Here is a 70,431-nt window from a genome sequence, read left to right on the forward strand (position 1 = left end):
TGAGTCACACATAACTCTGAGACTATGTGATTAAATAAACTATGAAAAAAAAAGGATTTAGTTAACGTTGTCAGCTCTGCTGGATGCCCATGGAGGTTGTTCTCAGGTGTCACAGGGAAGGCTGATTTGAAGTCAGTCCTGGACATCCTGGCTGTACTTGTCTGGCCTGGGGTGGTGGCTGAGTTTGCAGTGTTTTGGTAAAAGAGACTCTCTGGAAAAAATATTGATGTTTCATGCCAGCTGCATTGCAGAAAGCTGGTTTTGGGAAGACTTGCTGCTTCACCACAGGGTGCTGTATTTCTTCACTTACAAAACCCAGTGTATGTTTTACCCATGTGAGACAGCCAGCCAGGTGTGCTGCTGTCCACGGCACTGTAACACACCCTTGGCCTTCACTTTCCAGTCCGAAAGTCTCTTCAGACAAGGCACTTCCCTGTCTGAAGGAGAAGTTTGAGCTTCCTTTCCCTGTGATGCAGAGTAGCTGCTGAGGGGGCCCAGCAGAGAGCAGAGCCATTGCCAGCCCTGCTCTGCCCTTGGCATGCCCAAAAGCCTGGGGAAGGACAAACCCACGCTTGCTCCCACATCTGCCTGTGCCTGCCTCAGCGGGTTTCTCCTCCATCATGCTCCCACCATGTGGCCACTGAGGCCACAGCTGTGACTCTGGCTGTGGTGTCCCAGCAGGCACTGAATCCTGACTGCCCAGCTCAGCCTCACTGCAGAGAAGCAGCCTCAGACAAAGCCAGGCTCTCCTCAAACACTGTTTGCCACGTCATGAGACTGCTGGGGCTCAGCCTTCCTGGAAAAGGGCGCAGTCTTGGCATTGGCTGGCATGGTGTGTGCCCGTGTGTGTGTGTTAGCAGGTGCTGAGCCTGCAGGTGTCCCCCACGCTGCAGGCAGGTGGGTTTTGCTGGCTGCAGTCTCACCAGAAACAACACTAGGAGGATTTGACACTTGGAGCTGTCTGTGGTTGTTTCCCCAGGCATCTCCTGTGGAGTACTCAGTGCGACCTTCAGTGCAGAGCAAGTGCTTGGGCACCAAGGGGTTGGGAACAGCTCAGGGACACCTCCATGCCCCTCTGTTCTGTGCCAGCTCCCACAGAAACTTCTGAAACATCCTGCAGCACCTGTGATGAGCTTGGTACTATTTAGAGCTGTGTAAAGTACGGCCACCATGGTTGAGCTTGAAAAGATAATGAAAGAGAAGGACCAGCTGCAAGTGCCCCTGTCCCCATGGTGCTGGGGCTTTGCACGTGCAGGGCAGCCCAGCCAGCTGAGGGGCTGTGTCTGCACTCGGGCAAGGGGTGAAGGCTGGCCCAGCACAGAAGCATTCTGGTGCTTCTAAACATTTTATTGCAAGCTGCAAGAGCCTGAGGTGCATTTATATTTGATTTATATTCTTTACTTCTGTAAACAGGGGTACCTGATGCTTTATAACTTAAAGGAAAGGACCATCACTGCTTGGATCCAAAAGGCTTAACAGTTTCCTTAAGAACAAACAGGAGATAATGTCACATCCTCCTCTACACCTCTACTTGCTTTTAGACCTGTGTAAAAGGACCTTTCATTTTTGCAGTCCTGTGCTTCTTGCAGAAAATACCCCAGCTGAGAAACCAGATGTAAGCCTGTGTAAGGGAAGCCCCAGCTGCCCAAACTGCTGGAGAGGCACACAGCTATGGGTGCCTAGAAGCAAACTTGGCCCTGCCTGGGAGTGAAGCAGGGATGCCTGAGTATGTTGAGCTGTGGGAGTGAAAAGTGCTTTGGCTTTTAAGAGCAGAAAATAGCTTGTTGACACCAAGCCCAAATGGCAAGTAAAGGAGCTCTGGGGCTCTGAGTCCCTGCAGGACTCTTGTAATCAAATTTCAAATTGTGATGATGGCAAACCTAGCATGCAAATACAGAATAATTTTATTACTTTGTGCTGAGAAGGCCATCAACTCATGCCTATAAATCCTGAGTATTTGCTTACGTAATTTATTTTTGTTTTCCTTTGGGATTCTTTAGCCCTGTCCTGACTTCACTGTCATTTGGACCAGCTGTACTTTGTAATGCAGTGGACTTTGGTTTATCACCCTGTTTTACAGTCTGGAAGCTTTACAGCTTTCAGAGAAATGTAGTTACATAAAATGGGTGTGCTTTCTTGCCTAGCTAAAGCATAGCCACTATCCCTCAAAATTTCAGCTAGTTTTGGTTTTGTTTAAAGCTGGATTAATAAGGTGTTATTTCTTTGATCCTAGCACTTGTTGCTGCCTCCATCCCAGTTCTGCCTGTTGCTCTTCAGCAACAAATAATTCCTGTTCCTACACCACCAAATCCAAAATTAGTACTTGCTAATCCATTAAGTTATGGCTAATGACATCAATGGGAGGTAAAAATAATCCAGAAATTATTAATGTATCCCAAGAATATGCCTCTCAGGCTTCTGATTTTGTGAAATAAGTCTTACAGTTTGTTCTGATTACATTATCTGGAAAGAAAAAAGCCTAAACTGTCTCCCTTGATGCTGCTTCCTCTGCTGGGTCTGTGACTTCCTGTGGCAGGCTGTGGTCAGCCCCTGCACCTGGCCTCCTTCAGGGCTGCAGATCCCTTCTCCTGCCTCCTTTTTAATTTACATTTTCTGCCCCAGTGGCAAAGCTACACCTCTGTATGGAGGTTATGACCTCTAGGAGTGGTGAGGGCAGAGTTTGACCCATCTCTCTATGTTAACTCTGAAAAAGGCCCATGTGCCTGCATCTGTAGCTGAAACACACTGAGGCAGGGGCTGGAAATGTTCTGGTACATTGTGCTAGGCCGTGGCAGGAAGCTGGCTGGGGGAGAAACCCAAATGCTGTCATGTGAACTGATTGCAAAAGGCACGAGACTACAGACCAAAACTACGAGTCGTGTTTCCTCCTGCACAAGGTGTGTGGTGCTGTTTGTGTGTCGGTGACTCAAGTGGGCCAAATCTGGAAGTTCAGGGAGATCACAGAGAGCCCAGACTGGAGTTTGCTCATCATGAGAGCAATAAAGAAACTCTGTTCAAAGGTACCTTCACAGCGGTACCTGGGTGTCCAATTATAGTAACCAGCTTTCCAAAGTCTCACCCTGCAGTTTTATCAGTGTGTTTTGAAAATAACACTGCAATATCCAGTTACTTGGAAATACTGAGTAACTGGATAAAGCTACTGTGTCTCTCACGTTTTTTCTGTGTGGAGGAAAGTTTCTAGTAGGAATTCCAGGGATTCATGTTCCATCCCTGCACAGTGGGTTCCTGGGAGGTGATTGTGAAGATGTAAACCCACCTCATCATACTGTACAGCAAACTTTCAGGAGAGGATGGGTGCCTGGTTTTGTCTTACCAAACTATGTTATTTTTAGTCTGTTTTAGTGGCAAAGGGAAATAGTTCAAGAAAACTGAGGTTCCTTTTTCCTTTGAGTAGATATGACCATCTGACACCTGCTATATCAACAATTAAAATATGCAAAGTTTGGAACAAAATAAACAGAACTATTTACCCACGAGCAGTTTCTGAACAGAGTATTTGTTTTCCATCCTCACAAGCAAATTACCCCCTGGGGCTTTTTGTTTCTTGCTTTGGCCTGAAGCAAATCTGGGAAATGAAACCGAAACTGGTTTGAAGATGGAATTGCTTCCCCCTCAGTCATTATTTTCAATTGAGGTGTGTACCTGTGCTTTATTCTGTTATCAAACACAGAATGTTTCTGATCACAGAAAAAGTCAGAGCTCAGCAGGGCGAGGCCTGAGTGCAGGGAGAGGTGCATCTCCCACTGCTGCACTGGCGCTGGGCTGTGCTCCTGCCCCACAGCCACATCCATGTCCTCAGCCTCACACCCTCACAAGCTCCCCGTGAGGACAAGTCTGAGCTCCTGATGGGTTCTGAAGCCCTCCATCAAGGCTGTATTTCCCAAAAAACGTCTGGGCAGCAAAAAAGTTAGCCAGGTCTTGGTGAGAGAAAGAAGAGTCCAGGGAAGGAATCTAGACTGGATAGTGAAGTCAGAGCCTGCTTTGAGTTTGCAGCAAGATTAGACATTAGCAGTGGGCTCGGCGCTGCTTTGCTGCTTGGTTTCAGACAGCAGCCGAGGCCTTCCTTTAAATTGCAGCCACTTCTCTGACACCTGATGTTTAAAAAAAAAATAAATTAAGCAATCCTGCCCAGGCAAGCAAAACAGCCGGGCCCAGCCGAGTCTGTTGCGTGAGGTGAATTATTTAAACGCGCAGGTTTGGTCCCTTGGCGCTGCCGTCCGTCCGTCCGTCCGTGTGAGGGCCCGGAGCTCAGCTCAGCTTCCGCTCGCCGAGGGCCGCGGAGGGAGAGCCCTGGCGAGAGAGCGAGGGCTGTGGGGACGAATCTTGAGCAAACCGAAGGGAATAAAGCTCCTGGTCAACTCAAAGAAAGGAGGCACGACACACACCCTCGGGCTGGCCTCCAGCCCGACGCAGCGCTGCCTGGCGGGGAATTAGGCCGAGCTTCCCGAGTGCCGCTCCGTACGGAGCTGGTGTCTGCCCTGAGCTGACACCTCGGCTCCCCCGGGCCGTGCTCCAGGACGGCGACTCTCCCAAGGCAAAACACCGAACGGGAATGCAGTAAAGCCCCCATATGCTTTTTCACAGGAAAAGTTTGCATTGGCTTTTTTGAATTACATCGACATCGAAGGCTCTTTACAAGAAGAGAGGAGGGGGAAGGGTTGTTTTTCTCACATATATTTTAACTTATGTAGACAAAAAAAACCTCCTTCCACTATGTCGTCGCTATGGCTACGGCTCGGATCATTGTGCAGGAGCCTGTGAACACGAAAGGCCAAGCGGAGAGGGGGCGGCGAGCCCGGCGCTCCCCTGCACGGTCCTGACGCGTCCTCCGGCCGCCAGTCTGTCCCCAGGGCCACCCTTCTGTCCCCACCCGATGGGAATGAGGAAACTCTGCCGTTGCGAAACGTCCCGCTGGCTGGCTCAGCCCGAGGAGAACTTCCCGGGGCACGGGTTTGAGAGGGAGAGCGAGGAGGAGCTTTGCACCGCGGCTCCCTGGAGATGCTATCAGCGCTGTGACACTCGCTCCCTAACTCTCGCCCGGAGGCAGGCTCGCTGCAGCGCTGGCTGACCTGCAGGGCACACTGTGCCTCTGCTGCCAGGGGCTCCCACAGGTGGGACCCCAGCGACCAGCTCAAAGCCAGCTGGTGTGGCTCAGCCCCCACCACAGGCTGGCTCTCAGCTTGGCCGTGTGATTGTGGTCCTGGAACAGAGGAAAGTCACGGCAGGTGAAGTTTCTCCAGCACCTAAAGCCACAGAAAGCACTCTGCTGTATGTCTCAGTTGATGTTCCAGAGGCACTTTGGTCCTCCCGTAGCTTGTGGAAAAGTTATTGAGGGAATTTAAAATTGGTCTGTTCTTGACCCACGGCATTACCCACATCACTGTTGGAGACTCTTACCAAAACTGTGAGAATACTTCTGCTGGTTTTAAAAACCCTGCCTCTGAATAAGAGCTAAGCAAAAGTCATATCTGAAAGGTTGGTCCTTGCATTTCCTTTCACGTGTGAATGTTTAAAATTATCCCCACTGGCTAGAAAAGGTCTTCTCATTTAGCATTGCCTCACTTGTTTTCTGTGACTGCCGGAGACTCCATTCCATCAGAATTCATTTAGAAAATGAAATGGTAAGCCACATTGGCAGAAGACGAACAAGATATGATAAACAATTTTAAATTGATTGAAAATTTGACTAAGCTGCTTACTTTTCTAATTATGATGCCTAATTAGTTAGCTTGTTCCATTCAGTCATGCAGCTTTGATAGCTTTATTGTGCTCCAGAAGTCTGGGGCCTGAGATTTAAGCAGGCCTGCCCTAGATATCCAATGAACTGTTAATTTCAAAATAAAACCACTCTTAAACTACTCTACTAGCAATCACCTTCTGGTCTGATAAATGGAGCCAGAAGCACAGGCTTAAAATAACTTCAAAACAGATTGCACTAGGACTGAGATGAGGAGATGAGATGAGGTTAATGTGGCTCACAGAGTAACCAGTGAAGTTACTACATCTTCACCAAGGAGAAGACACAACCCCCTGATGCTCGGTGAGAACTCCTAGAGACCATCTCCTCTTTCCCATTCTGCCTCCATCACCAGCTCTTGGGCTGGTTCCTTGGCTATGCTTGTTCTCACTTCTTTTGGCCTACTGGATTCCAGTAGAGAAAAGGGTAGCAGCAAGGGTAGGAGGTTTGTAACCTGGCATTTAATCTTCATCCAAGTGAGAAACACAGATTTCCACTCCCTTTGGGTAGGAGAGGGATTGAGCCTCAGGCTGCTGTGTGTGGTGTGAATGCTGCCATAAGCAGCTGAGGTGCTGCACAGACTGGGGCAGTCCTGGAAAGGGATGTTTCTTATGCAGAACCTGACCTGCTCAATCAAGGTAATTTTTGTGACAGATTCCATTCTCAGTCCAGCTGGAGTTAGTCCAGATAAGCACTGGAACCACATCACAGAACCACAGAATAGTTTGGGTTGGAAGGGACTTCACAGGCCATGTCCTCCCAAGCTCCTCCATGGTCAGGGATGTCACCCACTAGACCACGTTGCTCAAATCCAGCTTGGCCTTGAATGCTTCCAGAGATGAGACATCCACAACTCTGGGCAACCCATTCCAGTGCCTCACCCCCCTCAAAGTAAAAATTTCTTCTTACTAGGTAGTCTAAACCTGCCCTCCTACAGCTTAAAGCCCTCTTGCCCCTGTGAAAGGTCCCTCTCTAGCTTTCCCCTTTAGGTATTGGAAAGCTGCTGGGTCTCCCTGGAACCTTCTCTTCTCTAGGCAGAGCAGCTCCAGCTCTTTCAGTCTGTGTTCATGGGAGAGGTGCTCCAGCCCTCTGATCATCTTCATGGCCTACTCTGGACTTGTTCCAACAGGTCCACATCCTTCTGATGTTGGGGACCCCAGGGCTGGATGCAGCACTCTGGGTGGGTCTCACCAGAGTGGAGCAGAGCCCCCTCCCCTGACTGGCTGCCCACAGGACTTTGGATGCAGCCCAGGACATGGATTGTTTTCTGGGTGGCAAGTGCACGTTGCCAAGACAATGTTGAGCTTCTTGTCCACCAATGCCCCCAAGGAAGAGCTACCTTCTGCTCTCCTCCAAGAGCTTCTGTATTTTTTTATTAGTGTTCTCACTCTTGAAGCAACAGCTGACAGCCAAACCTCACACTGGGCAGAGCTGGCATGCTGCTGATTACACATCAGCTAAAACCCAAAACAAAACAGAAAATAAGAACAGTTTCATGCACAGCTCTGTTGGCCCTGGGCAGAGTGATACCTTATTCTTAAATTAGTTCAGCATTTCCCATGGCTGAAGCAGTCACTGCCCACTACTCTCTAGGATGAGGAAACATCTTTCATGTGACACATGATTTATGCAGTGACCAACAGGTTTAAAACCTTGTTTGATTTAAACCAGTTCATGTTACAAGGCAGCTAAGTCTCTTCCCTTCTTTGAAGTGAAAGCAATGCTGGCCAAAAAAAACCTTTTATTGCAGGGTTGCCAGAGAGCAAGAGGAGAGCAGCACAAAGTTTGCAAGCATCCACTTTTGTCATCAGCTTATGAGAAGTGCAAACCCAGTACTGCAAAGTTGTTAATTTGTTTCAAAGACAACTAAAAAATTGATGAGCGGCATTGTTTTCACTCTCTACTGTACAAAGGCTAAAAAACAGAGGGCTGGTTTTCTACTGCTTAACACAGCACTTACAGCTCAGCACAAATGCTGAACCTGATCTGAAATCATGATCAGAAACACATTTCACCTGAAGCATTTGAGTTTGGTGATTTAGTAATCACATAATTGAGCTGTTTGTGTGGTTTGTAAATGTACTTTCATTTCACATGACCAGTCAGAACCAATTTTTTGTTACTCAGACCTTGAAATCACGCCAGGATGGATCTTTCCCTTCAAGGCTATGCCCTTCCAGCTGAGGTGCTCTGCAGGTAAGTGGAAGTCCCAAGCTCTGGACTTTCTGGATCAGCTGTCCAGAGAGCAGCGACCTCATTCGGGGACACCAACCGTACCTAAAAATATAGGTCACCAGGCAGGATGCCCTGCACCACCAGGGGCTGATCTCAAACCCTTTCAAACAGTCAGGTGCCACAGGCACACAAGTGCCCTTTTATCGCACTGGGACTGTGGTAAATCATTTATCTTATGAGAAGGCTGACACCAATCTAGTCTTTTGTTAATCTGAATGTTATTTGATGGAAAACTTTATGTGAGAATTGAAGTCAAAACTACTGCCATGAAGTGAAAACACTATTTTATTTTTATAAAAGGCAATAATTAAAACAAACCCTACCAGTGTGTACATTGTACACATTTGAATGACACTTACAAGAATGAAGTCTCCATATACAGGGATTACAAGCCCACACTGGTAAAGGATGCACACAAGCACATACTGAACTTCACAGATGCCTCAGTTCCAGATGACAGTACCATTACTCTATAACCACACCTGCACTGTCATTATTAGCATCCACACTACTTTATTCCACTACAAACTGTACATACACAGAAAGCAAGAAGTTTATTCAGAGAGCACATATATTCGCAGAAAACATTTATTTGCTGGAATAATCTCTCACTCTTCTGCTGCCATCTTCAAGAGATACTTCTTGTCAATCTTGAAGAGCCTCCAGCCCTCCTCGGTGGACAGATCCGAGGCGCCCCTTCTCTTGTAGAACCTGATGGAGGGCTCATTCCACTCGGCCACGAGGAAGTGCATGCTGCTGCAGCGGCACTTCACAGCCACCTGCAAACCAACGCCACACGGTCACAGCGCCCAGGGACAGCCCCAGTGACAGCCAGCCACATTACTCAGCAACTGCACACCACCACAAGTCACCAAGTTCATGCCAGCAGCCACTGCAGCATTTCTCACAGTTTACCAGACTCTAGGCAATGTTTTAATCTGTCTAGAGTCCTGCCACCTCCTTTAATTCTTGTTTAGACTTAGCACTTAGACATACCTGACTCAAGTTTTTCAGAATTTCTGACCCAATACCAAGTCCTAAAAAAAACAAAAACCAAGAAGCTTAAGTTTTAAATCTCCAGAAGCCCTATGGGTAGTAACTCATCTAATTCTGCAATAGGTACCTCTGTACTCAGCCATCACATAAAAATCTTCAAGGTACAGCAGTTTTCCAATCCATGGATCATAAGTGAAGTAATACATGGCAAAGCCCACAACGCATGTTTCTGAAACAAAGGGTGTAACTTCAGCTAGACAGAATTTACAAGGTAAAAATGCAAAGTTTTACATGCATGTTTAAACATACAGATTCTCTGAGACATGCAGACATTTGATACTAGGTTACAATCAAAAATGAAGTTTGCAAATAAGCACACAATTGTAAACACAAGTTCTGACAAATTTTTATCAGCCTAATAAAAAAAAGATTGCTCTGTTCATACCCTGAAATCCTCAAAAGTATTGTCATAGTAAGTACAAACATGGCCTTTTTCTACAAAATAATGCACACCCTACTGATTCACTTCCAGTCTGGAAGCAAGTACTTTACACAGCAGCTCACAATCTAGATGATTGCCCCAGCTCTGCTCCCTTAGGAATAATCGGTCAAACCCTGATCCTTCCATGTATATTCCTTAGTAACTACTGTGCCAAAAGGCCTATTTACAGGCCACCTTTACAGCAGCATTGCAAGCACCTCCACTTATGCTTCCACTGAGCATCACGCTGTTTTCTTTACCTTCAGCACCAGGAAGTCAAGATAAGTAAAGTTGCAGCTTCAATTTTAACTCTGTGGCTCAAGAGAGAGAAGAGAAACCAACTCTTCCAACAAGAGCCCACTTGGACATAAACCCTGAGTATTTTAACTACATCTGCCATAACACTCTGCACATACTCTAAGAGAAGTGTGCAAACAGGTTTCTGCCATCTACTGTGTCTTTGGTAAAGGTTTGGGAATAGCACTTGTCCCTGTAGGCCTTACCTCATATTATGATCATCTACTTTATTGTGTAACGGATCTTTTAGTTACCTCCCCGCCCATCCATGTACACAGAAGGGCCATGTACATGGCGAAGCTAGAGACTGTAACCTGAAGATTGGGGACAAATTAAAGAAAAAAATGTGATTTAACAGAATTACATAAAGGTAAGTCAGGGTCAAACAAGAAAAGCCATTTAATAATTGGAGTCAAGCACATTATGTTATACCTGATCTCCCATGCTTCCAGGATTAGCAACCACTTCAGCAGAGTATCACTATACATTATTGAATTTTACCAGTTAACCTAGTCCTCCTACCCCAGTCCACTGGTGGAACCTCATCTACAATCATTAATATTAAGCAAATAATGCTTCTGTGTATTTAGCGTCCAAAAAAAAAGTATCAGGAAGCCTCACCTTCAGACGACCACTGGTCTTTAGGCACTTCTGCAACCAGACAGTGGTAGAAAGGGTGCTCGCCAAAACCATCCTCAAGCAGCTCTAGAAAAGCAGAATACACACGCACCTGAGCCACAGGCGCTGTCACTCAGCCGCCAACCGGATGAGGTCCTGCACCCTCCCTACCTTTCTCAGTTAGCACCACCTGGTCCTCCATGTCCTCGTATTTCGCCAGTTCCTGGAAGAGAAGGAGGATGTGAGCGGCCTCTCCCCACCCCCGTCCCTTGCGCAACAGCTTGTTTTGCTGCGGCACCGGGCAGCGCTGCCCCCCCGCCCCGCATCCCGCCCGCACCTTGATCAGTCGCAGCAGCTCGGGACAGTCCTCGGGACGCGCGGCGCGGATGCTGAACGAGGCCATTTTCGGCGACGCTTCCCCCTGCGGCCCCCTCGGCTGACGAGTCCCCGGTGTGTGAACAGGAGGAGCAGCTGTTTCTTCATTCGTGTCCCGGGCGCGGCGGCCACCTGCGGTCAGTCAGGCTGCGAGCATGTCCCGGCGGCGTTCGGCTGCTGGCGGACCCGGTTCGCTACCGCGGCTTCCCCGGCTCGGAGAGTGCAAGCCGTCGCTTCGGCCTCCGCATTTAAAGACGTCCTCGCCCCGCCTTCCCCGCCCCCAGCCAGTAGAAGCGCCCGCAGTGCTCGCCCTCAGCCAATAGCCGCGCCCCTCCCCGGAATGCTGCCCGGGCCTGCCAGCAACAGCTGCGGCCGTCTCGTGACTCACCCTGCCCCCCTCCGCGCGCGGCGCCCCCTGGCGGGACTGGGCGGCGCTGCAGGGCGAGACCCCGGCGGCGGGACCGGCCCTCGGGAACCCCCGGCACCGCCTCCCGGCACCGGCTGCCGCGGGACCCCGAGAACCGAGCCCGACAGTGCCCTCAGCTCGGGGCTCTCCCTGCGCGGGCGCCGTGGAAGGGCCGTGGCGCCGCCCTGGCCGCGGAGCGCGGGGCGGGTTTGGGGCGGTTCGTGCCCCGCTGTGGGCAGAGAGGGCAAAAGAGCCTCGGTGTTTGCGGGAGACGCGGAGCAGCGATCCGTATCCAAGCCGGGGCGCGGGGGAGCGTGTCTAGCACCCAGGTACGCCCCCGGGCAGGAGCGGCCTTACGGAGAAAGGTTCAAAGCACTGAAGTTTAACCTTGGGACTGGGACGTTTCCCAGGCTGGAAACTGTCCCACCGTAACCCGCCTGACTGGAGTGGAAGGGTTGTGCTGGGAGAAGCACAAAGGAGTGGGTTTAAAGCAGGGGAATCTGCCAGGAGTCTGCCTCAAGGGAGGCTCTGACGCCATCCCAATGGAGGTATGGATGTCACTGAGGAGAGAGGTGGGCGTGATGAGGAAAATTCCATCTGAGTAGACTCAACAACATGACTTTGGAGTATGAAAGGATGGAGGAATTATCCTGAGCCCTGTGCTTCCTCTGGATATTACCTAGAGATACTGCTGGATGCTGAGGGATGAGCTGGATCATGATCTCAATGACTGTGGGGTCCACGGACCTACAGCTGGGCTGCCCAGAGAAGTGCAACTCTTTGCCATATGTGTGGTTTTCTTTTCACCCTCTTCTATTAGCTGTACCACTGTCATGTACATTCTTAGATATTGTAAAGGAGCTCTTTATCTTTCATTTAGCGGAATTTGACTTGTTTTAAGAGTGGTTTGGGATATGGGAAGACACTAAGTCATGCTGCTGACTCTCACAACACACCCCCATTTTTTCATGTATCCAACAAGCTACAAGGTTGGCCCTCACTTAGACAGAGGGACCAGCACAGAACATGATACTGCAAGAGGATTGTGTAAAGAAGTGTGTATAAAGTGTATGTTCGGGTGGCTGGTGTTAGCACACAGTGGAAAGTGCCTGAAGGCCTGGGAGAGTAATTTAGGATTTATGCAAACACCCTAACTGGCTCACTTTACCCTCTACTGGAGCAAGAACAGAGATGCCCAAAGGACAGAAGCGTTTCCATATCACTAAGCAATCACCAGTGGCTAGTAGTAGAAAGTTAAAATTTATTTCATGGGTGTGAGTCTGGAAATCCCTCAGGACAGTGTTTAGTAGGGAGACTGAATCTGAATAAACTACCAAAGAACAGACAGCTTAACAACATACCTTTAATGAATACAGATATTTTCATTCCCTAGAAGTGATTAGACTGGGATCAGAAATGGGAAATACTGTCTCTGTGAGAGACAACAGCCTTTGTGTTGTCTCAACTCTCTTTGTTTTGCGTCTCACAATGAGGAAGTCACACTATCAGGAAACCTACTGCTGTGTAAGAACACAAAGTGCCTGGTTTCTTTCTTCTCAAGTCAGAAAAGTCACATGATTTAGAAGTTGAAGTCTCAGCAAAAAAAGACCCAATCATTTTCTCCCTTGACTGTTTTTGAAAGTCCTGCTTTAATTTGCTCAGAAATATGCTGATACTGTGTTGCTCAAGATAATACAGTTAATTTGATTTAGCTTTCAAATTCACACGGCAGAAGGAAAAAATATTAAAAAAATTTCATGATGTGTCAAAAAGTTTCATTAAACAATAGGAAATGCATAGAATTTTGTGAAAAAAAAATTTAAAATAGCTAATTAAGATATGTAGATCCCAGAGACTATGGTACAATTACATAGTTATGTATTACTAGGGGAATTTTCCCAGAATAAGTAAGTTTAATAAGAAAGGTAAGAATATTTTACAAAAATGCTCCAAAAGAACTCAGTTTGTGAATTAATCAGACTGATTGAGCGTGTGTTTTGCAGCTTCTTCCTTTTGTCTCTGGTCTCTTTGAGCAGGTTTCATGTCATCTTGATATAACTGAGGCCAATGATGAAATCTTTAATGACCTGCACAGGGCTTGGATTTTATCCTTCAGTGATCACAGACTGTTGATCTGCCCTTGTCTCCAAGGAATAAGTAGTGGCAAGTCTCCTGAAAAGGATCAACATTTTTTTAAATTGTGGAAATATGTGTACTGGCAGGTGGCTAGCAAAGGTGTTTAAGGTAAACCAATGTTGAAATAATCTGTTATAATGAAATATGCACTGAAGTCTGGGTTAGCTTTTCTGCACTAGCCACCTTCTTCTTCCATGCAGAACCTGCTGACTGTGAATCCATCTGCATTTCCAAGAGGGTTGAACTTTGGTGTTTGAGACGGTAAAATGGTTAGAACTACCTAAAATGTGCATAATTCCTATTATTTTTACTGTATCTTTTCCCTAAATATTACTCATAAGAGAAACAGAAAAACTTGTGCAAAATAGCAAGCAGCACTTTCTTTTTTAGCATGCAACAGGAACTTTTATAAACAGCTGATAATAAAAGCACGTGGAGCATTATGTGGTGACTGAGGCAAGTTGTCCCCACATCCTGCCCAGAGATGGAGGACTTTTCTAGTCTGAAGATACAGGAAACAGCCAAGCCAATTCCCTCAGATCCTTTCATGGCAATGCAACTGAACAATTTATTCAGAGAGTTATGGGACCCCATCTGCACTTCTATCAAAAACATGTTTTTATTTGCATCTAAATTTTCTAATGTTCTCTTTTCTTGGAGGATGGACAGAAAGGCTCAAAGTGGGCACCAACTTTCTTTCTTTACTGTTCAACTAATCAAACTCTCGTCCCCTGTTTCAATTTTTGATTTCCTCCTTTGCTAGAAAGATTCCTTGCATTCCTGTATGAATGCCTCTCTCATGCCTCAGAGATTCTCTGTTTGTAATAAATAAGAGGAGGAGAAAAACTCCTTATTCCACATTAAAATGTAGTGAGTTAATGATTTTTGATTGTGCTAATAAATATTTCCAAGTATTTCAATCCAAGTTGTATGTCCTGTCAAATCTCTGGAGCAACATACAGAAAATGCAATTATTATTCAGTATTGACCTGTAATTTTTCATGATTTTGGACATTTGGGATTCTTTTATCGTTTTCCACTGGTCGTTTTTTTTCCTAATCCTTAGACCTTGTGTTGATATTTATGAGTTCACAATTGCTTCTGATGTTTTATTCAAGCCATTTAAAATTAAAGTTTATCAGCGCTAAGCCATACATGGAAAAAAAAATCTGTCAGAATAGTTCAAATACTAAATAAATACTGCATGAGCAATGCTCAGAATTCAGGGCAAATGCAAAATTAACAGTTTCATGTGATAAAGCTACATGAATTTCCATATGCTGGCAATAAAAGGACCATAATTTTTCTTCATTATCTTTGAAAACATATTTTAGATCATTAGAACCCTATTCCTGTAGGCTAAGACAACTTATCTGCCATTTGTAAGTATGGAGTTTAATGAATTTGGGATTTAGACATAACTAATTATCTGCCTGAATCCAAAAATCATCTATGCCATGTACAAATGATTTGGGGTATAAAATTTATAGAAATAAATGTTGGGAAAGAATCCAGCCAGGCCTCAGTTTTGGATAGAGTAGAAGTATTGTATCTGGATACAGTAGAAGTCCCTTTGGCTCTGATCCTGCAGTGTAATTAAATCAGGGGGGAATATCTCAGGCCTTAAAAAGAAACCTATGAAATCTATTTTTTCCTTATAACTAAGGGGAGTTTGCACAATGAGGAGGTGTTTTTATTATGCATCACAGTCACAGTTTTGTCTTTGGCACAGTCTTCTGCACTGCCTAGAGGTGATTCTTTTCATCACCTTGATTTTTGACCTTTCAGCATGCATGCATACCAGGCTTCCACATTTTTTTTCCCACGACCAGATGAGTGAGAAGCTTTGCAACAGCGCCCTCAGCTTTTTCACGGAATCACAGAATGGTTTCAGTTGGGAAGGACTTTAAAGACCATCTAGTTTTCAGGTGTTACCCTCACATGTAATGAACACTCTGGTTAATGTACTTTGTGTTTGCCAGAACATGTTTTCTCATATCGTCCTCCAATCTGGGTGATCATTTGCTAAGTCCTCAGCAAGGTGTGCTTAGCAACTTCATTGCTAACTTGTACCTGCTGTATACACAGTTTTGCTGGCAAGCTGAAATGGCCAGTGAGAGCCACAAACATTGTGGTTGGTGTGGAAGCCACAGGCTGCAGGGACACGTGTATAGATCCCAGTCCTGGGGAGGTGCAGCCAGGATTATGGAACTGCTCTGGTCCTTATGGGCTCTGGGGTGTCATGGCCCAGAGCCAGGGCTGCCCCTCTCTCACACACCCCAGTGCAGGCCCTGTGTCATCACTGTGCTAAGTTTCTCCAGCTCCCAGGAATAAAAAAAATTCTGATTAATTGAACTTGTTGATTATCTGCCTGTGCAAAGCACACAGCTTATTTAACACAGCTCTATTTTCACAAAATCAATTAGGTTGGAAAGACCTGAGATTATCGAGTCCAGCCTGTGACCACACACAAACGTGTCAACCTGATCACGGTACTGAGTGCCACACAAAGTTTTTCCTTAAACACTTCTAGGGACGGTGACTCCAGCAACCTCCCTGGGCAGTCCATTCCAAAGTCTAAACATCCTTTCCGTGAAGAAATTGCTCTACCTAATGTCCAACCTAAATCTCCCCTTGCGCAGCTTAAGGCTATGTCCTCTCGTCCTGTCGCTGGTTGCCTGGGAGAAGAGGGTGACCCCCACCTGGCTACACCCTCTTTTCAGGGAATTGTTCAGAGTGATAACATCACTCTTCAAGATTTTAAACCTCTTCTTTTTAGGAGATTCCGAGGCTCTCAGTTACCTTCCCTAGCAGTGCCACCAAGTGACGGGCCGGGGCAGGAGGCCGTGTGACGGCTTGGGGCGCGCCTCAGGCTCCGGGCACAGCGCCCAGCTGAGCGCCGCCAGCCCGCCTTCCTCACGGCACAGTGAAAAAACGGAGCATTTAAAAGAAAAAAGAACGATGTTTATTAAGAGCGAGTCCCGGCAGGGCCCGCCCGCTCTGCCGGGCCCGCCCGACGACTAACGGTGTCCTGCCCCAACCTCCGCCCCGGGGAGCGGCCGCGCTGCCACGGGGACACGGGGCAGGCCGGGGCCGGGCGGTGCCACTCGGGGATCCCGGTGGAGCGAGGGCTTCCAGCTGCGGCCGGCCCTGAGCCCTTTCTGTGCACGGCGAGCCGCAAGTGGCCGGTGCGGGAGGACCGTGTGGCTGTGGCAGGCGCGGCCCCGCGGTGACAGTCCCGGCGAGCACCATGCTGCCCACCCGGTAAGGCGCGTCCTCCGGCGCGGGTGGGGAATGGCGGCCGGGAGAGATGGTGCTCCCGGCGGGCCCGGGCCGGGGCCTGGGCAGGCAGGCCGTGCCCTGACCCTCGCTCCGCGGCCGGGCCACGCTCCGCCATGAGGGGCTCGGGGCGCGGCCAGGGCGGGGCACCCCGAAACTTGAGCAGCGCCGCGGGCAGCGCGGGCTCGGGCGCGGCGCCTGGGCCGGGCTGGGGCAGCGGGCGTGAGGGGGCCCTGCGGGCTGCGGCTGTACCGGGAAGGCGTTTGCTGGCCCTGCCGTGGCACACCGAGCCCAGCGGCTGCAGCACTCACAGAGGCGTTTCACATCGCCATCCGCGTCATTCCTGTGCATACGGGACTCCGCTGCCTTCAGAGGTTTTTTTTTTTTTGTTTGCTTGTTTGTTTTGTTTTGTTTTTCTTTTTTTGGTGTGTGTGTGTGTTTGTGTTCCCGTTTACTCTTTTAAGTCCTCCATGAGTATCTGCAGACAGTGAAGGCTTGTGTGTACATGATACATATGTGTAGATAGTGTAGATATACATGAAGGGGAGAGAGAGATGAGTAAATGGCCTTGCTTTTGTGTTGGTGCCTGAGGACCTGCCCCCCTTCCTTATTTGAGGTGGAACCTCACTCCCAAAGGAAGAAAATTAAAGGACCAGCAATCCACATTCCTTCTCAGGATGATGCTGTGAACTATCACAAGGGGGTTTACACACACCCTCTGTGTGTTTTTGTGTTAGCACAGTTATGCTTGCCTAGAGGAGTAGTGCTGGCTAGTTACCTTGTAGAACACTTAGTGAATTGTGGGTGGATTACATTCTCTGAAGGGTTTCATGGTTGTTTCTTCTTGCTTAATGGCTAAGAGGTCCTTTTTGGTATATTCCTCCTTCCACTGCTATGCACACCAGCCAAGTGCAGGAGAAGTGTATGGTTAGGGTCATGGATGATTTCCTGAGGCACATGGACCCCATCTGTGTTAAGATGTTACAGGGTAGAAGCTGGTGTTGAGTCTAAGTTGGTTGTCTTGGGGCATCTGAATAGTCAGTGAAGAGAACAATTACTGCCAGTGAAGCATTCTTCTTTGTCATTTTTAGATAACAAAAGGTGTCAGTTGGAATTTCAACTGTTTTGGAACTGTTGCACTGATAGTATCTAGTTTTGAAAATCAAGCTGAAAATAAGGACTGTTGTTTCTGAAGTCAGCAGAATAATTCCAAAATTCAATCCTAAATTATTTTCATGGGATTATTTTTAATGACACTAAATTCTTCTGCTCTGCCTATAGGTTGTGCATCATGAGGAAGCTTCATTCTGTTCTGGCTAGAACGCTCACTTCTGGGGCCAGTACCTCCCCAGGGCTCCCTGACATGTCTGAAGGTAAGGTAGATGGCTGTGCTCTGGAAGATTTAATGATGTTACTGAGGAGTTTATTTTTTCAGGTAGTGTCCCTTCATGTATTAGTATGGTTTGGATAATAACATGCCCTTGTCTGTTAGCTCATGGTAGAAGTGTTCAGGAAGCAGCAGAAAATCACTGGGTGTTTGGAGGTGAATGGCACAAATATCCATAATCATTGAAACTGCAGATTTAGAGGCTCCTCTGGTTCTTCAGCCTTGGCAGAGCTTGGTTCTTTTCTGGCAGCATAACTGCTGCTCAGTCTCGATAGAAAGCCCATGCAGTGCAGATAGGTACAATGAGACTGGAGAGAATGGCCAAGAAATGGGGAACTGAGTGGAAATAATGCCTTACAGAACTTTTAATCTGTCAATCCTGTTAATTTCACAAACTTGTAGAAATCTTTAAATCGGATCAGCAGCATTGCCTCGTGAAATTGCTCTTGTCAATAGAGCTATGTGTTGAAAGGTTGTTTCAGTGCTCCAATAGTAATAAACCATAATGCTTCTGTTTCAGAAGTTTTTAAAAGGGTTTTCTTGCATTCTAATCCCTTGTACTTTGAAAAGGGCAGGAGGAAAAAGGCTGGAGTCAGGTACAAGTAATTCCTTCATGGAGTTCTGCTTATTTCTAGCATCTTCTTTTTTCCTTTGTTTTCTAAACAGAAGACACCAGCAGTTACTGGTTGTCCAATAAAAGAGAAAATGAGGGTTATTTGTTTTTAGAGAACTTATTTTCATTGTTGTTAATAAATGTGAATTTAGGAGGTTAAAAGAGTGAAGCAAGGATACATGATGTTGCATACTTGCAGCTTGCCCTGAGTGTTTATTTGAATATTTGGAAATGATGCCATCGAGAAGGCCAGTAAAAACAGTGGAACAGTGAGGTCATCCTGGTACTCCAAGGGCTACTAATATTTTGTGGACTACAATAACTGTAAACATTTGAGATTCTGTTTCAAAATTGTTCAAATTCAAAGTTTTGCTGATATGTAAACTATTCTAGTATTGTGTAAATTATACCTTCAATTTGGTATCCATGCTTTCACAAAACACCAAATACTTTTTTCTTACTAGTTTTTCACATGCTTCCTTTTCATAATTTTGGGTTCCCATTGTGAATGCCCTCACTTCTTCCATGGCTCTCCCAAAGGCTACACAAAGCAGGACTTTGGAATTTTCCTCTGAAAAAACTCTCATCCCACTTCCTGAAAAATGCTACAGATAGTCTTTCCAAAGTTAACACTGTTTGTCAACAGTGCATGGTAGCCCTGAGTTTGAAGAACTGTTTGGGGTTACACTGCAAGCAGATGCCACACAGAGTCAGTGGACAGGGAACTGGAAAGCTGGCTTGAAAGGAAAGGACAAACTGAGTTGAAAACAAAAGGACACTGACTGTAAATCAGGCCAGGATAGATTGCCTGCAGTTACTAAAATTAAGGAACATCTGCCTAAACAGAACAGAAGCAGGTAGAATAATCAGGTAACTCCTTAGTAGATGTAAATTGCATTGTTTCTTTTCATTGTTAATCTAACCTGTGTTTTGTACTCCACAGGACAGTCACCCATTCATGTGAATAATGGTGTGTTGTGGTAATTTGTGCATATTAAAATATTTGCTATAACACTAAACTTACTCAGCTACTGTTTTTCCTTACTTTAGCATTGATGAAAAATGAGGTGCTGTTATTCTTCTCTGTTGCCTTGCTTAAAGTCCTTTGCCTTTGGTGGCTGGTCCTGGTCTTAATTATGGCAGTGTTGCACTAAATCTCTGTCAGCACATTCTGTCTACAGTGCTGGATAAAACGTTTCTAAGAGGCTTGTGGGATTCAAAATCTCTCACAGCAGCAGCTCTTGCAGTACTTGGCTTCATTTTAGACATTTGAATCTGTGTCCTTCACCTCAGTCCAGAGCAAGCTCTGTACCAAAGCTGGTGGTCTTCCTGAACCTGGATGCAGCTGGGGGGGCATCAGCACGAGGGGCATGGATCTCACTGCTAGAGATGAATGCAGTGTCTTGTCCAGCTGCCCTCCCTGTGTCCTTTTCCACAGCACAGTGCAAATAAACTCAGACCCTGCTGCTGTGGCATTGGTGATCCAGTGATGCCAGTTTAGCAGATACTGTGCAATATGCTATGTGAGCAAGATGGAGAGGTCCCATTTTCTGTAGCTGTTTTACACACTTGAGACATTTGCCAGATAAGAAATAGCTTATAGATTTTTGTGCTTAATTTTCTTACTTAAATTTCTGTTGTTACTTACTTAAATTTCTAATATCTAGAAGAGCAGGATAGTCTTCCCAGGAGGGAAAAAAGGAAAAAGTTAAAACCCATGTACTTATGAACAGTAAAATTGACTAGATTTGGCTTGACAACATTTAGAAATGCTTTACATTTTGTCCCTTTTAATGCTAAGATAAAAATTGTAAAGTGTTCTCAGCCTGGAAAATATGTATTTTTATGCCTAAAACTGAAATCAGATGTATTAAATGGGGCTAACGGCTTGTATACATTTTTGCAGGTTTGGACTTGAGATTTTTTTTCAGAGCTTTTTACCTCTTTAGAGATGAAAAGGAAGATGAATTTAGTTTAAACAAAGAGAAAGCGCTGTTTATTCCCTGTCCATCCCAGCACAGTCTGCACACTGTTGAAAAACTGAGGTTTTGTGTTCTAGAAGCTATAACAGTGTTTCTGCTAACACTGTATTGATCAAATGCATGCTATGGCAGCTTCACAGGTGGAGTATGAGTAACAAGAAAGTAATACCTATTCTGTAAGCAAGCCTGCTGCTGCTTAAGGAAAAAGGAATCAGACCTTCCCTGTTCCCAAAAGAAATCAACTCTCAAGATTTTCAATCAGGTTCTCTCCTTGAAATTTTTTTTGTTCTTAGAATTAGTAGTAGAAGTCTTCTAATTTCAAAACATGTTTTTAGCCTAATTTTCTAAAGAAATGAGGTCTAAGCAATTTATTTTTTTGTCTTTGTCTGCCTATCTTCTTGTCTTCCTCATCTTCCAGAACCTTTTGTTGATGTCAGCCAAAATAGATGAGCTACCAGTCTCAAAGAGAAACATATTTCCACAAATTTTGTGAGAATTGGCTTCCAAATGAGAGATTTGTTAGGGTGCCAGAGCTGGTGCTGGGGCCAGGCGTGGACGCTGGTGTTTGCTGGCTGTTGGTGAGTCACTGGTTCCATGTGCTGGCTGCAGTCATTCTCTTGCCTGCCTCTAGCTCAGGCTGGTGCTTCTCTGGCAGGCAGGCAGAGCAGAAACGGGCTGGGAGTGTAGGGACAGGGGCTGAGGGTGCTGCAGGGGAAGGAGCAGGGAAGGGGAGCTTTGGGGTACAGCAATAGTGGTGGTGTGGGGGGACTTGGGCAGAAGCTGAAGTGACTGAGGAGGAGGGGAGCAGAGCTGAGTGGATCTGACTAAGAGAGTGGGATGTGATTTAAATCCTAGGAATTCAGCTAGGCTTCTCCAGGGTTTATAGGCCAGCTTGCTGATCACTGTGAATACTCTGATCAGGCATTTAGTTTGAAAAATGCCAAGCCTGATAAAGAATCAGCTTGTGACTCACCAGCAGCCTCTTTAAATTTCACCATGAAATTCTGGATATTTTTTAGTTGCTCTTCCTTGATGTGTCCCTAACATTTGAACTTCCTGGTATAAAAGATCTTTGTATATAAGCAAGGGATCTTTTCTATACAATTCTCAGCTTCTCTTCTGAGCTTGGGAATTGTTGCTGCTTGTTTTCAGATGTTTCCAAAGAGCCAACATTCACCAGCCATGGAGTAGTTTGGTAAATTTGATGGGACCTTAGCACGCTTAATAATCTCATCTGAGAAAGAGTAGAGAAGATGCTTATGCAGATTATTCTTGACATTTAGGAAAAAACTTGTGCAGAACTACTGTTAACTCTGAGAGTGCAAACAGGGCCAGAATAAGTTGTACAGGCCTGTCTTCAGTGTCTTAACACTGTGTTCTTTCAGACTGCTAAAAATTTGGGCTATGAAACCTTGCTGGCAAGAGCCAGTCTGCTGATGCTGCTTGCCTTCGTGGGTGGGATTATTTAATTGGTATTCTCCTCATTCCATTTTGCAGCTGCACTGTTCCCTTTTATGTTCTTTTATGACTTTCTGATTTGTGTTATCTCCACAGTTTGTGTTTAGGCTTAGTATTTTCACATCAAAATTCCCCAATCTAATCTTGATCCATGCTGTCTTTCAGCTGTTAATTAGCTCTGGAGGTGACTGCACTAACAAACCCTCTTTGCTGACTATATGCAATAAGCTATGGCATCATGTTACTCAGGCCATTCCTGTGATATGCCTACTAACAGCAGCAGTGAATTTGGCCAGACTTTAATTTCTGGGCTGCTATTTGCATGAATTTGCTTAATTTTCCTGTTCTGGGATGAGGGTTGTGCCTTTAACACCAGGCAACCTCATGTTTATCACTTGCAGAACTAAGCTTGATTTGCTTTGATTTCTTTTTTTTCCAGTGCGGAGCAAATTGAGGGATATAGTGGGAGCATCTACCAACTGGAGGTACAGTGTGCATTACATGTATTTTGCTTCATTTGTGAAACCAAGGCAGAGCTCAGGGTTGTGGTAGTGGAAGTTGGCAATAGTTAGCTTGTTGTCAGGGCAAGTAGAAGATCCCGCTAAAAGGTAATTGAAACAAAGCTTCTGAATTGATACTTTGTGGATCACAAATTTCTACAATTTCTCTGGTAGAAACAAAATATCTGATCTTGGTGCTTACAAGATTGTCTCACTAGCTTCGAGTCCAGCGGGAGTTAGGAGCTGTAGAGGCTGGCTGTCAATGCTGCGTTGCTGGTACCTCCTGGGTTATCTCTAGGTGGATTGCCTGCCTGGTGGATTTCTCCTGCACTGAATTCAGAGGTAGCTGAGCTTGTTCACTGTGTACCAGGCTGCATTCTGAATGGCACCTGTGTCTCTTTGGAAAATTGTCAGCTTGGGATCCAGGTCTCCTTATTCAGGAGCATCTTGAGCATTTCCTTTGTCTGCCCTAACTTAATTTTTGATTAATTTACGTATACTTTAAATAATTACTGGTTTGGCTTTATTCAAGTTACTTTCCTCCCCCTCCATTACATTGAATAAGCCAGAGTTGACTGTAACCCTCTGCTGTTACAGTCTGGAAAAGTCAATTTAGCAGTCTGGAGGAATTATACATTGCAGTTCGGTTGGTCCCTTGTGTTTTGTTAATTTTGGCTGTGTTTGCTGAGCTCTTTTTTCCCACTTAGTGCAGTGATAGGGGAATGAAGAAAGGTATGCCTGGGTGGAGTGTCTGATGTGTCCAGGCCTTCTGACTCAGTTTATCTAAACACAGCTTCAGTAATTCTAACAAAAATGCCTGAATCTGGGAACCTGATTTTTGCTTAGTAAGAGTAGTATCTAAGCATGAGGGGGCTTGAATTTTTCATCAAGTCAGCTAGAAAGGGCCCTAGAAATTGTTTCTGAAAAACCCTTTCCCACATCGCTGAATGGCTGAGGAGGAATGATGCCATATGGAAATGCCATTTGAAAATCAAGATTTTAGAGGGCTCTGGTCAAGTCTAATCTTCCATCTATTTTTTCCCCCGCTGTTCCCATCCTGGAGGGAGAGCAGACTGAAGCCAGGATCACCACAGCAGTATTTTTCTTAGGCAGATACTTCTCTCATGCTGTACAAAATACAGCAGAAATTGTTTGCAGAATAATGAATCCTTTAGCTACCGTGAAGAAGTAAAGCCAGGGAAAGCGCAGATGGGAGTGCTTGAGAATGACAGGTTAAATACAGGGAGGTTTGGTGGACATGGATTGTGTTGCCTGTGAGAGCCCGCTTTAAAAATAGAGTGAGAAAGAGTTGATACATGTGGAGACTGAACAGCTGGGAATTCAACTGAGTTAGGCCCCAGAATGACTAAAGAGGACAAATCTGAGGAACAGCTTGATAGGGATTCTGAAAAGGGAGCTGGGAAAGGACTGATGTACATGTCTGGAATGCTGGTAGAGAGGAGGAATGTATGTTGGAGGAACACTTTTAACCATTGATTTTGCTAAAAGGAGACTTTGGTTTGTGATTTCTCTTGTAAAGGCCAGTGGCATTTTGTATTTGTTGTGAAAAAGAAATATCTTGCTTATGTGTTTATTCTGTTTTTGTACTTCTAGTTAAAACTATTAATCTGTTCATTGTTAAATATAGACTAGATGGGGTTGTGGCTATTTCAGAAATATATAAACATTCCTCAGAATGTTTAGGGGAGGTGCTAATTAATATTTAGGTGAATTATTGTTACTGTATGATTAGTACTGCAGTGTGTAACAGTATTTGTCTGTTGAAAAATGTTACTGCTTTGAGCCTAATACTTCTGCATATTGAAGAACATATTCTGAAGTGGAAGTCAAGAAGAATTCTGCTGCTAACCTCAGAGGAGCCAGGATGGAGCTGGTGAAAACAGAATATAGTTAAAATTTTATTGTTAGGTTTCTTTATGTTTGTAGAGAAATTTCTGATTTACTTTCTGATTAATTTCTTTTAAGCTTTTCACTGAAAGAACTTGAAAAAAACTTTCTTAAAAAGCATTAAGATGCATCATCTTGGACCTTGCATCTTTCTTTAGTCATCCAGTAATATTCCATTTCTCTTTAGTGGCATAACTTTAAACATTAACCCTCTGCAGCAGGCTGTTATCTTTCTGTTTACTGTAAACTGCATGGTAATCATGTTTCCCAGATGAGGTAAACCACATCTCATGTTTAAAACAAACAAACAAACAAATGAAACTAACTGAAGTTTTCTGCTTGACTTTCACTCTCTTTGATCATGGATTATTTGCATTTCCCTGAAGCTTATTAATCAGAAAAGAGGTAGTATAAATATGTTGAAGTTTGGCTTTCTGAAGTAATACTCAGCCAAGTAAGCCTTCATATTAAGTGGCTAATACCCAGAATTCTTCAAAAGTCAAAACATAAGACAAAATTTCTTTTTGGTGAAAAGGTTTTCTGTTGTTTTCTTTATTTCTTCTTGTTTGTTAGTTTTTTCAAAATTGGATTTGTTAAACACAATGTCACTGAAATCTCAGCAATGCAGCAAGCACAACTTGAAGGAATGGCACGCATCCAGAAATTTACCATTAAGTTTCATTGCTTATGTTTTATGCATTCTCTTGCTCTATGAAATGGATCCATATTTTTGCTTACTGCTTGGCTTTATACCAGAACTGTTGCATGTTTAACCCTTAGGTTTTTAATAAATGGCTCTTGATTCTAGGGATTTTATGAACTACTTGCTGTATTCGGTCAGGTTGCACTTTTAAGGGGAGGGAACTTTGGAACTGGTAAGAGAGCATGTTGGGCAAGACTGTTACATCTTGTAGATACCTGTGCAAGGAATCAGTGTGGTGGATTGGAAAGAAGTGACACTAAGCTGGCCCCTTCTCCACTGGGAGAGTTGCAGCCCTTCTGACTCGGTGGTGCTGGAAAAGCAACTCTGAAGGAATTGTTCTCCCTTTTTTGTGTTGTTTCTTTCTGTAACTTTCTATAATTTAAAGATGTTTGTGTAGGAAGAGAGAAAGAAAAGTAGGTTAGTTTTCTTTGTCTTGTAGCTTGCTCTTAGAACTGATGCTGCAAAGGATCAGTTTTTAGAACTGAACTCACCTGTGGATGATGGCAAGTCTTAGCAGATTAGTTCACTTGCCATTAGTGCTAGCCAGCACTGTGCATCTACCTTATTTCCTGGGAGAGATTGTAAATTGATGGTCAGTCCTTTAACATTGGCAGTGTGGAAGATGTGTGGTACTGTAGCTCTGGAAGACATGAATATGAACAAAACCTCATAGGTTAAATTATGTGTGATCTGTTCTTTTCAAGGGGAATGATTTTGGTAGCATTCAGAATTAGATGCATTTTGTTCATCTCATTAGTGTGAAGTATGTGCTTGCCACTTGTACACAAACTATTTAAAAGATTTCTGTAGTAGTCTTGCTTAACATCTCTCATTTTGTGCATTTCACTTTCTTTTCAAATCATGCTCACTGTGCCTTGCTATATCTACTATTTGGTTTTAATTTTGATAATCATTGATGTGACATCTTTTAGTTAGGGTTTCAGTTCTCTATTTGTTCTTCAGAATAAAGGTTTTTTTCTTACCAGGGATCATGTGCAAGCAATGCAAGAAAGAAAAGCTCTCCATACTTTACTGGCAAAACGGCAGGAAGATCTCCCTCCTAGGAGAATGAAGGATAGCTACTTGGAAGTTATTCTGCCTCTAGGAAGTCAGCCTGAAATAAGAGAAAAATACCTCAATGTACACAACAGTGTAAGGTAACAAAACAACCATGATACACCTACAGGAAACTGTTAACTTCTGTTAGCCATATATGTAATTATTTAATTGTCAACCTCCTATATTGCAGGTTTGGAAGGATACTTGAAGATCTTGACAGTTTAGGAGGTATGTACCTATGCCCTTGTAAAGGCTGCACAAAGTGAGTTTGATTACTGCTGAGCACTGGTTGGTGTGACACAGTAGAGCCTTGGAGGGAAACCCATAATTCTGCCATCTCAGAAGGGAAGGAAAAAAAGAAGACAGTGGTACTGAAGGAGAAGGAAGGATGATAAAGAACAGATGGACGCAAAATTGTTTGGCTTCCTGCCTCTGTCAGGTTTTTAAAGAACCAGCTACAAAAATAATTTACTGAAAAGTGATCCTAAATTATGAATTTGCATTTTCAGTGTGAACTCAGAGAAAATTTGCAGAGTGCATATTGAAAATGAAAACTTATGATTTTTTTTAATTGTAAGAAAAATCTCAACCAAAATTGCCACAAACACCAACAGTTAATGAGATGCAAATATCTTTATATTCCTTTTTAGGAGAAGAGAGTATAATCTGGAAAGCATGTAATGTATCCATTGAGAACAAATTAAAAACAATTGGTGTATGTTCTTGGGTTTCTGCAAATTGTTGTTAAGGGTAAAACCAACTCAGTTATTTAATGAGTTAGCATTCTTTTTTTTTTCCTCCTTTTTATTTATTTGTGGTCTTGAACAGTTCACCATCTTTTTCTTTTGTGTAATAAGTGTGAGGTTGTTAATGGAACTGGGAGATACTTTTTCTTTAAACATCACCGGGTGACTTCCTCCTTCATCCTAGTTCTGTAGCTGGTTGGGAACTTTTTAATGGAGGGTTTTGACAAAGGATTAAGTACTTATTAAGAGGAAGTTGTGAATAGAACATCTTTTTTCTGTTCCTTCTGAGAGTCCAGATGGACAAAATTGAGGAAGGCAGAGAAAGAAATGAATGAATGAATAAATGCATGTACATTGTTAGATGAGATGAGCCTGTTTTTCATTCTGTACCTTGTTTAATTTCCCCAGAAATCTGTGAAGATCTAATTTTATTCCTGTGACAGCACAGAATGTCTTTACTGTGTTTACAGTCATACTGGGCTTCAGTCAGTTCCACTGGGGATGTATTGTTTTGGGTTAATCAAAATTCTGTCCCAATTTAATAATATTCAGGGTGGTCATATTGATACAGTAAGTTGATAGGCTTAACAGGTTTTAGAATTGTGACTTCAGTAAACATAGGGAAAAAAATCCTAGATTACTGGGAAGGATAGAGGTCTTCCAGATCACAGATCACAGAATATTCTGGTTTGGGAGGGCCCCACAAGGATCGTTAAGTCCAGTTCTGAAGCGTATGGTCCATATGGGGATTCCTTCTCTCTTATCTAAGTGCAAGACAGATTCTTTTGATAATGAAGATCTGTATTGAGTGAAAATTACATGAACACGAGGAAAAAACCATATATTTGCAGCCTTGAATTACTCCAAGGAGTCTGTTTACTTGGATGTGCTCTTATGAACAAAGCTAATTAGTTTAAATAGTGGTTTGGCTAGTAGTAATTGCAGTGTGATAAATACCTCTGACTATGGTTTTGTGCCTGTAAGGCACAGTTTATTTAATCTCCACCTCTTTAAAGGAATCAGTACTTAAAAAGTCCTCAGATAGCATGTATCCTTGGACAGCCTTCATGAAATCAAAATAGAAGCTAGGAGAGTCTGAGACAGGGAGCTGCAGACATAGAGCAAAGAGATTGTGTAGGATTGGAAGTCAAGTGATGAGCTGATTTAAAATACTTAGTTAAATTTATCTTTGTAGTAAGTAAATATGCATAAAACTGAGATAGCTGCTGCTGTTTTCTTTATAGCAATCCCATGTGTTACATACATGAAGTGTGGAAGCTCTGCTCTCCTACAGTAGGATACTTTAGTTTGTGTTTTCTTCTGCTTTGCAAAGATGACTTTGATCTGCTCCTCTTAAGTTTTTGTTAAAGAGCTGGCTCCATTTTTGATCTCTTCACAGTTCTTATTTGCTACACTCACACCAAGCAGGAAATGCAGCAAAGATCTCCTTTATCCATAGTTACAGCTCTGGTGGATAAAATCAGTAAGTGGCAATTTAGTAAATACAGTAGTTTCATCTGCTTGTCTTACTCTTTCATCAGCTACTGCCTTCCCATGGTTGTTATTAAGGATACCTTTTTCACTCCTGTTTAGTTCACTTCATCTTGTTGTAGCTTTGAAGTTTTCTGGCTTTTGTTGACAAGAGGTGGGAAGAGGCTTCTGTAGATGCTTTTCAGCATTTCACATCATTTCACTTCAAAATGCAACTTACAAGGTTCCTGCAGTTTTGTGTTTAGTTTTATTTTGGTGTGCAGATTCTTTGCTTTGTTACTGAACAGAGTTTGTTCTGGTGAGTTGGACCTTGCTTGTGTTGCCTGTTCTGCTGAACACTCCCTTGGGTCTGCTGTCCACCTCTGTGTCTGCTTCCTACTCTTGTCCTGGCTTCAAAAGTCTGCAGAGGCAGAAACAAGCAGTGTGGTCCCTCACAACAACTGTCTTTTCTGGGTTGTCTTTCTGTGTGTTGCCACTTTCAGATCACATAAAGTTCCTAGGAAATCTGGCCTGTCTAGTATTAGCTGTGAGTGGTCTGTCTCCAGTAGCCCCTAATGTTTGTCTTGTAGATTTGTGCCAGAAGATTATACATCCAGACTGTGACATCAAATTCACAGGCAATGTTTCTTGGGTTGGGAAGACCTCAATGGAAGTGAGGATGCACATGCTGCAGGTTGGTTCCTGTGACTTCTCTCCATCTTACAACGGGCATAGGTGCCTCAGAGGGAATTTACAAGAGCATATAGTGACAGGACAAAGGGGGATGACTTCAGAGTGAGAGAATGGGTTTAGGTGAGATAGTGGGAAAAAATTATTTACTGTGAGGACAGTGAGGTACTGTAACAGGTTGCCCAGAGAAGTAGAGATGCCCCATGCCTGGAAGTGTTCAAGGCTGGGTTGGATGGGGCTTTGAGCCACCTGATCTTGGAAGGTGTCCCTGCCCGTGGCAGGGGGACTGGAACAGGATGTCTTTAAAGTTCCTTCAAACCCAAATAATTCTGTGATTCTATGATAATTCAGGTAAACAGGTACGTTTTTTAAATTCAGTTGTTCTCCTTAAGTAAAGTCTCTGATGTAGAAGCTAATGTTACACCTTTTTGTTCTGAACTCCTTACAGTGCTGGCATTAGTGGCAATTAGTGGTATATATTAAAAAAAGCTAAGGCATTTCTCAGAGTAAAGGTTAAGTGGGTCCTTTTACAATGACTGTGTTGATTTCCTCCCCTCCCTGCTCAAAGTTTTTAATAAGCATTCCCTGGTAAATGTTTACATTGCAGAATTCCTGAAATGAAAGTTTTAATTTTTCCTTATCTTTGAGCAATTGTGAGAGGTGTTGGAAGGAATGACAGAATGTGAAAGCAAGCAGAATTAACAGTATGATTGAATAGTTTATGTCAACTAAATAGCTTGCTACGCATGTTTCCAAATTTAGAGTTCAGTAATGTATTTTTCCCTGTCTCTTTTAGCAACATGGTGGTGATTACAGCCCTGTGTTAGATGCAACCTTTGTCATGGTGGCCCGGGACCCAGAGAACAAACGGTAATTTGTAGGACGGGAAAAGTTTCCTGACTTGTGCTGTGCTGAAAATGGCAAACATGGCAGCTTGCTCTGTATGTGTAGAAGCCTTATAATGTAGGTGGTAAATAAACCACATAGTTGATGCTTTCTGCTGGCAAGTGTTAACTTTCCTGTGACAAACTTCAGACTTTAGCAGTCATGATACCAGGAATTGCTGGTAGTCTTGGGATCTGACCCTTTTTTTAAAACAGATTTTTCTGTGTGTTTGAGTGACTGGTCTCAATGAACACAGAAGTAAATGAGTCTGCCAGAAACCCACCTGCATTCTAGTAGTTGTTTGAATTAATGATTGAGTTTCAGTGGTTAAATAGTCTTTGAGTGACTGATACCATTAATTCCCTAATAGACACTTAATAGGTGTCATCAGAATAATTCAGGTTAAAACTTGCTTGTGTAACTAAAATGAAACTGGTAGCTATTCCCACAGAACAACAGAAAAAACCCCCAGACATTTACTTTGTTATTTTTCTGGTTTTACTTTCCCTATCATTCCTTAGCTATTAGATAAAAGGCTTCTCAGTTGTCCTTTAGGTTTATGACTCCAGCATCAGAAAAATTGGCTGTAATTCTTACCTCTTTTCTATATAGCCTGCCCAAGTAATAAACATTTCTCTGTTTCTAATTAGTTTAAGAAATTGCTGGTATTTATCTAAGATGTGTTTAATGAAGGGGTTTTACTTGATATAATTATGTGGTCCTGATAACATTAGAAGTAGTTTCTAGGTTTTTTTACTTCAGATTTGAAGGAAAAAACCTAGAAACAGTGAATATACTATACATTAAGAAAACAAATTACATTTTGGTTCCCATTTTAAAGACTAGTTTTTCAAAATAATGACATCAAACCTAATGTAATTACACAGCAGCAGATTGACTGAGGACAAGCCTACATGGACTTGTGCAGATAGATGCAAAGTTCCTTGGCTGTTGTACAAGCTAGCTGGCCACAGGCCAGCTGTGTTTTGGAAGCATTCTGTCCATATTAGGAGGGTATTTATGTGAGGTCAAAACCCTTCAGAGAGGTATAGGATATGTTAGGTTGGCTGTAGCCCCACAGAAACAGTGTTGTGTGGCTTTGGGAAACCTGTATCTCAGCAACTTGGGGCTTGGCCAGGAGAGCTGATGTAGATATGTGCTGAGCTGAGGGGAAGTGAACTCTGTGATGGAGAAGAAGCTGGTGGATGTCCAAAATCCAGAGGTTTAGCAAACCAGGAAAGATCAGTTTGTTGTAAGAAAAAAGCACCTCTCTGCCTCTTGTTGCCAGCCCAAGTAAAGGCTGGGGTAGAGGTGAATTGTTCAGCAGGTCTCTGTGTGTGCATGTGTGTATATGTATGTTGTTCTCAGCGCGTGTATAAATGTTGAAAGTTAAAATATAATAATTAGAAACTATGGGGAAGAACAGTTCTTGAAAATAAGTGTTTTTCTTTACTTGTGCAAATAATTAAATGTTATATAATTAGGTTAAAGTAAACTTATCTGTGCAGTAGAATAAACATGGAAATGTTGTGCTCAAGGCATGTCATAATCTGTGATAAGTGGTACATGTGGTAAACAGCTTTTGGCTGTTGATAAGGCTGTCAAGGGAGCATGTAGATTATAAAAACACTTGCTGGCTACAGCACTGTGCTTCTTCTATTCCAGGAGAAATGGTACCAGTCAAGTTTTGGTTTAAACTACCCTAGATCGTCCTGTTTCATTTGCTGAGTTTCTGAACAGCTTTATTCTTGAACAATTTTCATTATAATTTATGAGTATAATTTTAGCTTCTTAAGAAGCATAGATGTGTCACTTTCTCTTTCCTGATTGCACTAGGTAGTGGTTGGATCATTTAACTGCCTCTTCAGACTTAAAGCTAATGTCATACTGTGTTGGCAGCCATATTTATTTTTATCATATAACCTGAAGTATGTAATTTCATCTTGTACTGTGTATGTAAGCAGAATGGAAGACTCTTACAATGTATTTATGTGAGAAATTCTTGTAAAATTTGTAACTTAAAAAAATCTTACTGTCCATAGGCCAGCATTTGTTAATCCACTCATTCCTGAGAGCCCTGAGGAGGAAGAAATCTTCAAGCAAGGGGAATGTATGTCATATTTCCTGGTAGCATGCACATCTGCCTCAGTTTCAACTTAGTAGCTGTGAGGAAGAAAAGTTCAGGAGTTCTGCTACTTAGAAATGTTCCTAATTGGTTTTAAATCAGATTTTTGTTCTGTCTCATTTGTGTCAGTAGAGTAAGAGAGTTGGAAAGCCTGCTACCACATGCTTGGAAACTCTTTGACTAAACTGATGGACACTCCTGATGTGCTCTGCACACCCTCTGGAGTTCTCCCTTGGCAAGATGCTCCCCCTGCTTTGGATCTGAGTGCAGCACAGGGGCTCCTAATACTCTGGCCAACTGATTACCCCATGGTGGGCCTGCAGGACATCACAGCTTCTCACCTGTCTCAGTTCCCATGTGCCTTTTGGAAAGAAACTCAGGAAAAAAAAAAAAGTGGGAGAGCAGGGGAAGCAGCATGTAGCTCCATCCTCATTTGTTTCAAGGTGGGGTTTTAAAGTGGAGAATTAAAAAAAACACTGAAGACTAAATAAACTGGACAGAAGATCTTTTAAGCTAAAATTTCAGTCACTGCAGCCTATGGTAATGAGTTCTGTCATAAACTTTCATTTTGTACCATTGGCAAAACCTGAAGCTGATTGTTCTGTAGGGTTTCTTGTTAGATATGTTCTGTACTTTGAGGGCAGTACTCAAGTTTTCTGTAGGAACAGTGTGTGGGTGTCATAAAATATGTGTAAAAGTTCTTCATCACATTGGTGAGGTACTAGTGAACTTCTACTTTATTTTTATTTCACTGCAGTCAAAATTCTCTTTGGAGCCAAATTTCTCTTTGGATCTGTAGCACCATGAAGTTACAGCTTTTAACTTATGGGGGAAAAGGAAAAATAAATGGAAAGATGGTTGATTTCAGGTCAAAATCTTCAGAGGCTTTATTTGTTTTTTATTTGAACTTTAATACTGTGTTTTTTTTTTTTTTTTTAATATTCAGTGAACAAGTTGAAGAGGATTGAATTCAGCACTGCTTCCTTGCTGAAAATGGCTCCCACTGCAGAAGAAAGAAACATTGTGCATGACATATTCCTTAATACCCTGGACCCAAGGCAAGAAGGGGAGGGGTGAAGGAGAACTAACATCTTGTGGAAGAGAAAATTGCCTTTTGAGTGGGTGCTCATAACAGAGTAGTCTGGAATAAATGCTCATTTAAATTCGGTGGCAATTTATTTGAATTGCAGGTACAAACTTTAATATGAAATCTACAGCTCTTAGAGCAGTCTTCTGTTCTAAACAAGCTGTTAGGAATAATTTTGAGGAAAAATGTTAATAATGTTTAAGCAGATAAGAGAATTGAATGGTTTTGCACTCATGACTTGCACAATCAGTTTTCTGCCATGATATCTAATTAAAAAAATGGTGAGGGCAGGAACTGGTCACCTTTTAACCAAATAACCTTGCAATGGATTTTAAATACAGTACCTGACAACATTATTTGAGGGAGTTGTTACCATGCTTTTCTTATACTTGAGATTGGTGTGAAGTCATCTGATGCCAACAGTGATAGAACAATGTTTAATTACATTAGTGCTGTGTTGTATTTACAATAATTTATCATTTCTTTAACTTATTAGCTTATACAATTGCTATTTTTAAAGCTGTTTACCAAAGGCAGACCTGCTTTCCCTTAAAATTAGTGGTTATACTTCTGTCTGGGTTTGAAAACTTCAAAACCTGTCTGTGTGTTTGATGTTGAATTATTCCATTAGCTCACTGTGTGCTTTTATTTCCTATTATGTCTTAAAAAACAGAGCAAGGCTTTTCTGACAAAGTGTGCACTTTGTGGTTGTGATTCATCTTTTCTTTCATGTACCTTTCTCAAGCCTCTTCATTCACATAAACTTGCACATTAGCAGAAGTTTTTGAAAGATCAGGAGCGTAAGTTTCTTGCAGTAACATACTGTAGGACAGCTTTAGATAAGGCTTCAAGGTCAGCTGGAACAGTGTTTAGTGATGCCACTTCTGTTTTGGGTTTATTTTGGTGTTCTATATTTTTGTGCCTTTTTTTAGTATGTGTCTGCCTTTGCTGTTTCTGCTTTTTTGGCATGCTGGATTCTGCTAATTCTGTGGACTGTAAAGTTTATTGTCTCTTCCAAAGGACAGTGAGTTTCCGGAGTCGTAAATTACCCCCCAATTCAGTGTGGATTGAAGATGCAAAGCTGAAAGGCCTGGAGATTTGCCATCCTGAGGTATTTTGAAAAATATTAATGAATTACAGAAAGTTACTTAAGAAGTAACTTTGACAGAGAATTTTTACAGGGACACAGTGAAAGAACAATGAGTAATGGCTTTAAACTGAAAGAGGAGAGGTTCAGAATAGGTATTAGGAAGAAATTTTTACTGTGATTGTGGTAAGGCTCTGGAACAGGTTGCCCAGAGAATTTGTGGATGCCCCATCTCTGGAAATGTTCAGAGCCAGACTGGATGGGGCTCTGAGCAACTTGGTCTAGTGCAAGGTGTCCCTTATGGCAAGGAGGTTGGAACTAGATGTCTTTAAGATCCCTTCCAACCCAAATCATTCTATGACTATGAATTTTTGCCCAAGATTAATCAAACCATTATTTTGTTTGGCTTCTGCAGTCCTTGCAATTTAGAGCCTAGTTTCTTTTGTCCATTTTTTGTTATTTGTTTGGATTACCACTGTGAAATGGACAATTTTTTAATGACCTTGTTTTCTTACCAGACTGTTCATTCTGTGTAAAGAAATTCCTTTGCAAAGTGTTTGCAAACAGTTTGGCCTTTGGTTGCTGATACAATTTTGAATTGTTATCCTATGCTGTCAAATTAGTCACATGAGCTCCTGTTAAGTAAAGTTGCCTTGGGCATTTTGAATTCTGCACACATATTTCGCTAGTGCTTTTATATATATTCAGGTGTTGGGACTTCTGTTAAATACTGTGAACTGAAGTGCAGACTTCAACACAAGGCTTTGAAAAGCATGTAGTATTTGTTTCTTTGTGCAGGAACGAAACATCTTCAATAGGATCTTTGGGGGTTTTCTCATGAGAAAGGCATTTGAACTGGCATGGGCAACTGCTTGCAGCTATGGGTGAGTTGTGGACCTGCAATATTTATATAATGCAGAACATTTTGCTTGTACACAGAGGTTGGGAACCCCAGCTAACCAACCTAATGACAATCTGAGCTGAAAAAACGTAGGTGTCTGGTGGAATCGTGCACTATTAGTGCGCAGTGCTGCTGTACTTGGAGCATCTATCATATTTACAAAGAGATTGGCATCTTGCTCCATGGAGCTTGGGTTTTAAGCATTACATGTCAAGATAAAAAATACATCAGTTTTCTGTTTTCTTTTATCTTACCAAGCTATTGAGATGGACTTTTTAACCATATAACATATTTATTCTATTAAATAAATATTACATCTTTGCATTCAGTACACAAGAGGAGTGGGTTCTAAACTTCTTCTGTTAACTGCTTGAGCTTAGGAAGTGTGACTGAAGTCATGACCCAGCAAAGGTCTGTGTATAAGTTTAATGAGGTATGCAAAGCCTGATATCAAGTTAAGTGGTTTGTGTCAGTGCTTGAAAAACTTATGCCTGAGCAATGATGGCTTGAAGATTGTCCAGCAAGTGTAGATCATAAGATCCAACAATGGTCCAGTGTATCCTTAGAAAGGGTGTACTTCATTGGTGTGAGAGATTTCCTCCAGTGATGACATAACTCCTTATACTTCCTGTAGCCTCTGTTTAAGAAGAGATTTATTCTCTAGTAACCTTCATTAAAATGCTGACAAGTAGATACTTTAAATTTTTGCAAACTTCCCTTTTATTCTTGAGAAGAAATTTCTCTTTTGTTTCCTCAGGGGTTCCAGACCCTTTATTGTATCTGTTGATGATATCATGTTTCAGAAGCCAGTAGAAGTTGGATCCTTATTACTGCTTTCTGGACAGGTAGGAGTTGATTTCCTTTTGAAAAGGAGCAGACCTTGTCTTTGCTGTCACCAGTGTTACTCACTGATAATGAACAATGTGTTATGAGAGTGTGTGGCTTTTCTTGTTAAATGATGTAATGAAATCTGTTACAGTTTTCAGCACTGTGATAAATTACAATCTCTAACTCTTGTTTTAACTGTGTAGGTCTGTTACACAGAAAAAAACTACATCCAAATTCGAGTACACAGTGAAGTTTACAATGCGAATACCAAGGAGCACCATACTACCAATATTTTCCATTTTACATTTATATCAGAAAATGAGGTCCCACAAGTTGTACCTAAGACATATGGAGGCAAGTATCCCATTAATATGTTGTCATCATAATTCTGTAAAAAAAGATTAATTTGTTTCTCTTGGAACACTGGTTATTTTAATAGATGAACTATTGGCATTAAAATAATTCAACAGGATATCATGGCAAATCACATAGATTTTATGCTTTGATGACAGTGTGGATTACTTCTTCTTTTTGCCAGTCTGTTTAGTTGTAGTTGCCCATGATTGATACTAAGGTACTAATGTGCTTCTCTCTGTTCTCCCCTTTATTTCAGAGTCCATGTTGTATTTAGATGGGAAGCGCCACTTTACTGCAGTCATGAAAGAAATCTGACAGGCACTGGGTGCTGCAGCAGCAGTGCACCAGCATGCTGTCTTGGCAAGAGCTGTCACTAGAGGTGGCTAATGGACAGGTTCTTGTAATACTCAAAGAAAAACCCAACAACCACCAAAAACCAAACCAACCAAACCGAAACTCCACACCAAAACCTGCCTTTTCAGTACTCTTCATGTATTTGCATATATTTGGATTTTTTATTCTTTACTGCTAGAATTTGTTGAAATCTTTTACATGCAAATGCTAGGAAAAGAGGCTGAAAAATTGCAGTCTTAGGCTTTGGATAGACTCTCTTTGTCTACTTTGAGAGATCTCATTGCAATCTTTGCTGTCTTGTCACCATCTGCTGCCTTTCCCTTAGTAGCTCTCCTTTGTGTTTCCCTAATAAGGGAGGGAAGTTCTGTCAGAAAAAGGTGTGCAATAAGTAGATGCACACAGGTGAAGCAATTTGAGCTCCATTCTTGTGTAAATTAGGTTAAGGGTCATAATTCTTTTTTGAACAAGGACACATGCATCTAAGCAGCCACAGAGGCTCAGAAGTTACTAGTGTGTGCACAATGGAAAGCAGGTGTCTCCCATCACTGGGGATTTTACAAGTTATTGCAGCTTCTCTTTGGATGGTTTTCATGTTCCCTTGGGAGGAAACTGATTTTTGCAATGAAATGAGGTGGCTAGATGGTATTTTCTGGCACTCTGTGTCCTTGCCAGCCTCTTCTAATTTTTTGTTTGTTTGTTTTAATGTGTAACTGTGAGTTCCTTAGTGAATTATTTCTCATGGCTTGGAGACTAGAGGTCTGACTGGTGAGACTGGGTGGGACTGGGAATGTCCCTATTCTGCAATGGCATTGTAGAACAGAACATTTTGGTTTATTAAGGACTGGTAACAAAAAAGGTAAAATGCTACCCAGATGGTAATGGTGATGTTTGGTGCTGCAGTTAGGGCTCCTGAGAATCTGTGTTGAGCAGCTCCCAGGTCAGGTGCTGAATGATGGGATCTTTATCCCACTGAGGGGTGGTACTGCTAGAGGACAGTCTCCTCCTCAGCTGGATTATTTATCTGTTCCCTTGGTGGACTGAAGTGCAGTATGAGTATTGCACACCTCTAAAAGTTGTCAAGTTTACCTGTGAAAGACAGAGAACTTCCCCAACACAGAGGGGACACCATGGTGGTTATAACTATGGCAAATATATAACAGGAACAGAGTACTTGGTACTGAAGTGCTTCTGATGTAATGGAGAAAGTTTTAATAATATCCAATTTCTGCCACATAAAGCCCAATTTCTTGAAATCAGGAAGCTGAGTGGATGGGAGGCATCAACTTTTAGCAGTGAGTATGTCACAAGCATGAAACTGGTTCTTTGGTACCTTCACATCAAGATTGATATCCTAACTGATCAGGACACCCAAAGAGGAGTTGGGCTCGGGGGTTAAATAGAAATGTGATGTCTTACAATACACAAGAATGGATTCTGGCTTCCCTGTGAGGTTTCAAATCTTTTGAAAAGGGGATGCAGCAAATAGTAATTATGTCAACAGCACAGATGCATGAACCACACTGATAAAATTAAGTAGCATGTTGAGCTTTTCTTTCTAAGCAAGAAACCTGAGACAGTCACAATTAGGAGCATTTTCCTTTGGTGCTAGGATGGAATGAAGTTCACGACCCCTAGCAGCTCTTTGCTATTCCTGTGAGGAATTGTAATTGAGCATTGTAATAATCAGCATGTTACATATCAGCCTTTCCTTCTTAAGAGTCAGCTGCTGCATTGGGTAAGTTAGATGACTTTCCAGAGTAGGTATAGAGGTGTGGCCTGATCCGAAACAGATTCTTGTATTGCTCTGATGGTAAATTCTTGGTTCTTTTCATAGAGTTTTTCTCTTCAGCCACACTCCAGTGCTGACCCAGCTCTATGACATTAAAATCTTTCATGGTTATGATGCTGTGGAGATAAATTGTATTTTCTGGGTTTTTCCTTTTTAAAACTGACTCTATTAGACTGACCACACAAATAAAGAACTGAAATCGTATCTCAACTTCTTCCCCCTTGTTGCAGGGATCAATGTTGACTGTTAAAAAATAGATCCTTTCATTTGTTGCCTTCCTATTTATTTCAAAACTATGTTCTACTCCTGAGTATCTGCAGGTTTTTATCACTGACCCAGTGCATCTACCCAGATCACTTTTTTATAACACATATAAGACAGGGGATACCAAATTCATCCTCCACTGACTTTTCAGCTGCATTTAAAGAGAAATTTATCATAATTTTTAAATTCAGCCTTTGGGAAGGGGTTGGAGAGAAGAAGAGGTAATAGAGTATGGAGGAAGGTGTGACATCAGAACCTCTGGATGCAGTGAAGAAAATGAATGCCACAAATGAAGATGTGTAGAAGAATTGACGTGTTCTCAAACTTTATCACATACCACAATGACAATAGTTTCAGAATGTATATGAAGCCATACAGAAAATGTGTTTGTGTGTGTATATGCACATATGTAAAAGAGAAATGCTTTTCTGTTTATTGCTCTATATATGTACTCATGTGTTTTTTACCTCGAGATGGTGACTCCAAGCTGTCACCCTCTCTGGTATCTTTGTTCAAGGGTATGCATGCTGCTTTGTGCCTTTGTGTGTATGTGAGAAAAATGTTCTCTGATCTCACATTTAGGATTAAAATATTTCAACATAGTAATTCATGTTTGGTTTATGTTGCAACTTCTATCCAGCCTGTCACTGCTGTAGGTGACTAACTGTTACCACAGAGGCCTAAAGGAATTGCTAGAAAATCTTTTTATTTACAGTAAGCTTAACTATATAATTAATTGACTGTGTCTCTGTAGCAGGAAGCAGATGTCTGTGCCCATTGCTTCTTGGAATACAGTGAGGAGGAGCAGGATTGCCTCCCCTTACCCTTTCACTTATTAGTGATATAAAAGGAGATTTCTGTGGGATTGGCTGAACTCAGTGCCCAAAGGAGTGCCTTGTTTCAAATGTTTTTATTTTTCTGTGGTTAAAAAGTACTAAAATTACTCAAATTTCATGTAACAGCTTATGGTAGCCCTTTTTCAAACAGGGACAATTCCTTTGCTGCCCTGCCAGATTTTGCAGCCATGCCACAATTTACAGCACTCTGGAAAGAAGTTTGCAGGAGCTGGTGCAATGTGGGCCACAGAGCAACAGTTTTAGTTCAGAAACCTGCTCTAAACTCACTGCATGCTCAATTGGTTTTACTGCATGTCCAGTCCAGCCTTTGGTGACACTGGTTTCATTGCTGATCCTGCTCTGAATGCATTCTCAACTAGGCATGAGAGAGATAATTTCTGCATGGGCCAGGCACAAGCCAACAGGAAAATAAAAGGGTAAATACTCAGCTTTCATGAAAGAGAAACTGGGGACTCCTTTTGTGGAAGGTGTAGTTGGATGACCAGAGCTGCACAGAAAATACACTGGAGCACTTCTCTGCCAGCAGAGCTCCTCATCCCTGCAGGAGTCCTGTCCATGAGGCTGGAGGCACTGCTGGGCATTGGCAGGTTGGAAAATACCTGTAAGATAAACATTGAGTCCAACTGTAAACCTACTACCAGTACAGGCTCCCAGCAACATGGTGATTGTTTTTTGGATATACTCAAGTTTGCAGAGGAAGAGGTTTCTCTGGGCAAGGAATGGGCATAACCCAGGAAAACTGCAGAGGGCTACATCAGCTAATAACATCAAAAATCTGTGCCATTATTATTATCTGAATTGATGCTTCTTTGATACTTCTGGAAGTTACATCCATATGTAGCTTAACAGCTGAGGGGGCAGTAGAAGGGTGTGGGATGTTTGCCCAAAATAGCAGAGGAAGTTGAAGACTGTGTCTCATTATTAGTCATTACTTGCCTTACAGGAACATTTTTGCTTTTTCTGTAGAAGACAGGCTCACAATGGCATCTGCAGCATTTTATGCACTTCCAAGAGAGGCCCCTGAATATATCCTGGTGTTTGGGAAAGCAGAGATGTATGAAAATTAAGTTTTGCACTATTTGAAACATCACTTGGAGTACTGGAAGAACAGAGTGCTTTGTCATTTGTTCATTTCAAATATGTACAATCACATGGCAACTCAAGTCTTTGCTTAAGGACTGCTTCCCTATTTCCCTAATACTTTTTATCCCCATTAAACTGCATTAAAAAAACCCAAACCAACCCTATGCCATCCCTTACCACATGTTTAAAATGTAAATGTGCATTTATAAAAACCTTGAAAGTTTACACAGCTATGCTGCTGTGACTTAAACTTGGAATGGTCAAAGCATGCAGATGGCCCCAGTTTTCTTCAGTCACTGTGTTCTCAGCACAATTGTCTGTTCTTCACTCAGGCTGTGTACAGCTTTTGACATGTGCTGGTGCTGACTGCTACAGAGATACACCCTGTGGCTGTGTTGGTGTAACTTGCTGCTCACTGGGCTCTGCAAGGAGCCATGAGCTGGGTGGAACACATTCAACACATGGCAGATAACTCATCTCTGTCTTTATCAGTGTCACTGGCTGGTTCAGTGCCACATGTTCCTGCAGCTGGGAGAGCATTAGGTGTGACTGAGAGCCAGCTGGCTGGAGAGGGGCAAGGACTCTCAGCACCAGGTTCTAAAGGGAGCACAAGCACTGTGTTCATTTCGTGCCTTGGGCTGCTGCTGAATGTCCATGGGATAGTTGGGCCCACATTTCTCATGCTGCAGTGGCTTGGGGTTATTTTAACATGCTGTGTCATGTTCTTGGTGCTTCAGGGTTGATGTAAACAGAATCCAGAGTAAAATTTAAGGTGATTTACATCCTAGTCATGTGAGAAGGCACCTCTCTCTACAAGCTGCCCTCTGGTCTTTGCTGTCACAGGCTGGAGCAGCACAGCAGGAGCCTTTGGGGTTTGGCATTGATCCCGTTCTGCCTCTGTTACCCTCTGGATGGGATGAGGCACTCCCTTCCCCAGCCCTCACAGGAACAGGGAGGCTGAGGCTCAGGGAAGCTCTGCTTGCCCTGGCTGTGGTTCCCTCGGCCCGTGGCATCGCATGGGTGTTATTTGTATCAGAGCTGAAGAGAAGGAAGCAGCTGTTCCTGCTCTGTGTCTGCAGTGACCAACAGGGAGAGCTGCTCACTACTCACCCAAGCCCACAAAATCATGTAACTTCACAGGGCAAATGCAAGTCCTGGCCTGGTTCTGCAGAACTGTAGTGAAGGGTCTATGTATAAGGCAGGGAATTGTATGGTCTGGTGAGGGAAGGGGAAGTGAGTTCTCAGGCAGGTGGGATCCAACCAAGAGTAATAATGTAGTGGTGCAGATTGGAGATGGAAGGTGCCTGTTGACTTTTCAACGATGACCCTGGTGAAAAGGATCACACATTTCAGTTGCTGTTTTTCCAGTTGCACAGAATTTAGAATACTGTGTCAAAAACAGGAAGAGGTGGGAAGAAGCAAGATGACATCCTCAGGAAAGGGTTCTCCAGTGCACACAAGTATGTCTTACGTGGAGATGTTCTTTTCACTTGAAAGAAGAAATTCTTGTCCATCAGCCACAAGAGTTTCTGATGATCACATGTCAGTACTTATCTCAGGAAAGACTACAGCTATGCCCTTAAAACTAGGAGCAACAGTTAGGGATTGGATTGGCACAGGACACTATCCCCCACATCCATCTCTTAACAGTATAGGGACAGGGACAAAACTCAGAAAATGTGAAACAGAATCAATCTTATCAGCAAATACACTACAAATTTAAGCACGGAAAAATTTACTGATTCAGCCCTTGAATCACATGAACTGGTAGAGGTGTGGGTTTTGCACTGCAGATGTACTGATTTATATAGTGTAGGGTATGTTCTTAGTAGTTGAAAAATGTTTTCAAGCTTTACACATTTAATTCAGCAACTGTAACTTATTCCTGGCTTTTAAGTTAGCTGCTATTGCCACTGGACTACAGACAAATGTACCACAACCAAGTGGCTCTTTTCTAGCTGTAGTTTCTAGGATGTGACCAAACACACCCAAACACACAAGACTTTTGCAGAAATTAAAAAATCCATTAATAGCAAAAGTCATGAATCTAAGCATAAGTTGCTAAATGGATTCGGGGAAGACTGAGCATTTAAATACCACCTAAAGAGAAAACATGTATTTCATAAGAATATTCTCTGATAACTAATGAGATACCTGTGCTTCACACAGGTTAGACATCTGTTTAAACAATGAGCCCTTTAATGTTTTACTGCTGTTACATATTAAACATATCAAACTCACAAAAGTACCAAAATTAATGAAATTTTATTGGCAAAAATCAAGTTGAATGTGACCTATTGAATTCAACAGAAGTGAGCCTCAGTTTAGTTTATCAAAATACTTCAGTTTTCCAGCTGGATCTGGAATTATCTGTGCAAGAAAGAAAATGAAAATGTTAGTCAAAAACCAAAGCCATGAAAACATAGCAAACTATAAAGCCAGAAAAGCACAGTATTTCACAGTAAGATGCTACTGCCAACTCACTTGCAACACTGAAGAGTAATTTATCAGTTGATTTGCTGCTAGATTACTGTTCATCTCTAAAGGTACCTAACAGCAGCAGCAGAGAGATTCAACCAACTGAGGCATGAGAGAGTGCAGCCTACCAAAGGAAGAATTTTGACAGCTTGCCCCAAAAGCAAGATATTTTGGTAAATTAGTATCTGTAATCTAGAGGCTCAGAATTTACTTACAGTTCTTCCCTTGGCCACCACACTCTCATGGCTTCCTCTGGTTTGATCTAATTAAATCAAACACATTTAGAAGGCATGACTACATCTTTGAGAAAGGCTTTTTCAACTACTCCACTACTGTCTGCATCTTTTGCACAGAGGAGGTGAAGAATGCTTATGTACTGCTTTACATTACTAAACTGGCAGTGTTGGAGCTGTTAGCATCAGCATTGTAAGGCTGTTAGAAAATATATCAGTCATGTTATATAGGTGATCCTAGTCATGGAGGGCAGAACTTTTCAGTGCCAAAATACAAATGTTGGGCCAGCCCACCCTCTTTCATTTTACAGTCTTAAATATCCAGCTTCCCCCATTATGATACTCCTCTGCTAGCTTGAAAAAATTGACTCCCAGGCTCAAGTCATCCTAGGAAACTTCCTCATCCAGCAAAGAAACATGGTTTAACATTCCACCAGTTTTTACTATCAAGTACAATGCTCACTAACTCTGCTTAGAGGCTGCTGGGACCTGTTTTTTGTTGAGCCAGCTCTTTAACAACAGTACTCTGTCATCACCAGATAGTTCAGAAGGAAGCCACACGCTCAACTGACAGTGATCTCATCTGAGTGAGGCAGCTCAGACCTCTGGTGAAAGTTTCATTATTCTGCTGAGGCTTGCTCTGGGCCAGGGAACACAAACAAGTTCAGTGAGTGTTTATGTGAACTCTGGCTCCTCTGCCTCCAGTCACATGGAGCCCAGGAGTAGCAAAGAAGGGAGGGGAATTGCACAGCAAAGCAGTGCTCCCTGCTGGAGTGCTGATGGTGGCACTGGCTCTGGCACATAGCACAGCAGCCTGGGAACTTCTGTGTGTCGTTTTTTAGTGCCCAGGATCTGCAGTAAGAACCACCAAGAATTTATATAGACAAATAACCAAGAAGATACAACAAACTCAAGAGTTTCGAACTTTCCCTCATCAGGTGTTAACAGGAAAAAGTTCTTCATCACAAAGTCACTGCTGGACAAGCGAATTTTGTTCACACACCAGGAGTTTGAAACAACTGGGAGATGTCTAGTGTGAGGAAAACACTCCCCTAATGAAATCAATAGTAATCCAAATGGTGTAAGTTTAATAATGTGATATTACTCATACCTTCTCACTGGAAGTTGTTGAGATTTTGGATTTGGCTCTAGTAGAAATGTAACTGAGTGCTTGTTAGTACTACATGCATGTTAATATAAACAGTGACTTACTGTTTCACTGCCAGGCTTCCAACCCGCAGGGCAAACTGAAAAAAAAGGGACAAGGTTAGCTCAAGTATTTTTACACACACAGACTTTTGTGTCCTTAATATTCTCTTTCTGACCTTAAAGTAAAACACCATGAAGTGTCACATGTCAATATCTGAAACTATTAAATGTGCAGTTTTCTTTACACATGGGATGGTGACTGAGCAGTTTACACCTGACACCACCCAGCACTCAGTTACCTGCAAACTGCAAATCTCTGGATGGATGCCTATGCCTTAGTTTAATTTCTGTGCCCTTCTACATGAAGTACTTGGCAGTACAGTATCTGAGAATGAACACCTATTTTAGTAAAACAGAAGTTTTGAAGTAAAATTCAGGTGACTACATAGAGACCTACCTTTCTTTCTTTAAAACCAAAACCAGGAGCATTTTTTAGCAAAGAGATCAGTTCAAAGATTTCACAAGACACTAATTTTATTTGTAACCTTGCTTAGGAGCAAAGGGATTGCAGCATGTGCTTACCACAGTGTGGCTGGGAGCCCTGGGACCACCTGAACAGCTGCATATTCTGGAGTAAAGCTCTCATCTATTCAGAGCTCTCCCTCTGAGGCTTCAGTTATGTCATATTACACTGCTTTAAGACAGGTTGGCAGACAAAATGCCCCACATGCTAGTAGGAATTGTGGAGAACTGTTAATCTGTGCAAAGAAACCAATGAGGTGTCTACAGAGGCTCTCCTCAACATTCATGTAAAAGCTGGGAAAAAAAAAGTGGTATTCTGGAAACACTGCAAATCAACATTCTGTAAGCTGGCTTTGCACTAAATGTGGGGAAACTTCCTTAGTCAGATGTGCATAGCCTAAGTATCAACATCTGTTTTTTCAAGTCTGTATAGCACTGCAGAATAACGATTTGTACCTTCATATAAAGGTACTTTCAAATGCTTGGAGACATTGAGTTGAACTGGAAGTTAAGTTGCTAAATGTGTATTCATACCTAAACAAATCTTCAAATGAGTTATTTAAAGAAATGTCAAAAAGTTCACCCCATGCTTGAACTGGAGGAATAAGAATTCTTGATACAAAGTAATGAACTGAAGACAGTAAAATTTCTTTTTTGGGGAAAGATGATCACACAGCACTTATACAGAAAACACAAGTAATGGTGCTATAATTTCCCCAGCATCACCATGTATCTTGACATGAAACATTCTCAATTAGTTGTCACAGGTCCTCACTGAATAGCACAGGACAAGGATGGCCTGCATCTCCACTATTTTAGTATGCAAAAATGTACTGAAATATTGGGCCACATTCTACACAGCCTTATATTTTGTACAAATTTATGCTTGTGACACATGGTACATCATGCCAAAATTCAGACTAGAAGAATGCTTTATGCTCTCATTCTCACAGATGTGAAACAAAATGTAAATTACTATTCTAGAATCAACCTAAGGACTGGGACCACGGAATCAAACAGGGCAATCCAAGCACTTCAGTCACTGTATGAGGCCAGTCCTTAATGCTACTGAGCATCTTTCCTCCAAAAGCTAATACAGCTTCCAGGGTAAGTAAAACAATCTTCAATATGGCAATAGTTAAAAGCACCTTCTCCATGTTTGTCTGTGTACTGGAATGCTTGCACTAAACGAAGTGTTTCATCCACTGATCTCCCAACAGGAAGGTCATTCATTGTGATCTGTCGAAGGATTCTCTTATTGTCAATAATGAAAAGGCCTCTGTGGGTAGAAAAAGTGTGTGTGTTAGGAAACAGAATTAATAATAGTGGTGTTTTCATACTTTATTTTATGTCTGCTGGATGGGAGGAATTTTATTTTTGCAAACACCATGTAATACCCACCACCAGTCACTTACTCTTCTTTACCTGGGTATCAGAGGACTTGAGCTGAGCTCCAGTTAAAACCAAAAAAATAAACTTCTTTGCAGAACTAACATAGAGCTAAGCTCTGCCAGGCCCTGCCAGGGGATGCTGCAGATGCTATGGCATTACAGGGATCCCCAAAGAAACTATTCAGTTTTAGGCAAATGTATCTCTTCAGGTAATCTTAGTCTTGACTCCACCTGGACTTGGGAGGTCCCTGAGCAGCTGCAGTTCTGGGGAATCCTGCACATTTGCAGTGCCCTAGGTATCTACTGATGTCTGCTGTTAAACAGGATATTAACCTTGACCCCTCTTCTGACTCATTATGACTACACTTTTTGTGTTCTTCAATATTAGCTACTTGCTATGAATCCCCAAGTAAAAGCTGCTCTAAAAGAAAAACTTCAAATGCTTCTTTAAATATAAAGCAGGAAGTATTAGCCCCAGCAAAAACCCAAGCAAACTGCAACCCAGTGAAATACCTGAGTGTATGTCCTTGATCTTCCAGATACACTCCATAATCCTTTGAAATCTGGTGTGTCAGATCAGAAAGAAGGGGAATCTTCATTGGTCCAAGTCCTCCTTGTTTACGAGGAGTATTAATCCTTTGAAGGAAAGGAAATATAGATGTATTTCTCATACAGATTTCTATTCCCTATACAAGTCAGAAATCACAAACCACATCAGTATGGACAGAAGGCTTTACTGCAAGTGACATTTTTTCTGTTCTGCACACAAAGGAGATGAACAGTATTTGTGGCTTGAACAAAATGTTCAGTAGATCTTCTGCAGTTTTGGCAACATCTTTTAATGATGACCTTTTTCTTATCAGTTGCATTTGCTTTATGCCAATGTGCTCATGAACTGGGACAAGTGAAGCATTTCCTGACAGTTTCCTTAATACTTTCTTTTTGTATTAGTAGTATTTTTTGGACTGAGACACAACATATTGCAATAGACATTAAACAAGCTTAAAAAATAAAGGTACTTTCACACACTAGGTTAAAATTTACTTTAAACATTTGTGTCAATAGCATCACACTTTCACACATTATGATTTACCTCCACAGGCTAAAAATCTGGGGAGTACTGTTCTTCTGCTAAGTTGGAACTATGAATAATGTTTAGTGAAAGACATGAGAAAGATACATACCATGCTAAGTGAGTGAATTTTGAGTCCACAGAACATGCTACTACTTCAGTATTTATTGCTCTGAATTCTTCAATTCGGTCACTGAAGGCAATTATCTCAGTTGGACAGACAAATGTACTGGATGATTGAAGACAAGATAAAAGACAAAATTTCATGAGAAAGTCAGTAAATTCTCTGCCTAACTTAAAATGGTGTATTTATAATAAATTATTTCAGCTTTTGCTTATTTTTATTGCTCTTTCAAGTATTTAACCAAAACGCTGCTTGACGAATCCTCCACCCTCTGACTCCAGCTTTGTTACAAATGGATTATTTCTGAAGACTATAAATCTATGGTTATTTTACAATCTGGATTCAGAGCTTGTACAGTTACTTTCTTTTAGACTTTACAAATGTGGCTGAATTTAATCACTCTAAGCCAATTTTTTCAGAGGATCATACTATAATTTGTGGTTACTGTGCAAATCTACAACTTTTAACTAATTTGTCTTCAATTTTTTCTATTACAGAAGAACTAAAGCAGTAAAGCTAATGATGATATACTATTAAAAGTAGTTATGCATCTCTGTCCTCTTATCTTCATTTTGTGGAAAAGAATGGGATTGTCCTTTAAAAAGCAGAGATGTTTTCACTCAGTCAGTAAAGTTTCTGCATTCTAAATAAAAGAGGTTAATGTCAAGTGCTCACAGGATGTTATGGGACAAGCTTAAAGGGAAAATGCCACCTCTTGGATATATTATATATATTCTAGAAATGATGCTCTCTTCTACTTGCAGCACTGATTTACAGCACGAAACAGAACATAGACTCTGCCTAACTGGGTAACTACAAAGTTGTTTGTTTTGTGTGGAGACACAAATTAGTGGACACAGTTACTAGGATAAAGACTGTGTTGCAATTTTACCAATGCATGATGAGAAAACAAATGCAAAGAATATATCTTCTTCTGTCACTCCTTTCTTCTCTCCTAAATTCTTACCAAACAAAAAATACAAGACCTCAAAAAAGAGAAGAATTAATGAATTATGAATCTAGTGTAGCTGCACTTAGTAGTATCCTACAGTGTTCCTACTTACAAGTCAAGAGGATAGAAGAAGAAGACAAGATATTTTCCTTCATAATCTGTTAGCTTCAGCTCTTTAAACTCTCCATTAATGACTGCTGTTCCCTCCCAGTAAGGTGCTGGCTTGGAGACTGAAATGCAAAGAACATTGAATTAAAAGTCAGAGTATAACACCTGTGTTCAAACCAAGCTGCCCAAGGACAGCTGTTCTTCCTTTTGCTTGAAAAACAACCTGCAGCACAGTTCCAAGATGAAACTGCTTTTTAAACAGGGGGGTACAGAATGATGAAGAAATGAAGGCTTTAGTACACACACAAAGTAAATAATTTGACCAACTTGTGCCCTGCTGATCACTGATAATCAAGGCTACACAAACCTTATCTGGGCTGACTGAACAAACCCTGCATGCACTGCCAGCTCAGGGCACCTGCTAGACTGAAGGGGAAAGCTCTTTAATACTGCAGGTACTCTCATTGCTCCGTTAAAAATAGCTGTTGGGAACCAGAAGCACAAGATAGTTCAAACTCACTTTGCTACTTTTTAACCATGGAAACCTGTCTGGAATTCTGGTCCACAAAAAATACATGCCACAACATGGTTGTGGCAAATGCCTAAAAATGCAGCATATGTTTCTTAAATTACAACTCCTAAGCAAATTTTAACTTGAAGATAGCTGTGTTTTAAAAAAAATCCAGTTGAAAAGCATGAAATATATTTACTATTCCTATCAGATGGGATTAACCTTGAATTTAAAATATTAAAAATTTATCTGCCAGGTTCTATTTTCATATCACTGCGAATTCTGAGACAAAGGATAGGGTATGCTGGATTACAAGGTGGTCTGAATACACTTGCCATGTCAAGGACACTGACATACAGCTCCAGCAAATTAGGGAAAAGCTTCTGAGAAAAATATATGGAATCTTAAATATTATCTGGACGATGCCTGAATTGTTTGGCTCTCCTTTTCTTAGGATGACCCACAGCTGCAGAATACAGTTAGCAAGGATGTATAACAACAACCTTCAGACTAGGAGGGAGAAGGAAAAGATATTTAATGAAATACTGTATATCTTGACCCCCTTCTAAATTAAGGTAGCTGTTTTTGCAGTTATAAACATCTGTTTGTAATAAATTACATTGCAAAGGGAGAAAAACCCAAACAGCATCGGTTACAAATATCTTGGCTGATTTTCCTTTGGTTTTTTTTTTTTTTTTTTTTTTTTTTTTGGTAGCATCTGCTTGCAAACATTTAAAACAGAACATATGCCCTGGTTCAGTAATGGAAAAGGATTTCAAATTGAAGATAATATCTGTGTGATCTCTCTGTACTCTGTGCCCTGCAGGACGGGACTTTGAGCAGTGTCCCTGAACATCTCCCAGCGATGCCATTTACGGTGTTTGCCCCACGCCTGTCACGGAAAGCACTGAAAGCGCATCAGAGCACAGCCACAAAGGCAGCGCCAAGGGCAGCGCGGTGGCGGCGGGTTACGAGGGGCGCCCGTTCATTGTTTCAGATCGCACTGTGAAAGCAGAACATTCCTGTGGATCCCACGAAGCGCTTCCCTGAACTCGTTCGCCATTTCTGGAACCGCGGACCTCGCTGGACACCCGTGAGGCGGCGGCGGTGACCACGATGGGGATGCAGCTCTGGAAGGAGCCGGCCCTCCCCGTCCTCCCCTCTCCCCCAGCGGCCGAGGCCGCCCGGAGGCCGCAGCCAGAGCGGGCTGAGGACGGGAAGGGCCCGGGAGCCCCCGCGCTCCGCCTGACGTGGCGCTGCTGCCGCCGCCGCCGCCCCGCTCCGCAGCCCCGAGCGCACTGCGGGCACATCCCCGCCCCGGCCCCGGCCCCGGCGCTCCCCGCAGCCCCGGCCGCGCCCGGCACCTACTCTTGGCCTGGCTGAGGTGCAGCGAGTGGTCGGAGACGGGCAGCCGGGCCGCCTCCCCGGGGTACACCTGCCCGCCCGCGTAGTAATGGCACTGCTCGTCCCCGCGCTGCCGCGCCGGCCGCGGCTCCTCCGCCTCCGCCTCGCCTCCCAGCGCCGCCGCCAGCAGGAGCAGCAGCAGCGCGGGGCACCGGGCCCCGGCCCCGCCGCCCGCCTCCATGGCCCGCCGAGCCGCTGCACGTCCCCGCGGCGCGGCGAGGGGCGGCGGCGGCGGGGAGGAGCTTGGCCCGCACATGGCCACACTCCCGCCGCATTGGCCGGGCCAGGCCGGGGCTCAGGGAGGCGAGCGAGGGCCTGAGGGGCTGGGCTCTGTACAGCCACCCCGGGGCACAGCACAGCCACCCCGGGGCGCAGTACAGCCACCCTGTGGCAGATCACGGCCAGCCCGGGTCCGGCACGGGAACCCCATCCCGGCACGGGAACCCCATCCCGGCACAGCCACCCCGGGCCCTGCCCTGCCCTGGGGCGGGCGCTGAGCGCGGCAGTGCCGGCCGGGCTGCGGACTCGTCCTCCGGCCTCGGAGGAAACGGGGAACGATGTACGTGTGTAGAGAAACGGGAAAAGAACGCGTGTGTGTGCAGAGAGAGCGCGCACGTATCCGAGTGATTGCAGAAGGAAGCTGATTGTGAGAGGCTCCCCGTCTGCTATCATCGCTCATCTGTGGCAGCGCGGGTTCTGTGGGCACGACACCACTCGCGGTCATAGCCAGCTGTGCCAAATGCAGATTGTGCATTCTGGCCTCATGAATACAGGAAATGCAGGAAAGGGTACTGCCTCAGACCCAAAACCTTGAATTGGTGCCAGCTCGGCAGCAACTCGTGAATGGGCACCATGTAGTGCACGTGGTGACTGTGGAAGAGTATGGCTAGACAGAAATTAAATACTAAGTGCCTTAATTCACAGAAGGGACCTTTAAAGATAATCTATTCTAATGCCCCTCCAATGGCAAGGTCATTTTCAGCTAGATTGGGTTTCTCACAGCCCTGTCCAGCCTGACCTTGAATGTTTCCAGGGTTGGGCCATCCACCTCTGGTCAACCTGTGCCAGTGTTTTGTATTTGAAACCATTATTCCTTGTCCTGTCACAATAGGCCCTGCTAAAATGTCTGTCCCCGTCTTTCTTATAAGCCCCCTTCAGTAAGGATGCTCTAAGGCCACCCTGGAGCCTTCTCTTCTCCAGGCTGAGCAACCTCAAGGTTTGCAGAAGAGATGCTCCAGCACTGTGATCATCTCTGTGACCCAGATGCCTTGGTTCAAGTTTGCTTAGTGAGAGGTCATTTTTCCCAGTGCTGAGTAGATTGTGGCTCATATCACAAAACAGTTACATATGTCACAGATAAGCATAGACAGACTGTAATTCCACAGTGTATTTAATAAGATTTTGAAGACAGTAAGTAGGCTTTGACAAGCAGTTGGTAAGGCTTTACAGAACAATTTCTGGTTGAACTAGGCATACCCATTAGACAGGGACAGGTCAGGTCATCTGTCAAGTATATCACTTAAATTGTATCCAGGGTCCTTAAAAATAAGGGTGTGGAAGAGCTGAAGCTGTCCCTTATCAAAAGTGTTGACCTTTTGTGCTTTGAGCAGTGTGGATGCCATCCATACTCTGGGACAACTGGTGGTCCAGTAACAGCTCTCCAGACTGACAATGTCAGGAATGTTTGCATTGCAGCCTGTCTCTGCAGAGGATTTGTGATAAATGCTTCAGGATGCTGTGGTACCTGTGCCACAATGGATGGTACAATTTCTCTTTTTTTTTTTTTCCCTCAAATGATACAGAACAGACATGTAAAGAGCAGAGGCAAAAGAATATGCTGAGGGTCATTTTCAAAGAATAAAGGCTCTGTAAAAGAAGAAAAGGATTAGCAAGGCACCTGTGATTATGCATTTTGCCTTGAAAATGTCCTAATATTTTTCTGGTTTCCTGGAAATCTGGTAACAGATTTCACTCTTTAGAAAGATACTTCACAGAATTAAATTCACAGGAGTGGGAGAAACAATATCTTGCAGGCATGCTTGGATTTCTTAACCTATGATGTTAGTGTTCTTTTCTCCCAAAGCTTGGACTTCTCTCCAGAAAGGTCTCCTTTTCTTTCCCATCTCTTGTGGTATTTGCCTTTAAGTTCCACTCTAGGTTCTACAAGTTAGGGTCATGCCACTCATATCCTTACTGCCACAGTAATAATCTTCCTTGGGCCCACCTGAAGGAAGGAATTGAAGATTACTGAGGGTCAGAAGTGTAAGGCTCTGGGACAGCCCTCTCATGAATACAGAAGCAAAACACCTGCATGTTTACCAGGCTTGATCAGCATGTGTGGAATTATAAAAAAATTGTATTAAATGTCTGCCTAAAGGGGAAATGGACTTGATGGCACATGAGATCCCCTTGTCCTGTTTTTTTTCACAGGGAGTTGGTGGTGGCTATTCTCTGTCTATACCTCTCCAGGTGTTGAAAGCAGGATAAAACCTGTTATTTTCAGTGCTGCTGTTTGAGTTTGACACCCTCCCCTATCAAGGTCAAGTCATTAAAAAGAGGATGAAGAAAACCTGTTTGCTCATGTTAAGCACTCTGACTGTGGTGGAAAAAAGCACTTAAACAATCTGTGTATTCCCACTGATCTCAGAGTCACATGAGCTTTACGTTTAAGCTTGCTAAAATGTGTTGATAGATTACTGTTTTACATGGTCTAACTCTAGTAGCACTGAATTTAATATGAAGCTTTCCTCAATCTCAGTGCTTATAAGAAAAGTGACAGTCATGGCCTCTGTGAGTTCACAGACAAAGTTATTTTGGCTGGCCCTGCTCTTTTCTTTGTGCTGATGTTTTGAGCTGTAAGAAATGACAGTGGTTTGAAAGGTAGACACACAGTAAGGTTAGAAAAAAAAAAGAGCAGTTGCAAGGTATGCACTTTGCATAATGTTAACATCCTTCAGTTGAAAGATATTCCCAGGTATCTGTAAATGAGAGAGAAAAGCAGTAAAATCAATGCAGTAAAAATGGAAAAAAAGCAGGCCTCTGATGACTGGAGAAAATGCTGAAGGACAAAAATGGGTTTTATCTGCAGAATATAATGTTAGTTTAATAGCACTAATTTGAGTTTCATTTGTGATTAAGTGTATATAGGCATGGAATGGAGTTCAAAAGAGCAACAAGAAAGACTTTCTGGCTGATGCTGTACTCTCAGGACTTCTGTAAGTGATTAAAAATGAAAAAAATCATAAATGGAATCCATTATGAAATCCAAATATATATCACTCTTCAGAGTCTAAATGGAGAAGATGGGCAGCAGTCTTTCTTTTCCCAGTGATTAAATACTTGACTGAATGCTGATTGTTGTGTTTGAATTGGTGATATTAAGTGATGCTGTTGAAATGTGATAAGAGAAACACTGCTACCTTCACCCTGTTACACAGCTCTGCTGAAGCTGGGAAGGCTCAGCACGTGTAAAGGGAAATCTCTTCAACCCTTCCTTTCCCCCACTGCACTCAGGCACTGTTCCTCCTGTCATGCCCTGTCCAGGCCCATGAGGAAGGTTCAGTTTTGGCAAAGGGCAGGATACTGGCAGGATGTCATTGCCACGATGGCACTGAAGTTATGTTAGCAGAGAGTCATTTAGGTTACTGGCACAGTTTAAAAGTGGTTATGGATGTTCTGTGTGGTAATAAAATACCTCACTGCAATTTAAATGACCAAACATAAAAATATCTTGGAAAAATTAGTGTAATATATTGTAGCAAGATACCCATCACCTGTTTCCTGGAACAGATGGAGCAGATGTTCAATATTGTGCTGGTGAAACTAGTAGTTGGTTTTATCTTCCTCATGGTTTACAGGGACATTTTAACAAATATATTGCATTGCTCATCATGCATGACAAAAATTCTATAGCATAGGCAACTTTGGAGAAAGGAGGGTAGAAAACATCTGTTTTGTGAGAGGGATTGGAATAGAATGACCATAATTAAAATGAACAATTAGAGAAGACTTCTCTGGCTCTTGCTAAGGCCAGACTGGTGGGGTCAGCTGTGTGTGCTGGCTGCAAAGGGGCCTTGAAGAAAAAGTGTATCAAGCTGAGAAGTGTTGGGTGTTGGTGTCATTTGCTTTAACAGGAGCTGCATCCTGACTTCTGACTGCTGCTTGTGTTGTCAGCTTGTGGAAGCAGGATGACTGAGTAAACATAAACATAGACTTTGTAAAATCTGCCACTTTATACTATAGAAGCATCATAGATGTGTTTATTCCTGCAGTCTACCTTGGGGGAATGCATTAGTGTTTAGAGATGAATTTATGTTTTTCCTCTGCAGACACACCTGCCATAGAAAAGTTCTGCTTCATTTCTTGCTCCTCCAGCAGCTCTGCTTCCTGTGTCATTGGTGTCAAAACCCGCAGGGCTGTGGGATAGGAGCAGGGCAGAGCAGGTTACTGATGTGTTTGACTGAGCCTGGCAACAAAGGGTGGTTGGTGCTGCTAGTCCCTGGGTGAGGGGGGAGTGTGGTTTCTAAAGCACCTCTGTTCCAAGCTTCCTTCTGCCTCTGTAAGTAAGTGCTGAGAGAATCTGCAAGTTTGTGAATAAAAACAAACATTGTGAAACCACCTTCTTGAGTTGACAAATCATTTAGTCCTTGTAGGACCTCGTCAGTTTTCCTTTGGCTGTCACCTGGGGGTGGGTTACAAGTGTGTTTATGCTCTATCTCATTTCTTCTTCCTTTAACAAGTCTGTATTTGAAGAAATGCCCAAAACATCTTTGTGCACTAGCACAATTTTTGGCCAGCTGTACTGATGAGGACAGAGAAAGTCAGTGCTGACAGCACCTGTTAGACATCTGCTGTTCTCTGCAAGTCAGTGAGCTGTGAAGGACACTTGAGGAATTGCTCTGGAAAGCCAATGCTGGATGTCTGGAGCTGCTGCTGTGCCCTGAGGCCATCACAGCCAGGAGCTTGCTAGCCAGGATCACCTTGGCTTTGTCTGGTAGTGCTGAGCAAGACAGACCTTCACCTCAGAGCAGTAACCCCACAATGTCAAGGGCAGTGACCTCCACCAGTGACATTCACAGGCTCCTGCCCTTGGGGTCCCACCCTTGGTTCTGCCTTCTCAGATCTGAGCTGAGCCTAGAGCACTCTGCTCCAAGCCTTGAGCTCAGTCAGCCTCTGGGAAAAGGTGGAGAATTTGTCACCTCTCTGCTCAGACAAAGCAAAGCTGTGTCTTGTCCTCACAGGTGTCTGAACCACAGCCTCATGGATGGAGAGAAGCCCTGCGGCAACCTGATTTCCTATTCTCAAACCAGAATGGAGACAGAGGTTGCTAATGTTTATTAGCTCAAGCTGATGGGTGTGCTACATGCCTTGCATTTGGGCAGTGAAGGAAAACGGAATATTTAGCTATTGTCAAAAAATCGACCCTACTGTCTGAAGCATGGGTGATCCCTTGATCTGTGTAGGAGAGAGGGCTGCATTCCCAGGATGGTGGGATAACATGGTCATAAAGAACTCCCAACTTCTCTTCTTATGCTGGCCTGCCTACGCCTTTTCACTTTTATCTTGCAAAGCTTTTTCTATTATCGGTTTTCTAGCAGTGTTCCATACCTAAATTTGCTATTCTCTCCTATTTGTTCTTATGAAATAGAAAAATGGCTTGCGATGAGAAATATTTATGCACCCTGATGTGTCAGTTGCCTTTACATTGCTCACTAGATGGCAGTACAATGCTTGTTATACCGATGGAAAGAGCTGAAGTCATCTATTCCCCAAGAGTCTGAAATTCCCTAAAATCTGGGATCTGGTATTTTCTTCTCTAAGATACAAGGTCCACAGGTGTAGGAAATGCAAATTGAAATCTATATTCAGTCCTCACAAACAATGCCAGTTTCTGTGAACTTTTTACAACTTATATAATTTTTCAGTAAAAAGTTTATCAAATAAACTCAGAGTGAAGATGCTGGTGATGCTACTGAAATCTCTTAAATAGGAAGAAAAAAAAAATTAAAAAATAACCCCATAAAAGCTCTGGTGTAAGAGGTGAAGATGTGTAAGAGAAAATGAGTTTTAACCTGCTCACTATGGAGTACTGAAATCAATACTGGATTTTTTTTTCTGCTTCCTTTTTTGCTAGCTATGCACAGTTTCTGGGAGATTAGGAAGCAGTCCAGGAAACTATCATCTCTGCTTTAATTGAAGTGGAGTGCACAGGCCCTGGTTCTTCCCTGCTCTTTCAGAAATCTCTGTGCTCCATTTAGAATTGCTGTAAATAAGTGAAGGCTTTACCTTTTTTATGGTAACATCCTCACCTATCCCAGTTCAATTTTGCAAATATTTCAGAGGTTCAGCTATTTCAGCTTGCCTGCTTGGTCTAATGCAACAACCTAAAGATTTCCTTACAAAGCAAAATGTCTTAGTAATTGGAAGCGAAGTGGACCCAATATTTGTGTTCCTTGGACCATAAGTATATGACTTAAGTATCCTTCAGATAAATCCAATAGTCTAATTTAGCATATAAGCTGTGTAGTAAACTGTAAATTACTTTGCATTAATACTAAAATAACTCCTGTTAGAGTCAAAGCTCTTTCTCTGCTTTGATTTGCCAACTTTCCAAGTAGCCTTGGGAAGCCATGCCTCTGTGCAAGAGCAAATATTTGATCAACCACAACTAAACTTGAAATGTAGTGCTGTTGTTTTCCCATGATTAAAGGAAAAAAAGCCCGTGGTACATAGATACGAGTTTTATTTGTTATTGCATGTTTACTTATTTTCAAGAAGGCATCATTCTTAGACCTTTGGAGAAGTTTGCAAATTTACAAATTCTTAAGTGCAAGCATAGGGATTTCAAGATGTTATAGGCACTATAGGTAGTACACTTGAAGTATATTACCTGTGTGCAAAGCATTTATATGTTTATACCCTACAATCATATTCACCATTACAGAATCAAAATATGGACAAAAATGTTTAGAAAATACTGATACTTGCTACAGTTGGGTGCAGCTGCTTTTCTTTTTTCTGCTGCTCCTGAAGCCTAAAATAAAGCACAGTGTGCAACTTGCACACCTAAATCATAAGACAAGAATGAGAACCAGTATACTCTATTTTCCTCAGTATGGAGTCTAAAGTGATGAAAAGGGGAATGGGTGTAATCTGAAAATAAAATAACACTTCTGCATGAGCACAGTTAATGCTCCCTGTGCCACTCCAGGCATGACCCAAAGCCTGCCCCTGGACACAGGGATGGGTTTCTCTGAACCACTCCACAACTGCAGCTATCTTGTCAAAATTTGTGTCATCTCTGTCATTCACTGTGTGGGAGGTGCTGCCAAATAATTCTCCCTACTTTAAATAAGATTTTAAAACTTTCTAAGATTTTGAAGTGGTAAATGTTGCTGAGATATATAAAATGATGTGTTGACCTTCTGCACAAATAGCTGTTGCAAGGGATTACTCCTCAAGCCTATGCTTTGAAATAGTTGCTGTGAGCAACTATTGAGTGAACTGAAGTTGCCAGTTAAGAAAGCTGATAACACAGAATAGTTCATGGAGCAGAGTTCCTCTCTTGGACCTGGATGTTGATTTCTGAGATAAGTTTTCTGCCAGATGGTATTTTTAATGGAAATGAAACAAGCAGCATTAAAAGAAAAAACCAACCAAAGAAGTCAGATTCTGTATCTCCTGATCATCCTGTAGGAAAGCACTCTTCAAGGTCGTTTGTAACATTTGCTGCTATTTCTCAGAGGCCTGAGATGATGCTTTTTGTCCTGGTGAGTCTGCAGCCACATTACCAACAAACTGGAGCCTCCTAGTGTTTAGCAAGAAATAATTCATTTAAAAATGCCTCATTAAAAATACCTGACACAACCTCTTTGTGAATTTAATTTTTGTTATCCATTTGTGTTGCCCTTATAGTGCAAGAGTTCTATTGTCATTACATTGCAAGGGCTCCATATTACCAGAGTTTCATACCTCCTTGATGTTTCTTGTAGGCAGCTCCTCTAGGCACTGACTCTTCCTTGTCCTCACAGTAGTCAACTGACTCCAGTTCTTCTCAATCCACTCTTTTATAACACTCTTCTTATTGGCTACAGCTGCGGCCTGTTAACATCAGGCCTGCTCCTAATCTTTAGTAATTGGCTCAGCTGCAACTCTTTAGGGGATAAGATTACATTCTATAGCACCTTAATTTACCATACTGTATCTCTCTTCACATTTGTTCAGTTTTCTTACTAGAAAGCCATCTAGAAACTTGTGGCAAGTTGGCATTGATACCGAAAGGCTTGGCTGGGCCATGAGCTTTGTGCTCTGCTCCTCCCCAGGCAGCGGCAGCACACCTTGAGAGTCACCGGCTTGCTGTGCCAGCTGCCTGGAGGTACTTGAGCAGGTCACACAGCAAATCACTGTTCATATTTACCCAGTTGTTTGTTAAGGGTCAGGGGTTCATTACAATCCCAGTGAAGCCACTTTGTGCTTTGGTGCATTCCTGTTCCCATCTCGCTGCTCCTGGGTGCTCCTGATAAAGGCAGGAGAGCTGCTGCAGGGCTGTTATTGTGGAGTGAGGGACAGACTGTCACCAGTATGTCCTGCCTCACAGAGGGGTTTCTTTGAAAAAGTGCAAATAAAGAGTAGGCAGAAGGCTCCAGATGACAGAATGTATAGCCCGGTCAGTAAATGTACTAAATCCTTCTGCACCCACTCAAAAAAAACAGAAGTCTGTCTTTCTGGAGCTACAGGGGCTGTCTGTTTTTCAGAAGCTGTAAAGGTTTTGCTTTTTACCTGAACATTTGTGGTGTGGAGCCTGCTGTTGGTGGCAGCAGTGCTTTGACAATGGAAGAGCATGAGCTCTGCTGGGCAGCAGTGATTGCTCCCCAGCACACCAGCCAAAATGTTCCCTCTTTCCTCACTCCCCACAGTGAGCCAGATAACAGCCCCAAGCATGGAAGGAAGAAATGGTGAGTCCTATGCCTTGAGCTTTTGTGCGTTGTTGCTAAACCCAGATGCTGAGAGGTTGGAGGATGGAAAGCAGTAGCAGTAAGAGCCTTGGAGATCTTTGGACCAATCTGGTTCCTGGTGTGCATGTAGGATTCACATGTCTGGGTTTCCATGAAGGCCTTGTTTTAAATGGAAGACGAGTTTCCACGTACTTGTGAGACCTTTGAAGAGAAGATTTTTGGGAAACAAGCAAATACTATGATGTTCCTGAACAACTGTGCCCAGCCTTTGGGTGGCAGAAAGCAGAATGAGGAGGAGCCTTTTGCCATGGGTCAGGTTTGGTTGTGGTTCTTACATGAGGTTTGTGTAAGGGCAGAGTGTGTGGGGTCTGAACAGCTGCCCTGCTGTGCCTGCAGGCTTCTCCTGGCTGAGGGAGAGGCCAGCAGCTCCTTCCAGCCTGCCCTCCCCAGCAGAAAACTGCTACTGAGAGATGCAGCAGGGTCAGGGCTGTTTTCAGAGCCTGGCTGGAGAAGAGGTTACAGGCATCACCAGGAGGAGTCTGGCATTACCCTGCTCCCACTCAGCCCAGAGGATGCTGCTGCCCTGGTTAAATATCCCAAAACTGCTGGACCAGGCTTGGGTTTGGAGGAACATCATCTCTGAAAGGTTGACTCAGGCACCGAGGAAATTAGCATGGAATAAAGGCTTGGGAAAACTGAACTGAATCTGAGCATCAGCAATGCATCGAGAGACACAAATATTACTGAAATATATGAAATGAAAGTTAGTGGAAAAAATTAAAAGTTTAGTGAAGCATGCAGAGCTGGAAGCATTGCTATGGTTGTTAGGTTTTAATTAGTTGGAAACTTCATTCAAGCTCGGTTTCTTTGCAGTGAATGTCCCAGTGTGGTTGGGTTTGGGACCTATAGTTTCTGAATTTTGCTTTCTTTATGAATTCTAAGTCCTGAAATATTCATTGTGCATGTGTCCTTCTGGCTTCTGGGGTGCTGTGGAGGGAGATATTTTGTACACAAATTTTGCAGTAAATGATACCATTTACTGCCTAGTGGTACTGACTGTAGCCCCAGGGACTTAAGTGGTCCAGCTCAAAAGATGTTTCATGTGAAAGGAAACATTTGAGGGTGTTTCACAGCAGGAAAATAGTGCCACCTTAGCTGTTTCACCTTTCAATATAAAAAAGACTGAGAAACTCAGGGCCTGTGTTTTTACAATGCTCCATGAGCTTGCATGGCCTCTGTATGTACATGTACATATAAAGACACCTAACTGTGTCAGTGAAAAACTCAAATTAAGCATTTTTCTGCCAATGAAAAGTTTCACCTCCTCAGTTGAGAATACTCCATTGCTATTAACATACTTCATAATATCTGTTTTCAGGGCAGGAACATTTTTAATCCCTGACCTCGCTTCACGTGAGTGAATACAGATCTACCTGTTAACTAGAGCATTGGTACCTGGAATTAAAAAGGCATATTTTGGGCATCACTGTGTGTGTCTGTTTTCCAATTCCTTATTTGGAAGTCTTTATCTTTGCTATCTTATCTGATGCCTTCTGGAAACAATTTTCCCTTAACACCACTTCATAAATTTCAGCATACACTAGACTGGAGGTTCTGGGCCATTTCTCACATTTTGTAATGAATTTTCTGATTGAATTCTTTTACAGATAGCACCTCATACATGCAAAGCAGTGCCCAAGATCCTGGTGGATTTTTACGGATTTTATGTATACATCTCGAAGAACTTGTGATATGTTCTGAAAAGCTAAGTTGCCACTGAAATGGGCATGCTTATATTTTCCAAGGTATTAAATGGAAAATGTGAAAAGGGATAAGAAAAGGATAAGAATAGCCTATTAACATAAAACCAGGTAGAATTAGAAACCAAGTGTGTTTGCATAGTTAAATTTTATTTGGAATAGCCACAACAATTTGAAATAACTACCAGATATGTTGTCAAATAGCTGAATGCTATTAGGGAAACTCTGTCACTTACATTAATTTAATTAATGCCTCAGGCTTTACATGAGTAGCCATAACACTAAGATGATTAATCTCTGATTGTAAAAGGAAGCACCAGCATACTTCTGTGGCTTCAAAATTTTCCTCCCTGGGCAACCCACATGAATTTTAATTTGGAGTTTGGTTAAACCTTCTTCAAAGATAGCTCTGTCGTGTCATGTTCTTCAGGGATGGCTGAATTTGGGGGAGAAAGACAGGGGCCTCTCCCCTGTGAGAGCAGATCCCAGCCCCCTCTGTGAGCTCCAGAAGGGCCTGAGTTCGCAAGGAAGGTGCAGCCTGGCTGCAGGAGAGGTCTGGCTGCTGAGGGAAGGGATATTCTGTGGGGATGCTTTGGGCACTAAAGGTGTGGAATTAATTCACAGAACCGAGCAGCTGCAGAAAAAAGCAGGAGTGTGAATGGAGAAAGAGTCACGATGGGAGGGGTTCTGCTGCTGTGAAGCAGCGCAAGTGGCTTTGTTGAAGGAACTAAAAGGGAATCCCTGGAGAAGAAGCAGTGCTTGGCATCCTTCAGAAGGGCAGGCAGGGCCTTGTTTGCATGGTTAGCGTCGCAGACATTCTCTTTGTGAAAAATCCTTTCCTCAGGATTTTTCCTTCTGAGAACCTGTGGCCTCAGAGATAGACATAAACAATAGGTTATCTGCTGCTGTTGTGGAATGCAACAGGTCAGTCTGGATTGGCCCATCTTGGATGTTTAGAAATAATGGCCAATCCAGAACTGATAACAAACAATCCAGGGTTTGTTATCATTCTTTACTTTTCTATTCTTAGCTTAGCAAGCTTCTGAAAAGCTCTCCTGCTTTTTCTTTGTAGTATAGTTACAATGTAGTATATATATATAATAAAATAATAAATCAAGCCTTCTGATAATGGAGTCAACCTTCTTGTCTCTTCCTTCACCTGAAAATCCTCGTGACCACCATCACAGGTTAGGGCTGGAGGGACTTTTGGTCATTGCTACCACTGCACACTCGGACTCAGCCAACTTTCAGCAGCAGAACAGGAATTCCTGCACCTCTGCCCCACACATCTACTGCACCACAGCAAGGGAAAATAGCAATTTGTCACCTCTGTTTAAAAAGGACTTTGGAAACATGTCAATGTGGCTTTTGTCAAGAGAAATCGTGTCTGAGAGAAATCCACTGCGCTTTGTCTGAAGCACTGACATGAGTGTGGATTAGGGTGATTTGGTTGGTACAGCGTGCTCAGATTTTCCTAAAGCTTTTGATAAGCTCCTCAGTCAGAAGATCCTAAAGAAGCAAAACAGTAGCAAGATGAAAGGAAAGTTCCCTGCTGGAAATGATGTGAGGAGTAGGAATAAACAGTCAGGTATTTCAGTGGGAGATAACAAGTGGAATCCCACAGGGATCTGCACTGAGTTCTGTGATGTCTGGCATATTCATAAGTGGTCTGGAAAATGTCCTAAATAGTGCTGGATGCTTCTTTGATGGAGTTATTCAGAGTAGGAGAAATAAAAATCTACTTTTAAAAATGTGGTGAGTGGCATCGCAGTAAAATGGCAGCCTGCATTTGGTGCCAGTAACCACAAGATAACGCACATGGGAAAAAATAAACCTGCCTGTACAGTGCTGAAATGGGCTTTAAACTACCTATTGTGACTCAGGGAACAGAGCTCGAATTAGCTGTCAGTAATTCTAAGAAATGTTGGCTGAGGGCAGAGCAAGGCTCAAAAGCAAATGGCTTGTCAGAAATTGCTAGGGAAGACACAGCAAGCAAAATAATTATTTTGCTGTCTATTCACCTCTTGATTACTGTGTGCTGTTCTGGTCTCCACATCTACGAAAAGGCATGCCAGTGTTCAAAGGGGACAGAGAAACCTGACAAGTGTTTTCACAAAGAAAGAACAGCTTCTGAATTGAGATTGATTAGATAGACTCTTTAGCTGGGGAAAGGGAAGGTGGAAAGGCATGCGATAGCGGTGTTTAAAATCATGAGTGGCACAGAGAAAATAAGTAGCAAATGATTGTTTGCGTTTCTCCCAGAACAAGAACAAGGGACATCAGGTGGAATTACTGGGTAGTGGCTTAAGCAAACAACAGCAAACTTGGTCCTTGTGGTGTGTGATTAAACTGGACCCAGTCTTACAGTATCTGCTGGGTGTCAGGAGGTCAGATGGGCTCAAAGCCAATGAGGCAAATTAACAGGAAAAGAAAATAAGGGACTAATAGGAAAGGAGATGACATTTGTGCTTGAGGAGCTGCCTGTGTGGCAGGCTCTGCATGTGGGGAGGAAAGAGTGGAGAAAATGGCTGCATGGTTACCCCTTTTAAAATTGTTTGCCTTGGTATCTGCTGCTGGTTCCTGTTAGAGGTGGAATACTGGACTAAGTGGACCTTTGATCTGATCCAGTAGAATTCTTCTGCATAATGTTTCTGTTTAATGGTTTTTTTTTATGTTTTACACATAAAATAGCTCAGACACCTACAGCATCCCAAGATTTGATCCCTGCTTAAATAATTTGGACCCAGCCTGGATGTCCACTCAGAGTCTTGAAAGAGAACATGTTTGGAAGGTCTCATGGATCCACCCACCTGAGAAGGTGAGGGTCCCGGGGACTACAGTAATGAACCAGGTTCCTTGTGGGATAAGCTGGTAAAATGAATATCAGTTCTGCATTGGGTTTTCCTTCTATTCTGTAATTCAATGATTTCTAGTTGTCTGAAGAGTACCTTTTGCATTGTACAGTTTATTGTTCTGCTTTCTGAGCTTGTGTACAACATGGATGTGCAGGAGAAGCCAACATATTGTCATTGGTTACAGAATGCCCCTTTAAAACAGTGACAAAATTACTCTGTAGCAAGAAGTGTGACCATGAGAACTGCATTTTGATACCAGGAGAATGTCGAACTAGAGTTAAATTGAATGTCTGTTTCTTCAAGGAGGGTAAATTTAATCAGCTGCTCAAAATCAAATTAAGGGGGAAATCAGTTTGGAAAAACACAAGAATTACAATATAGCTAATGACCTGAGGTAATACTGGCAAGAAATTTGCTTTCACATTATAAAATGAAAAATTGTTTCTCTAAGAGGGAACTGCTTGTAGCTGGTGATTGCCCGCGGTGGTTCAGAGCCCGGTGTTTCCTTGAGAGAACAATTAAACTGTGCCGCCCTTCCACCATTCACTTCCCCTCCATTATGGTAGTAACACCAACAGTTATTATACTGTGATCAAGCCTGTCAGGGTTTCTATCACTGTATTATTTTCTAACTTGGATGTTAAGCTGGAAATGTTTTCCCAGCCCAGACTGAAGCAGCCTCTTGCAGCTGGTGGTCTATGAGGGATCCTCAAGTGTCACATCTCTTTCAGGAGCACAGGCTCTCCTACAGCATCATTCCTTACAGGAACCATCCCTACAGCTGGGAATAGACAGTGAATCCTGCATTTGACTGCATCTTGCTGCAGAGAGGGATTTGGATTTTAATGTGCAGATTATTTTGATTAACATGGGTGAGTAGAGGGGCTTTATCCAGTGTGGTTGAAAGGGGGAATGTCTTCCCCTGCTGATTTATTTCCAATATAAAGGGAAGACACTGAAGGAGCTGTAGCTCAAAGGTACTGCTGCTGTTCTCATCCTTGAAGGTGATCCCTTCTGGCATAAATTTGTCTCTCCTATTGACAGAGAATTTGGAGATGGTGGCCAGAAGCTGCAGCCATGACTCAGTAAGAAGGGGAAAAGTGCTGCTCTGATATTACCTAGAATTGCATTTAACTTGAACCAGCACAGTGCCTTGCTCTTCTGTGACCTTTACCCATCAGGAGTTATTAGCTAATTGAATTCAGAAGGTAACTCCCTAACTGTTTTCAAACTAAATTAACTTGCTTCAAGGGACCAAGTTGTGTTTGTATTTCCACAGAGATAATGAGTTTAGGCTTCAACTGAAACCTTGCCAGATAATGAGGGAAAAATAAATCAATGACCTCACTCTTATCTGGTCTTAACAGGCAGGCTTTCCTTTGCTAAAAGTGACCCTGAAATGGTCTGGATTGATTCACACAAATACTGAACCCTGCATCCTGCTAAGCAGAGCTGTCCTGGGGAACACTTTGCTCCACGAGGAGATCTAATCTGAGCATCAGCAAAGCTGCAAAGATTTGAATCACAGCTTTTCTTTGAGTCAAAATGAATGCTTCTGAGAAATTCAAATGAGCAGTAAGGTGAAGAGCTAAGAAAGAATTTAGCTTCAAGGCTAATTAGAAGAAAAAAACCACATTCTCACACTTGTGCCTGGGACTGAACAGTCTTCATAGGCATATACTTCTCTGATTCTCCATAGACATGTGCTTCTCTGATTATTTAATTAGCTGGTATTATTAAATAAGAAATGCTTTACAGCTGTTAAAGGGAGATTGTTGCCTGCTGAGAACTGGTGTAGCTGTATAGGTGGAGATCCTTCCTTTGGTGCCTTGATTAATGGAAGAAGTACACAGCTCAGAAATGTTCCTCTCCAAAAGTACCTCCTTACTCTCTACATGGATCTTTCAAATGAAGGCTTAAATCTTCAGGTTATAAGTGTGATTAATAATAGTTTTAGAGAATATATGAGGCAATCTGTTCAAATATATAGAGCTAAGAGGCAGGAGATTTTAAGTACTTGTGAAAAATCTGTAAAACCTACTCCTAAAGTCCAAAAAAGAAAACTGAAATTTTATGGTAGCGATAGCAGCAGTAGTACAAAAGACCATTCTGATCTAATAAGAGTTGTGATGTTTTAGGGAGAGATGGTTGCTTTTATCCAATTTGTTGATACAGGTTTTATAGTGCACCAATTCTTCTGTTGTTGAACATCAAGGAGAAAGTGCCCTGAGGCAAAACCCCTTGGAGATGTTCAAAACCTGACTGGACACAGTCCTGAGAAACTGTCTTTTTGGACTCTGCTCTGAGCACAGGTCAGGACTGGATGATCTGCCTTCCAAACTCAACCAATCTATGACTTTGTGAACCTAGGATACATTTTTAATGAGTGGCAACTGGTGCAGAGAGCAGAGCCCAGGTCCCCTGCAGGGGAACAAGGCTCCTGAAAGGGTTTCTCTCTCATGAATCAAACTGGGCTCCTTGTGTTGCTTTGCTTTTTGTCCTTTTGCAAAACCAAAGTCCCATGCAACTTTCAGACTACTTACCTCCTGGGCAGTGTCTGTGATTCCAGATTTATCAACCTGCAAACTGTGAGAAGTTGGCCTTTGGACATGAGTTCCACTCAGAGCAGTCTTCATTTGTGACTGGCTTGGGTGTGCTTACTTCAGTGCTGCATCCAAAGGATAAATGAACTTATCAGGGAGGTGGTTTGATCAGGGAATAAAGTTAATTCATTCTAAAAGTGTCATAGGATAAAGCAAAATGAAGAGAACACTCCCATAAAATAAATCATATTTGGAAATAAAATGTCAGAAGCTGAAATCGTTCTATGTAATGCATTTTATTTTTCAAGCATTTGCAGTGGAAGTGCTTCTTTTAAATGGTCACATTTGGAAAATCTTTTGATTAAAGAAATTAGATGAAAATATCCTCTGCCTTATTTAAAGTATTTCAATCTTTTTATATGTTGGGGTTTTTTTAGATTATTAAGATTAAATGAATATAAGATAAAAAAAGTAGATGTTTGAGAAGCTGCTTTAGGTCATTGTCTTCAAGTAATTGCCATAGCGCCTTAGTGACAACTTGAAGATTATTATATAGTCAGAGTGCTGTAGGGATGAGAATTAAGCCTTGAACTTTAGGAAAATTGTAGGATATTTTCTGCCAAGAAAAGTGAAGGCCTGAATCCTTGCACTTGGTGGAGATCCAGAGACCACACAGAATGCTACATGCTAAAATACCTATACAAAAAGCACCCCCATATTAACAGTGAAGAAGTTGGCTGCTATTTGATTGTAAATGTGATTAAATAGATAATTTTCTCAAAGAGTCAAAACTGATTTGTTCAGCTGGATACATCTTCACATGGAAGCAGAATATTCAGCTAATACATGAACCATAGCTTTGATTATAAAGCTTTCACCCTAGTTTTGAGTTGTTTTGTGGTAACCAAACCTTTTCCATTGCTGTCAGCTGTGCAGGGCAGCCCACTTGACAACCAGAGCTCCATCAATTTTATCAATGGTCACCTGCAATCAGCAATTACAAATGGCAATTCCCCAGTCTCAGGGCAGTTAAAGACACATGAGAGCTTCATGTTATTTGAGGAGTGTTTCCTTCCTGCATGAAAGCTTATATGGGCTCACAGATGTGCACACTTAGACTCCAAACAAATACACCTGGTCCCCTTCTCTTTTTAGGTCCTGAAACGAAAATAGATTGGATTACCCCCAGTGGTAAGACTGAGTGTCAAAACACATGAAGAAGGAAAGTTTGTGTTTGTTTCTGTGGTTTTGATCTTTTTGTCCTCTGCAGACCTCAAGCTTTCCCCACACTTGGGATTTTCATAACCACTTGCTTTCTGTCCCTTGTGTGCAATCTGGTTTCTAAAGAGGTGGGAGTTTGTTCACCAGCCTTTCCCCCACAGGCAGCATTAATGAGCTCTTTCTCTTCCACCCACATGCTATTTTCAGGAAATGTGTAGGAACTTAATGACTGTAGGACTTCTGGCTTGTCTTATTAGATCTTAATTGTCCAATGGGTTCACAAAAGGTTAGGGAAGAGACACAACAGAAGACAAACAGTCCTGGATGCAGACACGAAGAGCCTCGTTTCCTTAAGAAACGTTAGCATTTTAACTTTCACTCGGAGCTGACTAGAGGAACATCTGGAAGGAAACAGTGCTTCTCTGCTCAGATGGTTCTTCAGCCCTGGGGCTTTCAGGACAGGGCAGTGGCTGAAGGAGCCTGGCTGATTGTCTCTCCCATGCTTGATCGATCTGGACAAGTCTGAGCATCCCTGTCCCTGCTGACCCACAGCAGGGCTTTGTGGCTTTCCTCTCACACGAGCAATCTTTGCATTTCCTGGCCTTAGTCTTGGTTTTAATGTCTGCCAGTGTATCCACTCTGACCTGAAGGAGGTCATCGTAACGTGACTGTCGTGGGTTTACAGGAAGCAGGTTTTTTGGGAATGGAGTGGCCAGAGGCCAATAGGTGTTTAGATTCTAAAACTGACACCAGGCTTGGCCACTGAGGGTGGATGCGCCTCTGAGAACACAGGGGTTAGAAGCAGAGCACTCCCTTGGGCTCTCTCTTTGATTTCCGGCCAGCAAAGAGGCAAGGCCTCCCCTGCCCGGCTTGGAGCTGGGCGGGGAGGGGGAAAACCTGCGGCCCGGCAGAGGTAGGCCTGACCCCTCAGGATGGAAGGGTGGTGGGGGCACCAGGAGGTGTTGGGCAGCCCCCCAGGAGAGACAGAGGGAGAGAGGCCCCGAGAAGATTTGGGCAGCCCCAGCTAGAAGATGAGAGAGAGAAAGCTGGTACGGGCCTGTGGCCTTGAAGTGATATCAGCCTGTGAAGAAGGAGGGGGAAGGGGGGAGTGCAGCAGGGAAGGAGCCTGGCCGCGTGCAGAAGTTTGTTAACCCCTTTCTGGACAATGAAGACCTCACAGAGCATTTGGACCTTTCCTGGAGGGGAGATGGAGTGGATGATAAAGAGGAAATGGGCAAGAGAATGACAGTTGGAGCAGTGAGTGAGGCTGGGAGAGTAAAGAAGAGGCCGGAAAGAGATGATGGAGTAGCTGGTTGCTGGACTCTTTTTGTTACAGCCATGGACAGAACCATGCTTCCTCGCGACACAGAGGCTGCATGCAGGGGGGAGGCGATGGCTCAGAACTGAGAGGGTTCAGTTTTGGAGACCCCCCGGCCCCAGGGGGTAGACAAGTATGGGGGGGACAAGAGGTCCCGAGAGTGAGAGAAAACTGTGCTTTTTTTTGGAACTGGTCAAAGCACCCTTAAAAGGATAACCCTTGAAGCAGCTCTGTTCCTTGTCCAGTGGTGAGAGCGCTGGGCATGCAAGGAAGAGGTCACCATGGCCCCACGAAGGACTCCTCTCCTCTTGATGGACTGAAATTGAGTATTTACAGGGTGATGGATGGAGACTTGAAATTTGGAAGATGTATTGGAAATGTGGTGGGGGGAGGAGGAAATCTTTTTGTGGAGTTTTCATTTTCCAGGTGTGTGTGTGTGTGTGTGTGTGTGTGGTTTGTTTTTTTTTTCCTTTTGTAGTTTAGTTAATAAACCTTTTTTTTCTAAGGTAGAGGCCTGCTTTGCTTATTTCCTGGTCACATCTCACAGCAAACACCAGGGAAGTATATTTTCATGGGGCACTGGCATTGTGCCAGTGTCAAACCATGACAGTGACAATGTGGAAAAGTGTTCTACTAATTCAGTCCTTTTACAAACAATTCAGTTTTGCTTTCCTCAGCATCTTGCTTGCCACAATCCTTCTTCCTCTGTCTTCCCTCTCCTAAGTATCAAAAACCTGGATAGATGAAACCATTTTGAAAGAGCTGATGTCCAAACAGGTGAGAAAGACTTCCAAAACTGCCACTGGCATCAAACTTCTTCTCCTCGAAGCTTTAAACTGGGCCACTCATTATTCTTCCTCTTCCAGCTACTGAGTTTCCAAGTGCAGGTTTTCTGTGCTAGCAGCAGCTCACTGCCTGCAGTCACACCCCAGCACCACAAGCACTTTCTGCTTGTCTAGATGGGTTCTGGATGCTCTTTCAGTTCCAGCAGTGTCTTATCTCTGGTGCCTGGTGAGTCCTTTCCAGGTACCCTCAACACTTAAATACTCACTCATCTCCCTCTTGTTCTGACCCCAGGGCCCTGCCCAGCTGCTGGGGCTGACAAGAGGAAAAGGTCTGGGA

At 42.9% G+C, this 70,431-nt stretch overlaps 3 protein-coding genes across 9 annotated transcripts; 1 reads left to right on the forward strand and 2 right to left on the reverse strand.

Annotated features, from left to right (window-relative positions):
• Positions 1–8,178: 8,178 nt before the first annotated feature.
• On the reverse strand, positions 8,179–10,998 carry SAT1 (spermidine/spermine N1-acetyltransferase 1). Its single transcript, XM_030954787.1, has 6 exons — positions 10,723–10,998; positions 10,557–10,608; positions 10,389–10,472; positions 9,117–9,218; positions 8,990–9,030; positions 8,179–8,772 (listed from the first exon to the last, which is right to left on the reverse strand). Exons 1-6 carry the CDS (start codon positions 10,786–10,788, stop codon positions 8,602–8,604), a joined length of 516 nt encoding a protein of 171 aa, XP_030810647.1. The 5' UTR covers positions 10,789–10,998; the 3' UTR covers positions 8,179–8,601.
• Positions 10,999–16,140: 5,142 nt separating this feature from the next.
• On the forward strand, positions 16,141–39,829 carry ACOT9 (acyl-CoA thioesterase 9). Of its 7 annotated transcripts, none has more exons than XM_030952094.1 (16): positions 16,141–16,566; positions 17,863–17,954; positions 19,525–19,551; positions 22,461–22,506; positions 26,119–26,289; positions 26,382–26,419; positions 28,337–28,420; positions 28,998–29,101; positions 29,894–29,967; positions 32,025–32,092; positions 33,054–33,165; positions 34,215–34,305; positions 35,080–35,165; positions 35,940–36,027; positions 36,214–36,364; positions 36,624–39,829. In XM_030952094.1, exons 1-16 carry the CDS (start codon positions 16,553–16,555, stop codon positions 36,680–36,682), a joined length of 1,305 nt encoding a protein of 434 aa, XP_030807954.1. In that variant the 5' UTR covers positions 16,141–16,552; the 3' UTR covers positions 36,683–39,829. The 7 variants fall into 7 exon arrangements, with proteins under 7 accessions (XP_030807954.1, XP_030808003.1, XP_030807976.1 ...); XM_030952143.1 differs by lacking the exon at positions 19,525–19,551 and adding an exon at positions 20,982–21,141; XM_030952105.1 differs by lacking the exon at positions 16,141–16,566 and adding an exon at positions 16,593–16,955.
• Positions 39,830–42,960: 3,131 nt separating this feature from the next.
• PRDX4 (peroxiredoxin 4) lies at positions 42,961–50,929 on the reverse strand. The gene is made up of 7 exons (XM_030956180.1): positions 50,623–50,929; positions 48,748–48,865; positions 47,672–47,788; positions 47,001–47,123; positions 46,245–46,375; positions 44,638–44,672; positions 42,961–43,084 (listed from the first exon to the last, which is right to left on the reverse strand). The coding sequence occupies exons 1-7, from the start codon at positions 50,912–50,914 to the stop codon at positions 43,034–43,036; spliced, it is 867 nt and encodes a 288-aa protein (XP_030812040.1). The 5' UTR covers positions 50,915–50,929; the 3' UTR covers positions 42,961–43,033.
• Between the last annotated feature and the right edge of the window lie 19,502 nt (positions 50,930–70,431).

This window comes from Camarhynchus parvulus, chromosome 1 (assembly GCF_901933205.1).
Source record: "Camarhynchus parvulus chromosome 1, STF_HiC, whole genome shotgun sequence".
Lineage (NCBI taxonomy): Eukaryota > Metazoa > Chordata > Aves > Passeriformes > Thraupidae > Camarhynchus > Camarhynchus parvulus.

Bases quoted from the DNA above. Each gene is read 5' to 3' on its own strand.
- PRDX4 (XM_030956180.1), bottom strand. From the start codon at position 50,914: ATGTGCGGGCCAAGCTCCTCCCCGCCGCCGCCGCCCCTCGCCGCGCCG. The intron at 46,376-47,000 runs GTATTTCACTGG...TTCTACCCACAG, and splicing joins GATCAAGGACATACACTCAG to AGGCCTTTTCATTATTGACA. The intron at 44,673-46,244 runs GTGCTTTTAACT...CTTTTTTTTCAG, and splicing joins CACAGACAAACATGGAGAAG to TTTGCCCTGCGGGTTGGAAG.
- ACOT9 (XM_030952094.1), top strand. The intron at 26,420-28,336 runs GTATGTACCTAT...ATCTCTTCACAG, and splicing joins AGATCTTGACAGTTTAGGAG to TTCTTATTTGCTACACTCAC. The intron at 29,102-29,893 runs GTTGGTTCCTGT...TGTCTCTTTTAG, and splicing joins TGAGGATGCACATGCTGCAG to CAACATGGTGGTGATTACAG.
- SAT1 (XM_030954787.1), bottom strand. From the start codon at position 10,788: ATGGCCTCGTTCAGCATCCGCGCCGCGCGTCCCGAGGACTGTCCCGAG. The intron at 9,219-10,388 runs GTGAGGCTTCCT...CCTTTGTTTCAG, and splicing joins AGACCAGTGGTCGTCTGAAG to AAACATGCGTTGTGGGCTTT. The intron at 8,773-8,989 runs GTATGTCTAAGT...GTTGGTTTGCAG, and splicing joins TTCTGAAAAACTTGAGTCAG to GTGGCTGTGAAGTGCCGCTG.